At 37.1% G+C, this 72,089-nt stretch overlaps 2 protein-coding genes across 2 annotated transcripts; both read right to left on the minus strand.

Annotated features, from left to right (window-relative positions):
* Positions 1-13,411: 13,411 nt before the first annotated feature.
* LOC112187686 (ethylene-responsive transcription factor ERF054) lies at positions 13,412-15,917 on the minus strand. Its single transcript, XM_024326573.2, has one exon. It carries the CDS (start codon positions 15,524-15,526, stop codon positions 14,126-14,128), a length of 1,401 nt encoding a protein of 466 aa, XP_024182341.1. The 5' UTR covers positions 15,527-15,917; the 3' UTR covers positions 13,412-14,125.
* Positions 15,918-43,822: 27,905 nt separating this feature from the next.
* On the minus strand, positions 43,823-45,855 carry LOC112188885 (E3 ubiquitin-protein ligase RMA1H1). Its single transcript, XM_024328116.1, has 2 exons — positions 45,606-45,855; positions 43,823-44,732 (listed from the first exon to the last, which is right to left on the minus strand). Exons 1-2 carry the CDS (start codon positions 45,838-45,840, stop codon positions 43,900-43,902), a joined length of 1,068 nt encoding a protein of 355 aa, XP_024183884.1. The 5' UTR covers positions 45,841-45,855; the 3' UTR covers positions 43,823-43,899.
* Positions 45,856-72,089: the final 26,234 nt, after the last annotated feature.

The raw sequence follows: 72,089 nt of genomic DNA on the forward strand, positions 1-72,089 counted from the left end.
CAGAGTTAGGTTCATAAGTTTGCATGCTAGAATAACGGTGAGAGTTCTTGTGTGTTTGCTTTATTTGCCAAGAGCAATTGTTATTTGTTAAGACGCTGAGTTAAACAAGTAGTAATTGGTTCTAACGGGTGGTAAAAATCATGCTTTAATGATTAAATGATTCTAGAAATTACGTGTTAAATTCTATGTGTAATGGTTAATTTGCACGTGTGAGTTGATTCGAGGGTTAGATAATACTACTAGTTAAGAGAATTACGCTGAGTGTTTTCGAAAATTAGTAGTATTAGGCTTGGTAAGGACTTTTCCGATCCGAGCCTATATTAGAACGAATCAGATAAATGGATTGATCCGCTGAGGCTTTTTATTTGAGCTCTTATCTAGGCATTTAAGATGGGCACATTTTTGTAGCATGCTGAAATGAATTTTCTGTTTTTACACTTAGTAATTTCCGAGTGGTATTGGTCTAGGTTAGGGAAGTCGATCATTGTATATAGGTTTATTTGTTTTGTTTTTATTTTAAGTAGATTAGGAACCAAATTTCAAAACCCCCCATTTTATTCTTTTATTTGTTAATTGACCTTTTTGTGTAGGTGTACCCTACAATCCCCGGACTGAACGATCCCTGCTTATCCTATACTGACAACTACATTTTGCAGGGTTAAATTGTGAGGCTATTTCAGCCGCATCAATTTTTGGCGCCGTTGCCGGGGATTGTTAAAATCCCTTGCACTTAAAGTGTCATCGATTTTGTTGTATATAGAATGCATGCTAATTTTTGTACTACACTTGTGGAATGGTGACAAATTGCGATTTCGGTTAGGCCAAGCTTTAATTGTGATTTAGTTTAAGTTTTATGAGTAGTGTTACAAAATTAAGCATGTCTTTTATCATTGTTGTACAATTTGTAGAAGTTGTTTCTTTAACCATATTGTAAATTGAATGTGTTTCACTTAGATTAATTTAGCTAAATACTTAATTTTTGTAAGTGTGTAAAATCGTATGAGTAGACAAGGGCCCTTTTGTTAATATTGGCCTAAACCCTTCATTAGTACCTTACTAAGGTCTCTTGAGGTTGAGGGCGGCCTTTATTAGCACTTGGAGAACGGTCTAACACATAAGTTAATTTCCCAGCTGAGTAAGGGGCGCATACGGATGCTGTCTTAGGTTGAGACCATGGGTGATGGGTTCAATTGGATCTCAGAGATACTATAGAATGAGCCTAAACCACTATGTGGGAGTAGCCGATAGGGGCCTAAACCTCAATGAGGAAGTAGCCTCCGTAGTATCACTAAAATGAGTCCTCCCTCTCACTTACCTCTTAATCTGGCCATTCTGCCTTCTGAAACAAAGGAAAGAGACTTATGTCTGGGCGACTATCCCTATATCGTATCTCACCAATAGTAGTGGTTTCTATTGGGCTCGACTTACAACTTGGAATCAATTGAGATATTAACTATGTTTATAATAAAAAATAAAATTAAAAAAAATGATGTGTGACCTGCTTAAGGTATATTGGATTAAACATGACTTTGTCAAGGGTAGCTGTTCTATAGTCCCATTGCATAAACGAGGTCCTCCGTTCCAGTACCTAAGTATGTAAATGTAAAAGTAACTTAGAAAGCAGGAAAGACATAATGTTTGTATTTCGAACCTTGTATATGTTACTAACACTTGATTTGGTCTTAAAGGTCCATGAATGTCCACTGTCTCTGATAAGACTAAGGAGCTCTTTGAAAAATTGGAACGTGCTAGGCAAAGGGCAGAACTCACTTTTTCAGACCGCCCTCCTCTAGAAAGGAGGGATTTTCAGGACTCTAGCTATTCAGGTTATAACTCCTCAACTAGATCAACTGAGGAGATCAACAAACCTGACCATTCTGAAGAAAGAGAAGAACAAGTCTTTGAAGAGGAAGAAGAGGAGGTCACTGAAGAGGACGTTGCAGACAGAGAAGAGGAAGAAGAGGAAGAGCACGCTCGTGTTGAGCAAGTACAGGCACCAATGGCTGAGACTATTAGGCAACTGTCTAATCCTACAGGTGGGGGTGCTGCGCCCTTATGCATTGCCTATCCAGAACCAGGAGAGGGGCTTAATGATGATTTTGAGTTAAAGAGTGGGTTTCTGCATCACCTACCCAAGTTTCATGGGATGAGTAGTGAAGACACGAACAAGCATCTCAAGGAGTTCGAGTTTGTCTGTGGGAGTATGTGCCCTAAAGGAGCTGATATCAATATCTTGAAGATGAAGGCATTTCCCTTTACTTTGGAGGACAAGGCCAAGACTTGGCTATTTGAGCTGCCTACTGGGACTATCAACACTTGGGATAGGATGAAGGGCGAGTTCCTTACGAAGTACTTTCCTGCCTCAAAGGTCACTGTTTTGAGGAAGCAGATTAGTGGAATAACTCAAGGACATGAGGAGAATTTCTGCATTGGGATAGATTTAAGAGCCTTGTAGCATCATGCCCTAACCATGGGATGAGTGAGGGGTCCCTCCTTACCTATTTTTATGAAGGACTCACCGCTAATGAGCGTGGTCTATTAGATGCTGCTGCTGGAGGATCCTTTATGGATAAGACACCTGCTGATGCCAAGGTGCTACTTACTAATCGTGCGCTAAACTATCAACAATATGAGGGGGTACTTGCCTCTCAACGGAGGGTACATGAGGTGTCCACTAACTCTGCTCTTGAAGATAAGGTCAACAAGATGTCTACTTTGCTGTCTCAAGTCTTAAACGTTAATGGAGGAGGAGCAATGGCTCAAGTGTGTGGGATGTGCTCGACTCAAGGGCACCCCACAGATAAATGTCCCCAGCTTGCCTCTCTAGAAGGATGGGAATCTGTTAATGCCCTAGGATATCAAGGAGGTCAAGGAGGCCCGAGGTACAACCCTTACTCCAATACTTACAATCCTGGGCTCAGAGACCACCCCAACTTTCGTTGGGCCAACAATGATAACACCTTGAGACCACTTCAAGGCCCAGGTCAGAATTCTCAGCGCGCACCAGGTTTGTTTTTGAGGCCTCAGGTACCTCAAAATTTTGGTATTCCCAATTCTGTCCCTCCACCTCCTGTCTCTAATACTTTGAGTGCCCCTAATTATGATGAACTATTGAAGTCCCTTGCTGTGGGGCAACAACAACTTAACACGGCTACTCAAGCTTTGATTGAAGGACAGGCGACCCATTCAAAGGATATTGCGGAGCTCAAGAATCAAATGGGCCAAGTGGTGGATTTCATGGGTCAGATTGCTGAAACAGGGAAGCTACCAAGTAACACGGTGCCTAACCCAAGGAATGAGCACGTGTGAACAAGGAGAAGAGTCCAGGCTGAAGGACTATAAATATTAAGCACTGCATGGGAGGCAACCCATTTCAATCGAGGCTGTGGAGGAGCCATCAATGAGAGTTTGACATTTCTATCCCTTCACTTGCTTAGGTTGAATTGTACTTGTGTCTTTATTTGTTTGTTTATTTTACTTTTCCCTTATTTTCGTAGCCCCCCACATTTAGGGTCTATATACCATATTTTTTTGCCTACATTGAGACAATGTAGATTCTAAGTGTGGGGTGGGTTTACACCTTTATTTTAGTTCACAAAAAAAAAAAAAAAAAAAAATTGGTTTTATAGTCTTTTTGTTTTTTTTTAGTCTTAGGATGCCCCTAACGTCTGGGATGAACACGTCTCTGAATTCATGGCTGAAGGTTTTCACAATTGAAATAGGACTTAATTGAATTCTGTGGTTAATCGACATTGTGATGCTTGTATGAAGATTTGAGATAGGATTGTAACTTGGTTCATTAAGCATGCTAGGATTAAGTCTAATTCATTTGACCCTAAGTGAGCTGTTGAGCTAAAATACTTTCTTTTCGAGTGCTTAATTGATAATTCAGAATTTCATGGCTGTATTTGCAAAACCTCATCATTCTTTGAAAATCCAATGATCATGTGCCATAGATTTTAATGGACTAGAGAGTACTAGAACTCGGCTGTTGTGACTGTCAAAACTTGTATGCCATAATTTGCACTGATCCTGGACAGGATAGAAGGCACTAGGGTAACCACCATAGCCAAACAAGCATGTGTCCCCAATTGTGCCCGTCGTGGGACTCCTTAGATTGAACCCCTTTGAGCCTACGTTGAAAACCTTTGTTTCATCACTCTCACTACCCTACCATGAGCTTAGTACAGGATATCTCTACCCTTGTCTTAGGGACTTAGTAGAGCATGACATAGTATGTAGGGGTGACGATGAAAGACAAGTGTGGGGTGGGGAAAATCCAAGAAAGAAAAAAAAATGAAAATGAAAAAGAAAGAAAGAAAAGCGGCAAAATAGAAGAAAATTGAAAAGAAAACTCTTGGGAAATTGTTGAAGTGTGGTTTTGGACTTTCAAATTTGTAGAAGGCTCAAAGTTGAAAATTATGCCTTTGTCCATTCCCATGTTGGTTAGAGTGATGGTTTGGCCCAAAACAATGATATTTGGTCTACAAAAATGATGACATAAGGTGGTCCTTATATGCTCTGCTAGGTCCTTAGGATTTTTGTATCCTTAATCTTCATTTCGAACACCCTAGCTTAGCCCCATTACAACCTGTTTTAAGTGCTTACTTGATCCTTGAGATGGGCAGTCTTTGGTTAGTGGAGTCAGGTACGCAATCGAGCTTATGGTTTAGGTCCATTTGTGCACTTAGTCATTTCTTGAGGTCTTTAATAATTCTTCACAAAATGCATTTATTGATGAAATATGCAAGCTATTTGTTGCCTTACAATTTATTCTCTTGCATATACTTGAGAGTAAAGCTTTTAAGCATAGCCATTTCTGAGAGAAAAATCGAGAGTATGCCCTGTGAGTTTGGATTGGACTTGTTCGAAACATGCTATCATTCACTGTATAACTTAAGTTCTCCATATCTTGCTTAGTCATATGAATGTCACAGGTTTATTAACCATGGAATTATCTATGCAATTTTGATTAAGTGTTTAACGTGAAAGCCATGAGTTTGGAGTCCCTGAGACAACAGTTACGGGAAGTAGAGTCATTTACATGTTTTTTGTCGAGTCGTTGTTTTGTTTTGTATTTTTGTTTTGCTAAGGGACTAGCAAAAGCTAAGTGTGGGGTAGTTGATAGGACCAAAAAGTGTGACGATATTATTGAATATGTGCCCCATTTTAGCATTGTTTCTTCCTTAAGTTTCGTGTTTTGAGTCAGTGAGTCGTTTTCAGAGTCTTGTTGAGTGTTTGGAGTGAAATAGGAGAAAAAAGTAAAATTCATGAAAAATCCTAGCTGGATCAGGATTCCTAACTGTCAACTGTTTTTGCGGTCTTTAACATTTTAATTCCCTTTATTTTCTCTAGAAAATTCTGATATTCTGCTGCTTGTTGTAGGAAACATTGCCTGGTGGAACTCTTGGAAACAGCAATGATGGAGTCATAAAATCTTTTAAGATATTTGACCGAGCAATGAAGAAGGGAAATAAAGGAGAAAAGAAGTTTTCAGTTGAGGAATAAAAGAGAAAGACGTTTCAGCTGGAAAATAAATAAAGGAGAAAAGAAGTTTTCAGCTGAAGAATAAAGGAGAAAGACGTTTCAGCTCGGAAATTAAAGGAAAAAGAAGTTTTCAGCTGAAGAATAAAGGAGAAAGACGTTTCAGCTCGGAAATTAAAGGAGAAAGAAGTTTTCAGCTAGAGAATAAAGGAAAAAGACGTTTTTCAGTTGAGGAACAAAAGAGAAAGATGTTTCAGCTGAAAAATAAATAAGAGAAAGACGTTTCAGCTCGGAAATTAAAGGAATTGCCCCATTACGAGAGGAGTTAAGGCCATAAAGGAGACGTTTCAGTTGGGAAAACCAACCAATGCTCCCCTATAAATAGGCAATGTCCAGAATAGAATTAGCATCACTTCACAGCCAAGATCACTTCCCAGCCAAGATAATTCATTGCCTATCACTTCCTGGCCAAAAACTTTTCCGAGACTCTGCCCAATTCACTCCTTAAACTTCTATCACCTACAAGACCATGACACCATCCATCCATCAATCTACAAAGCTCTAAGGCGCTGAGTCAAGGACGCTCCACCACCATAGCAGAGACAAGTTCATCACCTTGTTGCTAAGCCCCTGAGGAAAGTTTCAAAGTGTAACTATGACTCTACTTATATTTTTTGTTTCGGTTTTATGTGTTTCAATTTGCGAGTTGTGTAATTGGAGACATGAGATTTTCAGAATATTTTTATTAATATTTTTGAGATTTTCGGTTTATTATTGAGTTAATTTCTAGAATTCTTTTATGATGCATGTTATAATCTTGTGCCCTTTTACGTGTTTAGGTAATTTTCAGAGTTAGGTTCATAAGTTTGCATGCTAGAATAACGGTGAGAGTTCTTGTGTGTTTGCTTTATTTGCCAAGAGCAATTGTTATTTGTTAAGACGCTGAGTTAAACAAGTAGTAATTGGTTCTAACGGGTGGTAAAAATCATGCTTTAATGATTAAATGATTCTAGAAATTACGTGTTAAATTCTATGTGTAATGGTTAATTTGCACGTGTGAGTTGATTCGAGGGTTAGATAATACTACTAGTTAAGAGAATTACGCTGAGTGTTTTCGAAAATTAGTAGTATTAGGCTTGGTAAGGACTTTTCCGATCCGAGCCTATATTAGAACGAATCAGATAAATGGATTGATCCGCTGAGGCTTTTTATTTGAGCTCTTATCTAGGCATTTAAGATGGGCACATTTTTGTAGCATGTTGAAATGAATTTTCTGTTTTTACACTTAGTAATTTCCGAGTGGTATTGGTCTAGGTTAGGGAAGTCGATCATTGTATATAGGTTTATTTGTTTTGTTTTATTTTAAGTAGATTAGGAACCAAATTTCAAAACCCCCCATTTTATTCTTTTATTTGTTAATTGACCTTTTTGTGTAGGTGTACCCTACAATCCCCGGACTGAACGATCTCTGCTTATCCTATACTGACAACTACATTTTGCAGGGTTAAATTGTGAGGCTATTTCAGCCGCATCAAATTTGTTTCTATTAACAATAACGTTTAGGGAAAAGTTTAAGCCCAATTCTATGTTTAAATAAAGTTTTCGAATTCTATGATTGTGATTCTAAGTTGCTTATGTGAGTTTGTTCAATTGAATTTTCTTTACAGAAAACTTTTATATGTTTATGTTCTTTGGTGGCCAACTTAGGATATATGCATGTAATTGGTGCTAGATTTAGGTAAACAATTCACCTAATAGTTTTGTGAACCTATTTCATAAGTAGTAAAGGCTTTGGACAAAGGTCGAGTTCAATTGAAGAGGATTGCAAATAGATGAACTTATTCATACTAGGTTGTGCACTTAAGTTGATAGCCTTTCTCTATGTGTATTGCGTTAAACATGTAGCTTTCTAGACTTTGATTGCATGTTTGATAGTATTGATCTAGGTGCTTTCACTTAGATTAATTAGCAAGGAGAGTAAAAAATGGCAAATCATTTGCTTCAAATGTTTTACATGATCAACTTCTTTCTCATGACTTGGAAGAACAATTGTAGGGTTGAATCGAATTTGATTATGGAATTGGTTTTGATCTTTGTTTCTTATGTTCCATTCTTGTACTTGTGTTTGTATAGTTTTATTTGTTTTAATTCTTTTAATTTTCAGAAACCAAATCTTAAAAACCCCCCTTATTTCGTAAATTTGTATATACTTTATTTTATTTTTGTAAATAATATACTTTGTTTTATTTTAATTCTTTATTTGTTTTTGCAATGACAGGTGTACCCTCAATTCCTGGAATAGAACGATCTCTATTTACTATATACTAACGATGACATTTTATAGGGTTAAATTATGCGCTTGCTTTTAGCGTATCAGGTTCCGTTCGGCCACATCGACGACGACTACGCCAAGATTTGGAGCCACGGCTTCAATTTTGAAATCAAGCAGCCACACATCAATGTCCAGTTTTACGATGGTAGAGGAGAGCAATTCGGGTCACCGACGGCAGAGGGCTAAGCATGCAAGCCCTTCATCAAGAGCTACCATGTAGTCGTCGGGGAAGGCGACGTCTGTATTCGGCTATGGTTGAGGAAATCGGGGAAAGAAGCGAAGCTGATCGAGTATCTGACTATGGTTCACGCCTTCTATATTTTTCCTGAGTTACCGGAATCCAACCAGCTCATTTCGCAAGTCAAGGATTTCGTTGCTTCAGTTGATTGAGCTGTCTACGTGTTGTGCTCTGATAGGTCCTTGTGGTTGTATTCAAGATAGGTTGCGTAGTACTAGTCCTACTGCTACGTTCACTTTCAAAAGGGACTGACGTCCTTGTTATTGTTTTGTTGTATATGAGATTCACCCAATTTTTAAATCATAATTAAATTGGTATACGATTTTAACGTTTTGGTTGGAAGTGGTTATATACACAATGTCAAATTACAAGGTCATTTGACAATATGGGTTGTTGCTAGAAGTTATTGTTTTGTTTATTATGATTTGGTTGGGCAATAATAAGATCATTATCGGGCAATAAAACGATTATTGGAAGATAATAATAAGATTATTGGGCGATAATAAGATTATTACGGGGCAATAATAAGATTATTGGGGGGCAATAATATGGTTAGTGGGTATTATTAGGGGGCAATAAATTCAGACGCCGGAATCCGGTCACCTGTCGCCTGATTCCTGTCACTGGAGTCCTCCACCGGCCACTGGTCACTGGAGTCCGGCAATGTCTCCGATGACTTCTCTCCCTAAGTGACAAAGAAGGAGAGGGTGTTAGGTCCATTATGGACCTAATCTTGCACTTTTGCTTAACCTTTTTGTTTATTTATGTTTATTTATTATGTTTTCCTTATCATGCTAGGAAACAATGGAGAAGCATGGAAATGCACTAAAAAGTCAACCTTTAGCATGTTTTCCTACTCCGGCTAGGAGAAAGCAAGCTAGACAAGGAAGGAGAGGCAGAAGCTTGACCAAACGAACTCCAAATGAGTTGAAACTTTTCAGATCCATTATATACATCCTATGGATCATTTCTTATGAAGAGTTCAAGAGCTAGTTCTGATTGGAAGATCGTCAAAAGATCGATCCAAGTTTCTGACTAAAAGACTAAAACTACAAAACCGGAGCTGTAATGATTCCGGCAGCATTTACGGCCACACCACGGTGAATTAAGCTCTGAAATTTTATCAAGATGATCTACACTCATGGAAGAACATTTCTTATGAAGAAACTGAAGGCCAATTCGGAAGTCTCCATGGAGATTCAATTGAAGGAAGAAAGAAGAAGAAAGTGCGCAAAAGGACAAAAAAATGGGTCAATAGAGGTCAATGCCGAATTTCCAACCATTTCAAGCTAAGGAGATGTGTGGAGGGCATGGAATAGCTGGTAACTAGGGTTAGAGAGTTTAGGTGGGAAGACTTTAGGTGTAGGTTATTTTGAAATCTAAAATTTGAAGGATGACAAGTGGTCCTCCTCATACATCTTACACTTTTGTCTCCCAATGACCCTTCTATCCTTACTTTATCTCCTCCACCAAAATATCTATGGGCTTCCTAAGTCATTTTCATGTAGAGTTAAGGATTAGATCTACATTTTGTGCTTACACATTTATTTTTTACATCTAGCCCTTCATTTCCTTTGATCTCCCCACCCTCCATTCATCACTCTTGACCTATAAAAACACCCTCCCCTCATGGTGGACGTTTTTCATGTTCTCCTCTCACTTTCTCACACATCTCTTCACACATTTCTCTTAGTTTCATAGCTTTAGTTCATAGTTTCTTAATTTTGTGTAGAGATAGGTGTATAGCTTCTTGGGTTCTTGGTTTTTCCTTACCAAAACCGAAGAATCTATACACTTTTGATCAATCACAACTCTAGTTTCATATATTCGAGTCTTGCTTATCATACTTCTAAGAGACTTTGTGGAGTTGCATGGTGTTTTTGGTTCTTTTCTCTTATTAGAAACCAAAAATACCATGCTAGGAAATTTTTCTCACCTTATTTTGCATCTTGGAGGGTAGAAAGTGTTCTTAGAGGTACGGTTTGGTTCTTTTTGGAACCAAACCCGTGGGTATTCCTTCCTTTATCTACTATTTTCTCTCCTAACGTGATGCTTTACAAGTTTATGGCTTTAATTTATGGAACTATGAGTTGTGAGTAGAATAAATTTGGGGCTAGGGTTTAGCTCTAACCGAATTTGTGTACAAACTATGTAGTTAAATTTAATATGGATCATGCCATGAATTTTTACTTTGCTAGTTTAATTGTTCATCATTTATTCTTCTTAGATTTGTCACCTAAGGTTGGTAAATGTTGATAATTTCATGGAAGTATATGTGCTAGGCTTGACAAACTTAGTAAACTTAAGCATGTTGCAAATGTAGAAATGGTAATCTTGTGATAATCAGATAAGGTTGCTTGGGTCCTTACAATTGAGCTTATCATGTGGATGTGGCTTAGGTGTCCGATAATCAAGGGATATTAGCTTGCATCTACATAGGTCTACTTGTGTCCGATAATCAAGGAATGGGTAGAAACTAAAAGGATTGTAAGAGAGTTATGTCCGATAATCAAGGGGTAGCTTCAATACATTTTCTAGTATAATTGTTTCTTGGTTACTCGATAATCAAGAGAACCGAGGGGGATTCCATCTTGGCATGAGCATGTTAGATTTGGTTACTTAGAATTTGCACAGAGGAGGTTAGGTGTGATGCCTTACAACCCCTTTTAGCTCATTTGATCAAATCTCTTACACTTTGTTAGTTTATTTTGCTTTATTTGCACTTTAATTTTAATATAGTTAAAATTAATTCAAAAGCCTATTCACTACTATCCATTGTTACTATCACTTTTGGTAGTTAGGCTTCCAAAGGGCCAAAACTATTGAACTTGTAAAAAGGTAGACTTTACATGTGTTTTCTAGATTTATTTTCGCGGTGATCTAGGTAGGGTAGAGTTACTCAATCCCTTGGGTACGATACTCTTTACTTTTTCTCTTTACTAAAACTTGACCTCCTATACTTGGGAGTAGGGAACATCTCACAAATTTGCACATATTTTCACACTCAATGATGTCTCCAACAGAGGGAAAAAATGTCCCAAAAATAAATAAAAAGGAATAAAAAAATAATTAATTGGGTATTAGGGAAATGATCTCTTAGAGTGTATGGGTAAGTGGGCAATTTTTATCTACAAATATGCATTTTTTAGAGGGTAATTTTATCAAAACCACACTTTTGTTACTTTTCTCAATCATTCAAATTTATACTTCTCAATTTTTTGTGATTGGTTGAACAAAAATATCTCTAATATTATAGTAAAAAAAAAAAATTGTTCGAAAAATTAACAAAGTGACTAAAGTGAATAACAAAGTTAAAATTTAGTGACCAAAGTGTCAAACAAGTAAAAATTTAGTGAACATTTGTGATATTCTCCCTATATACAAATAAATTTAAAGTTTGTCTTAAGTGAGTAGTGACAGAGTCTTTATTTTAAGACAGATAAAGTAGGCCTAGGCATTTTAGCCCAAAAGCCCGAAAACCCGGACTGAATCGATCCCGACCTTCAAGTCCTGGGTGGGCTTTAAGGAAAAAAAATATAGAAAAAATTAAAACCCGGACCATTTGCATTTAAACGGGTCGGTCCCGGGCCCTAACATTCGTAAGCCCCAAAGCCCGAAGAAAGGCCCGAAGAAATATAACCATATATTCTTAAGTATATTGTCTTCAGTGTGTTGACTAAGACCCTTACTTCAGTCAACATTCAAAAACTCGCAGCCTTCTTCTGCAACCCCGACCCTTTCCTAAACTGGCAATCTAGCATAGTGCCATATGCAGCCTTCGTTTCAGAAACCCAGCATCCTAGCGGCTCGAACCCAGCAATCGATTCCTAGATTTTCCCTTAGCCCTCAAGCACAAAGTCCTAGCATTCATGATTTTGAAACCTTCAGTTTTCCCGATTTCCAGAAAACCATCAATCTGTAGAATCTGCAGACTTCGGGTTCTTCGATTCCTGGCCTTCTTTGATTACTAACTCGATTCCTTAGCCTTCAATCGAATCATAGCTTACCCGATTCATAGCTTTCCTAATTTCCTGATTTCCAGAAACCCAGCAATCCCTAGCCCTCAATCCATTCATAGCTTACCCAATTTCAAATTCGAATGAGTACCTAGCTTTCCCAATTTTTCGATTTCCATAAACTCAGAATTCCCTAGCCTTCAATCCCTTCTGGCCTTCTTCGATTACTAACTCAGTAACTCGGGTCTTTGGCAATGGAACGCGAAGCAGCTGCAGTTTGTGGGGACGAGTTGGTGGTGGCTTCCAGCTTGTCTGAGGGCAGTGATGATAGTGAGCCGGCAGTGGTGCAACTGGCATTATTGTTGTTTTTTTCCTTCTTCTCTACTTTAATCAGTTTCAAGGAATTGTTGTTTTTTTTTCCCTTCTGTAGCTTTCATTGGTTTTGCAATTTTGATATATGTAGGAAACTTAGGTATTACTAGAAACTTAGATATTGCTGGAAAGTGAAAACTTAGGTATATGTGATATGTGCTTGCTTGTGTGCCTAATGCATTTGTTAGAGTAATGATATAACTGTGTGCCTAATGTATTTGAGTGCATTTTGCTGTGCATTGTGATCTATGCTTGCAATGGAACTTTTAATGTGATCTTGTTTTGAACTAGAACTTCTTTGCATCAACTTGCTATTTTCTTTGTCGTGATCAGCTTGTTAGTTTTTCTGCCAATAACTTCTTCTGTTGTAAGCTTTTAATGTGATCTGTTGTAGACTAATAATGTGATCTGCATAATGTGAAATTGTTGTAGGATGAAGCTTGTTTGTTGGGCACCATTTGCTTTGCAGCAGCTGGATGCTTGGAAGCAAATTAATGTGGTTTGAAACTTTATTAGTTTACTTGGTCCGTAAAATTATTTCATTATTTGCCTATTTGATTTGGAATTTTATTTGTTATGTAACTTTGATATGTTTGAAACTCCAATTCTTCAGTTGGTTGTTGTATTTAAACTTTGAACTTGGAAACTTCACTTCTTAGTTCTTCATTCATATGGTTCAAAATTAAACTTTGAAATTTCATTTGTTTGTAACTTTGAAGAAGCTATGAAGTTTGGATGTTATTCTCTTTATTTTGTAGCTTAGTTTGTGATGTGTATGATGTTATATTCTTCTTCCAAACCCAGAACATGATGAAACCGTGGACAAAATGAAGGTAATCAAAATTAGACTTTTAGGCCCGAAAACCCGGCAGGACCGGCCCGAGATTGAACGGTCCGGGCCTTCATGGTCCCTATAACTCAAAAACGTTATTTAAAGCCCGGCCCGAATAAAACAGGCTTGATCCCGGGCCTAACAAATTGAAATGCAGTCCTGACTCGTGTCCAGGCCTAAGATAAAGTCCAATTAGAAACTAGAAATTGAAGGATCACTACGATGATGATTGAAATACAGTGACACTTTAGTACAAGTGATAGACATAGCAGGCATAAGTACAGTAAGCAACATAACCATAACGATATAAATGCGAAATGCAGAAAATCCAACTATAAATGGATTCCAATCCATCCCCTGAGCTAAAAAATGAAGCTGGCGATGGACGAAGAACCAGACCGACTGGAAGGAGATCACAAAACCGTCTCCAAGCTCGGCATGGGTTCAACACTAGATACATAATACTGAAATGAGTCTGCCCAAGTCTAACTAGATATTCTAACTCTGAAGACTAATATACTAATAACACACATGAACCTACTGATTGCCATTGCTGAGAGGCCTGCAAAAAAAAAAAAGCAGCCTTTGTGCAGTATCGGGCTTCTTCTACTCTACGAAGGAAGAATAGTGTACATGCAGGTGGAAATTGAAGGTCAGAACATCCCTTGTAACTTGTACTAAAAATTGACAAGGTTGCAAAGGGAAGGATCATATATAGGTGGTTTGTGAATTTGAAATGAAAAGGACTAGATCGAGTAGGAGGAGAAATAAGAGGTGGGCTAATTGTGGTGATTAGAAGATATGAAAAAGACATTCGTGTGAGGGTGTGACAAGTGAAGGGAAGAACCCAAGTTGGTCGTTTGGTGTTGTGAAGTGGAAAGGGAGAAGAGAAGGGAATCAGTTGTTTGAATTCAATCTTGATCTTTCCAAAAGAAGGGCTGCATGGGATATGAAGATGAAGCAGAACAAGAGTTGTCTTCCTGCTGCGGAAGTTCATGCCGATTCGGATTATTGGCCGTAAAATGGTGATAATCATGAGATTGCAGCACAAGATTGTTGGAAGTCATGTCCAACTCTAAATCATCCCAGACAGGACTACCAGGACCCCAACCTTGTGGAATTGCATTCATCCAAGCCTCTGCCATTTCTCCCCAAGCCATTTCCTGTGTTGGGGCATCTGAAATGATCCCTCCTCCTTCGCCATGATTTTCAACCTCAGATTGCTGGCTGGCATTGGCCAAATCACTTTCACCAGTGTCATCGTCTTCCTGGGGATGTGAATATGGCGCTGGTGGAGGTGCAATTGTTTCCCTATCTGAAATTGGAACCTGTAATTGTAAATCAAGGTCTTTCAGTAGCGGCTTACCCCGGTGCCTGGATGGCTTTGAAACTTGTTGAGTCGGCACAGAAGCAGTTTCGGTTGAACTTGGAGCTGTGGAAACAGCTGCAGCATTATTATTATCTTTGTCTTTGTTGAGGAAAAGCTCAGGGAAATTAAGCTTAGCATTCTCTCCTCTCAACTTGAAAGCCTCACGGTCATAAGCCATGGCAGCATCTTCAGCGGTGTCGAAGGTGCCCAGCCAGAGGCGAGTCCTGTTTCGAGGAAGACGAATTTCAGCTACCCATTTGCCCCAATGCCTTTGCCTTACTCCCCTGTAAAGCTTACTAGTACTTACAGGCATCGCCGCTGGCCTAATACCACCACTACTATTAGCTCCTCCAAACCTGTTCATCATCATCATCCTTCCTCTTGGACTCAAATTCAAAGCATCACTCCAATACTGAAGCATTTGCTGTTGCTGCTGCTGCCGCCAAGATATCATTTGTTGCTGCTGCGATGCGAAAGATATCATCTGCTGCTGATTTTGTTGTTGCTGCTGCTGCTGCTCTACAACATTTGTAGTTGGCGGGAATTGTATAGGCTGCAGACCTGTGGTCTGGAATTGGTGGGGAAATTGTATAGGTTGCTGCTGCTGAGGCAGGGACCCATCAAAAGCAAAAGGAAAGACTATTCTGGAAGAAAAAGGACTACAAGAAGTGATTGATGATGTATCTGATGAACTACGAGGAGGAGAAGATGGGATATGAAATTCAGGGGGAAAAGCAGAGGAGGATTGGTGCTGATGACTACGTTCAGGGCTCTTGATCTTCTTAAGAGGTCTATGTGACATTGAAGCTTCATCAAAAACCGGCTTCCATTGACAACTCTCCAAGAAAAAATCACGTTCCTTGCCCTTGTCAAGGTCACAATCTCGGCTTGTTTCCATCCGAGTTTCATTGTTTGATTCACCACTCCCTTTAGCTGTGGCCATGCTTAATTTTCGTCCGCTCACTTTCTCCAAAACCAAAGCAGATTCAACAGAAGTCGAGATGATGAACCAAACAGTGGAAATTCGAAAGAGAGAGCAAAATCAATACTTCCCCAGAGACAAGTTTTCGTCAATCAATAGGAAAAAAAAAAAAAAAACTCAATATAGAATCAGGGTTTCACTCTCAATATCTAATCCCATCCAACCCAAAACAGTATCGAATTCCAAAACCTATTTCAAATCTTTGAACGTATAGACTCTAGAGGCAGAGAATGGAAGAGTTTCTTTCGGGTTTGAATTCGAAAAATTTTGGGGGCGGAGCAGCAGTGGGGTTCCTTTTTTTTTTGGGAGAGGGGAGGGGTTGAGACTTGAGAGACGGAGGGCGAGAAGACGTGGTGTTTATAAGAGAGGAGATAAAGATCTTGGTTCAGACTTTTGTCAAAAGAATATGTACCAGTGTTGCGATTGGTTGGCTTTCGTCGGGCCCCACACGGCTCATTCTCCCTTTTCCTTGCTTCAACTCTTTCCATCTTCAACGCCCACTAGCCTACATCTGTCCCTCTTTTTTTGGTTCTTCTTCTCACAAGTCTACAACAAACAATAAAGATCTCTCTAGAACAATAATTGCACTAGAATAGTACATGAAATAAACAAGAGTCTCAGCTACGTCCTATTATTACCAACCTCCTATTAAATTATAATTTACTAAATTGTAACCATAATTAGGAGATGGACAGCAATATCTTGTTGGCCGTCCGGATTCTAATAAATTAATTTTTGAGCTTAAAAAAATACCCTAATCAATCCTAAAGAAGGGTGTTAAAAAAAACACATGAAGTAGACAAAAGTAAGGCTACCAGCCTTCTGAATAAGATTATTAGAGTAGAAAAACGACCGTTTTGTTTTAATAGAGTTCAGAAAAGAAAAGAAAAGGAAATTATTAGAGTTTTGGTCTCTCACCGTCCAAGCTTCCTAAAGACAAAACAGTATGATTAATGGTAGGTGATTATGATCCAGATGGTATACGAAATGGGCAAAACGAAAAGATGCAAAGGTTATTTCAGAGTAGTAGGTTTAAAATGAACGAGGTCTGGAAAAAAGTACTTCTTTAAGGGTTTATGCTATGCAAGTAATCCACGTAAGGGTCTCCCACTTTCGGTGGAAGCATTAGAAAATTGGTCTTTGTTCCACAAGTCAACAAACAAAAAAACACATATAACAATTCGACGACTACAATTTTGGTCGGTGAGAATCGGCACGTGTCGGTGGTCCACTTCTCATCTAATCATTTTCTTCTTCTTTTTTATCAACATGTGAACTAGGGAAAGTTGTTCGTTGTTTTGAAATATCTAAATCATAGATATTTTGGAAGCAAGGAAACTGGAGAACTGGAGAAGTACTCTGACGATAGAAGCATTTACCAATAAACGCCGAAGGGCGAGGGCGGCAATAAGCATGCATTGAAGATATTATTATGAAAGGGTGGGCGCGGGTCGGTCCAGTTCGGTTTTATACTTAAATTGAGTTTGATTTTTTTTTTTTATCTCATATTTTCAGTCCAAGTTAGCCATTTAAATCAGTGTTGCAAGAATTAAAATTGATCTAATTTTTAAGGCCCAATTTCGTTGTTGGCAACAAAAATTTAAAAACTTCAAAACAAATAAATAAACCAATGTTTACATATCCAATTCTCAGCTTAAAAGTTTCAACCTTGACAAAGAAACAGAGTTAAATTCGTCATCAGTCCCTCAACTCTTGTTCTCCGGTCAGTTTGAAACCCAGGCGCCTCACAAAACTATCAATGTAATACATTAACTCAAAATTTCTTATAAACATAGGGCTGCCATTTAGTTTGGTAATTATCGAACTGACGATATACCAACCGTTATTTAAATTTAGTAAACCAACTTTTTGGTAATCGAAATTGATAAAACCGAAATCAAATATTACTGAAAAACTTGGTTCGATTTTGATAAATACCAAATCTACCGATTATCTAAATATTAGTTATATATACTCTAGTTTTCAATACATATACATGTCAGCCCCCAGAAAGGGCCAAGCCCCAACCAATAGCCCAAAAACCAGAACCTAGGGAAACCTTAACACACCTGACGACTGCAGACCTTACAAAGCAGCCATCACTGACCTCACCTCCATCTGCAAATTCGGCATGACAACAGACTCCCACATCCATAACAGCCCAGTTGGGTAAAACCCTAGCATAAGACAATGCATAGCTACCGCCGAATTTCTTGCTGCATGTATTAACAACCTTGCCTGGGCTGGCAACCACCTTAGTAAGCCGAGACCAGCTGTCACGCCCCGAATTTTGAATAACAAATTCAAATCCGAAACATGAAAAAAAAACAAATTCAAATAACGTCTTGAATTTTTTTTCTTAACCAACGTCTCACAAAACATAAAACAAACCTCGTAGCAAACTATCTCTCGAGTCAAATATTACGATACCACCGTATATATAAGTTACACTCAAAAGAGTCTATAAAACACACCAAAATAGACCAAGTGCTGATGTCAACCCTGCTGCCCTACTCAGCTCGCTCTCCACCCTGATTATCCTGACCTACAGGATTATCTGCTACACCGTTTGAATAGTGTACCAGGATTGCAATAACACAAAACCCGGTAAACTTTTTGCAAAGCTCGTGAGTAAATAAGAAATGAACGATTGATTTATTAAATCACAATTCTTTTAACTCAAGTAAACAACCAACAATCTCAACACACACAACAACCCCAACAATTTAATCACCAACCCAACTCACGTGGCACAAAGTACTCACAATGCAATAACCTAGTTACCACCATGACCGCAACAGACTAGAGCTCTATCTGAATCGTTACTTGTCACTTTGGCCTAGGTGCAAGCATCCGATATACTTCGGTTAATACTATAACCGTCGAACTTTGGGCATTTCTACCCTCAGAACAAAAATACTTCGTTTATCACAATGATAACCGTCGAACTTTGGACATTTCTGTCCTCAGAACAAAACACTCTGGTTATTATAACCATCAAACTTTAGACCATTTGGTCCTCGGAACCCTATATTCTCTACTTTATATTCAACTCACAAGGTCAACATACTTATCACAAACATTCATCAATCATCATTATCACAATTAATCATGGCAATTGCATAAACAATATCATATCATAACAAGCTATCACAATTCCACACACACCTCAATGTCACACCATTCCATATATAATCACGTAAATATATATATATACGTAATCATCCACTCAGGAATGACCACTAATACCAACTATAGTTCACACGGAGTAAGAACCAATAAATTCATTTTTTATATACTTAAAAACTCATTCCTTAAAACCATTTTTCATGCATCGCAATTAATTGTGCAATAAGGAAGTTCGGTTCTTAAATGAACCATATGAGATTTACTCACCTCAAATCCCGCTGCGTCTTCTCAACAGCTTAAAATACGGTTCACAATCGTCCGCCAACTCAAACCGTCAATCACCTAACCAAATACGATAATTAACTTCACATACAATTCAAAAACGTACTTATATGAAGATCCAACGGTCGGATCTTCACCCATGATCACACAAAGTCTTCGGGACAGTCCTACGATCATTATATCAAAACTAAAAGTTGATTGGACGATCCAATCTTCACAGATCACAAATCGAACGATCGAAATCGATTGAAATTGTAAAATTCATAACTTAATTATACGATCTCCAAAAATTACATGCTATATATAGAAATGATCGTATTGACATGTAGAACATAAAAATGGGCAGAAACTGCCCTTGGGATCCCCGGAGGTGGCCAGAAAAGGCCGCCGGAGTTAGGGACAGATCCGCCGCCGACCACCGCCAAAGGTGTCGGGGCCGGGCTTTTCCTCTTCATTTAATCATTTTGAGAAACTTTCATAACTAGATCAAAGTCAGAAAATGAACTCAAGTGATCGAAAATACCTCAAACAGTCCGGTTTGGCCGGAAAATTTGCAGAAAACGGCGAAACCTCTGACGAGAGTGAAATCGATCTCCCTAGGTCCGGGCCTTCTTGGTGCTTGTTTAGAAAGTTTAGGCGAGTCTAATGAGCCAAGAATATCGAGTTTTGGTGGCCGGTAGCTAGAGATATTCACTTCGCCCTCAAAACGGCTGGAAATGGAAACAAGCTTCCTACCGCTGCTACAAGCCGTGCCACGGCTCAAGGCTACCACTGGCACCTGCGCAAGGTCAAGACGAAGCCGTGGGATTTGGTTTGGTGGCTGGAGGAGGGAGAACAGAGCCGGAGACTCCTTGCTCTGTTTTCGGCTCGAGCTCGGGAGGGAGAGAGAGAGAGAGATAAAACTGTGCGGCTGCCAAAAATGGAAACCCTAGCTATTTTTGCCAAAAAAAAAATAGCTAGGTATATACCCAAAATGGAAACTTTTCCAAATGCGATAACTTCTTCTTACAAACTCCAATTCTTGCATTCCGCATATGCATAAACTCGTATAGACGAGCTCTGCAACTTTCGTGAAGGAAGTTTTCCCAAATTCTGTACGTAAAAAAAGTCGATTTTAGTGACCCCCCCCTAAATAATGTTTGTTTCGAAAATAAACTCATTCAAAACCAAATTTCTCATACAACGACATACGAATTATGCCCACAATTCATATATCATATAATTGAACAAATATCGAATTACGAAATATTTAACTAAGAATTTCGGGTCTTCACACCAGCCCACAACATCAATCCCGGAAGGCCCAATCAGGTCTTCACTTCCACCATCGTTGCTCCAGAGAAGAACACAATCATGAACCCAAAACAAACATACAGATCTGATCCCACCTAATCCCAATCTCGATCCCAACTATAACATACTAGCTGTCAAGGACAGAAGCCACTCCCGAACTCGTAGTTGACAATCGGAGCCGATCCCTATCCGGTGCTTAAGAGACGATCCCAATTCCAAGCCCGAAACCAAGGATAAGGACTTCACTGTGGTAGTCCTTTAACTCGAAAACTGAATCAAAAACACCTCTATCTACCACCACCCTAGTAACCAAATAAGACAGCGCCTGAACTGGCACCGAAAGCAAAGCATCCCATCCAGAGATCAGAGCAACACCAAAAAAAGAGGAACAAATAGTACCAACAATTCAAGGAAACACTTCGACGGAAAACACCAACGCCACGGTCCTCAAGCCAACCAGAAAAGATAAAGAAGAAGATCACCGCCTCTCCTAGCTGCATTAGCATCACCAAGAGCCATGATGAATAATTTGTCGAAGATGGATGTCGTCGAGTAACCCCTAGCAGAGCTAGGTTAGATAGGTCTAACTGACAATAAGATGATTTACGTACTATGTGAAAAGGTCCTTACTAATATGTCATAATGATACGCTCAAAGCAAGCATATAATTTAACCCTATAAATATCATTAGTAGTATAAGCAAGTAGGGATCGTTCTATTCCTAAGATTGAGGGTACACCTGTCATTGTAAGACAATTAAACAATTAAAATAAAAACAAAGTATAATATTTACACATATAAACACTATTTATGAATTTAGGGGGTTTTAGATTTTTGGTTTTTCGAAAATTAAAAACAAGAATCAAAACTAAGTATAAACAAAAACACAAATACAAGAATGAAACATAAGAAACAAAGATCAAAACCAAGTTTATAAGTGAATTCGAATCATCCTTATATTTGTTCTTCCAAGTCATGAGAAAGGAGTTGATCATGTGAAACATTTGAAGCAAACGATTTCCCATATTTTACTTTCAATGCTAATTAATCTAAGTGAAAGTACAAAGACTAATCCTATCAAACATGCATTCAAGCTCTAGAAAGCTAGACAATCATAACATGTTTAACGCATGAAACACAAAGAAAGGCTATCAACTCAAGTGTGCAACTTAGTATGAAAAAGTCCACCTAATTGCAATCCTTTTCAATTGAATTCGATTTTTGTCCAAAACCTTTACTACTTTCGATTCAAGTTCACAAAACAATAAGTTCATGATAGGAGCATTTTAATGCGACGTTTTAACTGCATTTCCCTACATTTCTTGCGTTATTTCCTTAATAAAACTCTGTTTAGGAAAGTTTCCATTCTTCGATTGGGAAAGTTCCTATTTGTAGAAAGTTTCTATTTTGTAGTTTCTATTTTTCATTTTTAGAAAGTTTCCATTTTCAATTTAGGAAAGTTACCATTTTTCATTTTAGGAAAGTTTCTATTTTTCATTAACAGTTTCTATTTTCAGGTCCTTGTCACAAATGAGCTGAAATGAGCTCACAAATGGAGAGAGAAGGTAGCCAACGTTGGAGGGAGACAAGATGAAGTACAAAGGGAAGCACAAATGAGCAGAAATGAAGAAATGAAGCTTTCCTGGTCCAACCAGGAAACCCTGTCCAGAAAAGGAAAGCTTGCCAAAACAAGACTCTTGAGCCAACCATGAATGGAGATCGAATTAATGAAGTGACATGGCATGAGAAAAGCTTCTTGAAGACTCTAGATGATGACATGGCATAAAGGTGGCGCATGCAGGCCCAAGAACTCTCAAGAATGAAGTGGATTTTCGGCAATTGGATTAAAAGCCCACAAAGCCCAAGGGAGCTAGGGTTTTGTGACGTTATGAGATATTTTTGGGATGCCTTATGGTTCTTGCCGTGATATGTAATGAGAGAAACAAGGAGTGGCGTCAAAATCAATCAAGATAAAGGTGATTGACACCATGCAAGGAAGGATATGTCTTGGAGATTTTCTTGGGAGATTTTTATGGAAAGAAATATTCTTGGAGGAGTAATTTTATGTGTTTGCCGTGCAAAGGGAGAGAGATAAAGAGGTAATCAACGTGAAAATCAAGAAACCCTAGCAAAGATGACGCCAAGAGAGATTCAAGGGAGAAATAAAAGGAAAGAGAAAAAGGTGGAGACCAAGAAAAGCTCAAAAGAAGTCTAGATACATTCCTATATTCCCTAAAGGAATTTTGGCCGAATTTAAAGTATAAAATTAGAATATATCCATGGTATTTCGGCCAAGATTATTAGGGAATTAAATGGAATTTTGTGATTGGTTGAACCACCTCATAGGGCTTATTTGGCAAGATATTATTGGAGGAAATTATGTGGAATTTTCAGATTAATTCCAAGAGGTTTACACGGCTTGGAGAGCAAGGAGGCCGTCCCCTATATATTCTTCCCCTTTCTCAACGTCAAGGGTCCCTCTCCTTTACGTTTTACACTTTAGAAAAAAATCAGAAAATCTTCTTAGCATAGCCGTGAGTTTCTCCATCCTCTAGTCATCTCCACGAGTTCAAGCAAGGCCAAGGGAGAAGAAGCATAGCCGTGAGCATCCATCATCCATCTCCAACCTTGAAGCTTGCTTTCGAGATTCAAGAGACCACCACATCAATCGTTCATCACCATCTCCATCTCACGGTGAAATCCGATTCTCCTTTGTAACCTTTGCTTTGAATTTCGTTGGTTATGAACTAGTTGACATATGTGTTTGAACAAATATTAATTTCTGGAATTTTTATGATTAATTGAGAATTTTCAGATTCATATTATTGTTCTTCGAGAGTTGCTTATGTGGGTTTGTTTAATTAAATTTGCGTTATAGATAACTTTTGTATTTTAATCTTATGTGGTTGCAAATGATAGGAGCATTTTAATGCGACGTTTTACTTGTTTTTCCCTACATTTTCTGCGTTATTTCCTTAATAAAACCCTGTTTAGGAAAGTTTCCATTCTTTGATTGGGAAAGTTCCTATTTTTAGTAAGTTTCCATTTTCGGTAGTTTCTATTTTTCATTTTTAGAAAGTTTTCCATTTTCAGTTTAGGAAAGTTGCCATTTTTCATTTTAGGAAAGTTTCTATTTTTCTTACTAGTTTCTATTTTCAGGACCTCCGAGCTAGAAAGTGGAAATGAACTCATAAATGGAGAGAGGAGCTTGCGAACACCAAGGAGAGCAAAGATGAAGGACAATGCATGAGCCACAGAATTGAGCAGAAATGAAGAAAAGAAGTTTTCCTGGTCCAACCAGGAAACCCTGCGGAAAGGAGGAAAGCCCACCAATGAAGTTTCCAACGTTACTATGAAAAAGAAATGGAAAAATAAAGTGTTGTGACGTTGGAAGATGACATGGCATAGAAGTGACGCATGGAGGCCCAAAAACTCTCAAGACTTGTTGGATTTTTGGCTAATTGGATAAAAGCCCACAAAAGCCCATGGAACTAGGGTTTGTGACGCAAACCCTAGCCCTAAAGATGTTTTGCCGTGAAATCCTAAAGATAAACAAGAAGGTGGCGTCAAAAATCAGAATTATATGTGGAGATTTTCTAGGGAGATTTTCTAGGGCTATTTTTATGGAAAGAAAATACTTGGAAATAAACCCTAGAAGGATTGCCGTGAAGAATGAAGAGGAAAACAAGGGAGGACGTGAAAACCCTAGGGTTTTGGACGGCAAGAGATTTTCCCTAGAGAGTTTTAAGGAAAGAGAAAAAGGTGGAAACCAAGAAAAGCTCAAAAGAAGTCTAGATACATTCCTACATTCCCTAAAGAGTTTTGGCCGAAATTAAATGTCAAAAATCAGAAAATATCTCTATATTTCGGCAAGATTATTTAGGGAATTAATATTATAATTTTGTGATTGGTTGCACCAGCTCATAGGGCTTATGTGGCTAGAAATCATTGGAGAAAATTATGTGGAGGAAGCAAGCAAATGCCGTGAGTTTCTCTATGGTTTTGGACGGCTTGGAGACCTAGGGGCCGTCCCCTATATATTCTCCCCTCTTCTCAACGTCAAGGGGGGCCATTCTTTTGTACGTTTACACTTTGAAAAAAATCAGAAAACTCTCTCTAGCATAGCCGTGCTCTTCTCCATCCTCTAGGGCAACCACGAAGTGCAAGCAAGGCCAAGGAAGAAGAAGACAATCCGTGAACACCATCCATCCTCCACCTTGAAGATTGCTTTCGAAATTCAAGAGACCACATCATCACTTCATTCATCTCACCTTCATCACGGTGTAATCCGATTCTCCTTGTAACTTTGCTTTGTATTTTCGTTGGTTTTGCCCTAGTTGACACACATGTTTGAACAAGTGTTGTTTTCTGAAATTTTATGATTAATTGTTAATTTTCAGATTCATATATTGCGATTTATGGTTGCTTTTGTGTGAGTGTTTGATTAAATTTGCATGATAGAAATCTTTTGTATAATAATCTTGAATGGTTCGAAACATTTAGGGGTTTTGTGTGAATGGTGCTACGAAATTGAGAACATGAATCAACTTTTTGGTTTTGTGTTCTTAATTCGACAAGTAGTAAAGGTTTTGTACAAAAACCGAATTTAATCAAAGAAGATTGCAATTAGGTGGACTTTTTCATACTAAGTTGCACATTTGAGTTGATAGCCTTTCTAGGTGCTTATTGCGTTAAACATGTATGATTGACTAGCTTTCTAGGGCTTGAATGCATGCTTGATAGGATTAGTCTATGTGCTTTCACTTAGATTAATTTGCATTGAAAGTAAAATATGGGAAATTGTTTGCTTTGAACGTTTCACATGATCAACTCCTCTTGCATGACTATGATGAACAATGATGAACTTGGAACGATTTTAATTATATAATTCGGCTTTGATCTTTGTTCTTGCATCCCATTTGTGTTTTTATGTTTTTGCATTTTAATTATTTAGTTAACTTAGTATTTATTTTCGGAAAAAGAAAACCAAAAACAAAATCCCCCCTTATTTTCGTAAATAATGTTTATAATTGTGAATACCTTTGTGAATATTATACTTTGTTTTAATTTTAATTGTTTAATTGTTTGATAATGACAGGTGTACCCTCAATCCCCGGATTAGAACGATCCCTATTTACTTTATACTACTAATGACATTTCAGGGTTAAATTGTGCGCTCCCAAAAGACGCATCAATTTTTGGCGCCGTTGCCGGGGATTGAAAATTCATTTGTCACTGTGTGAATATTGTGTTTTGTTTATATTGTGACCGAAAAAAAAAAAAAAAAAGTTTACTTGTTAATTATTTTGTAATTGTCGAAAATTAGTTAATTAATTACTTAGGTTGTTATTTTTATTGTTGAACACAAGTTTAATTGTAGGTTGTAAATTAAAGAAGGAATAGGTGAAGTCGTGTTTATTAATATTGGCCTAAACCCCTTATTGGTACCTAGTCCAGGTCCCTTAAGGTTGAGGGCGGCCTTTATTAACATTCATTGAACTGTCTTCACACTTAGGACCTTTTTCATCCAAGTAAGTATAGCCTATGTGGGATGGTGTCTAGGAAGGGGACAACGCTCATGACAGGTTCTTGAATCCAGAAGTGCATGCAAATGGGCCTAAACCACTATGTGGGAGTAGCTCATGCCAAAATGGATTCTACCTCTTGTGGTCGCCCTCCCCTACCTGGCCATTTCAGTAAGGTTGCCCAAAGGATGTAGGGGGGACTTTGTGTCTAGACGACTATACTTGGGCCGCACGTCCTCTTGATTTACCGCTTGGAATTGAATTTGAAATCAATGATATATATAACAAATGAAAATATTGTGATTCACTAAGGTATATTGGATTAAACATAGTCTTGAGAAAGGTAGCTGTTTCAGTCCTATTGCACAACGAGACTCCCTGTTCCCGTACCTAAGTGTTGAAAATAATTGTAAAGAAAAGGAAATAATAGAGATATTTGTAATTAATTTCGTAAAAAGAAGAAAAAGAAAAAGAAAAAAAAAAAAAAAAAGAAGAAAAAGGAAAAAATTTGTGACGTTTGTTTATAGTCTTGTTTGAAAGATTTTGTATAAAATGTGTCTAATCTTGTTAAACAAAAGAAATGTAAAGATTTAAGTATAAATATTGTTAAATTCTTGATTGTTATAAGTGTGTAAAATCGTATGAGTAGATAAGGGCCCTTTTGTTAATATTAGCCTTAACCCTTCATTAGTGCCTTTCTAAGGTCTTATGAGGCTGAGGGCGGCTTTTATTAGCATTTGGAGAACTGTCTAACACATGAGTTCTTTTCAAGCTGAGTAAGGGGCATATAGGTGGTGTCTTAGGTTGAGACCCTGGGTGATGGGTTCAAATTGGATCTCAGAGATACTATAGACCGTGCGTAAACCACAATGTGGGAGTAGCCAATATGGGCCTAAACCTCAATGAGGGAGTAGCCTCCGTAGTGTCACCAAAATGAGTCCTTCCTCTCACTTACCTCTTAATCTGGCCATTTAGCCTTCTGAAACAAAGGAAAGCGACTTATGTCTAGGCGACTATCCCTAGATCGTATCTCACCAATAGTAGTGGTTTCTATTGGGCTCGACTTACAACTTGTAATCAACTGAGATATTAACTTTATTTGTAAAGATAATAATACACTTGAACATAACCTCCACATGTAAATTGTGTTGTTTTGTACATTTTATACTTGTATAAACTTCTTACGTGGTTTATTTGATTGTGGATAGTTTGTAATTTATACTTCTCTTTATACTTGTATAAATCATAAATAGTAAAGTCATGAATAGTGACTCGTGAATAGTGAAGTCGATGTATAAATCACTAATTTGTAATTACCTCACTTTACAATTTACTAACTTCTTTAAATTTTAATGATGTTCAGGATTCCTATGAATGACCGAGCCTTTTAGACCCTCTACACTAAAGGAAATTGAAGAAAGGCTCGCTCGTTTGAAGGGTCCTTCACTCCTTGAGTTCACAAGCCCTTCTCCTTCAACATACAAGGAGTACACATTTAACGAGCAAGGGAAGAGGACCTACTGTTCTGAGGAGTCTACATCACCTACACCATCTCGATCTCCTCCTTCACGTTCACCTTCACCTATGGTTTCGTCCAACTCTACACCACCACCTTCACCACCACCTGAAGAAGTCAAGGAAGATAGAATGGCATCTATTAGGGAACTCTCCACCGCAACTGTTGAAGGAGGACCTCCTTCAGGCATCATTTACCCTGCCCGTGCAGCCGGAAGACAAGCAGAATTCGAGCTAAAGAGTGGATTGTTGCACAAACTCCCTATTTTTCATGGCCTCAATATGGAGGACGCCAACAAGCATATCAGAGAATTTCAGTCCGTGTGTACAAACATGCAACCACAAGGAGCTGATGAAAACATTCTGAAGATGAAGGCATTTCCATTCTCCTTAGCTGACAGAGCCAAAGATTGGCTATATGAGATTCCTGCTGGACGTATTACTTCATGGGAAACAATGAGGAAGGCCTTCTTGGAAAAATACTTCCCAGCTTCTAAGGTCATCACCCTCAGGAAGAAGCTCAGTGGAATAGAGCAAGCCCATGATGAGTCCTATGCCGCTTACTATGAGAGGTTCAATTCCTTACTTGCACAATGTCCTCAACATCAGATGAAGGATGAGACCCTACTTATATGTTTCTACGAAGGACTCTTACCCTTGGAAAGGCAAATGCTGGATGCTGCAGCTGGAGGAGCTTTTGTGGATAAGTCACCAGCAGTTGGGAAGGAACTTATAGCAAATCGTGCCCTAAACACCCAACAATATGAGGGTGTGAGACAAACCACTCGGAGGGTGAATGAGGTGAGCACTAGTCCTGCCATTGTGGATCAATTGAGCAAACTCACCCTTCTTGTGAACAAGGTGGCAACTACTCAAGGCCATGGAGGACCCTCTGCTTGTGGGGTATGCTTTACTCAAGGACATCCTACGGATCAATGTCCTCAACTATGTGAGAATGGTGGTTGGGAGTCTGTGAATGCCATAGGAGGCTATCAAGGGAACCAAGGGGGTCCCCAACGTCCATGGTATGATCCATATTCGAATACTTATAACCCTGGATGGAGGGACCACCCCAACTTCAAGTGGACCAACAATGAAAATGTTCAGAACCCTCTTGGTGGCAGTTTCCAACGTCCTCAAGGACCTCCTTATCAAAGACCTTACATGCCTCCTCAACACAACGTAGGGAATTCCAATTCTCACTATGATAAGATGATAGAGGCATTGACTAATTCCACTCAGGCATTGACTAGTGCCACACAGACTTTGCTTCAAGGACAACAGAACCACACCAAGGACATTGCTGAGCTCAAGAAGCAAATGGGACAAGTGGTGGACTTCATGACCAAGTTTCATGAAACTGGTAAGCTTCCAAGCAACACAATTCCAAACCCAAATGGAGGCTTTGAAGGTCAAACCAACTGAGGACAAGAAAAAACCACGTCTAGGCTGAGAAGACTTTAAAACCAAGCGCTACTTGGGAGGCAACCCATGCAAATCAGATTTGCTTTCTTTATCCTTATCTTTTTCGTTTTTGCGTATTTGTTTTAGTAGCTATTTTCATAAATTTCATCCCTATATGCTTAAGTGTTTCATTGCATGCTTATTCTTGATTACATTGAGGACAATGCAATATTTAAGTGTGGGGGAAGGGATTTATACTTTTATCTTGAGTCATATATTGAAAAATACAAAAAAATTGAAAAATGTCAAAAATTAAAAAAAAATTCGTTGCTTTTGTTTTTGTTTTGAGTCTTAGGATGCCCTTTCAACTGTCGAGGATGATTCTATATCTCTGAAATCATGATTAAAAGAGGATCACAAGATTGAGATGATATTTTTTAAATGGTATTCTTTGGTTAATTGAAATATATGAAAAATATATGCATGTGTAGTGGATATGGATTTCGTACCTTGGTACAGAATATGAGCATGTTAGGATGAGTTTTGATTCATATAAACCCATGTGAGATATTTGAGCCATGTCACTTTTTCTTGGAGTGAAAAATGAAAAATATATTCTTAATTTCTTGGCGATGTTTTGATGATCTCATTATTCTTTCATTTGATTGACTGCTTGCCATAGATTAAGTTTGATGGACTAGAGAATGCTAGAATTCGCTCTTGTGCTTGTTGAGACGTATATCAATACATGGCCCTGATTCTGGAAGGGATAGAGGCACCCTAGGAATTACCACCATTGCCATATAAACTTGTGTCCCTATTTGTGCCCGTCGTGGGACCCCCCTAGATAAGCCCCTTTGAGCCTACATTAAGCCTTTTCATTCATCACCTTTAAAACCCTTAACCATGAAGCTTAGTATAGTTACAACCCTACCCTTTGTTCTAAGAACTTAGTGGAGCTATCTTTTGAGACATACTACATGGGTTTGGTGCTAAGGACGAAGATTGAGAAGATGTGAAAGTTCAAGTGTGGGGGTAGACTTGTCCATAGAAAAAAAATATATGTGAAAGCCGTGAAAAATGAAAAGAAAAGAAAAATGTGTACGGCTAAAAAGAAAGAAAAATGTATGTTTATGGATTTTAGTCCCCCATACTTAGTGATTTTAGAGTTTACTTTGAACTGAAGGCCCACTACAGAAAAATTTGGCCTTTGTCCATTTCACTATAGTTCAAGGGAAGTTTGCAATGAAGATTGGGCCCAACATGAAGACATTAGGCCCCTTTTATGTTACCTCTAGGGAAAGTGACGTTTTTGCAATGCATTGGTGGATTTCTTGAGGTCTCTACATCTACATGAGCTCTACTAGGTTTTTAGAACACTTTGTTAAATTCCTTACCCTTCGTTTCTTTAAACCTTGAGTCATGGCCCCATTACAACCCTTGATGAGACCTTCTTGATCCTTAAGATGGGACAGCCCTTGATGTGGAGATGAGTTACAAGAGTTGAACCTATGGCTTGGGTCCATCTGTGCAAGTAGTTGGTATCCTTCATGAGATCTTTAAAGAAAATTATACATGTGCTTTCGTTTCAAAAGAAAAAAGAAACAAAACAAAAAAAGAAGGCTTGCAGCACCGCCATGGAGGAGAATCGGCTAGAGGACACTAGAGGGATGACCAGAGGAAAGAGACGATCCTATCTGGAAAGTTTCGTCGCTAGAGACAACCACAGTTCTCCTGAAAAGCCGGGTCGGGTCGCCAGGTTTGGGTCGGGTCAGTCGCAGGCGAGGAGAGAGAACAGAGCGTTTCTGATTTTTCTGGAAATGGTAAATGTGAAATGTAAATAGTAAGTTTCCGAAAATGGAAACTCCTATTTATAGAACTTTCCCAAAACTTCAAATGCTCATAACTTTCACATACGAACTCCGATTGAAGCGTTCCGCATGTCCACGAACTCGTATCGACGCGCTCTACAACTTTCATGATGGAAGTTTTCCGAGAATCCCAATGTATAAAAAGTCAAACTTCACACGACCCCCTAAACTGTGAAATTCGAATAATTATACGTACGAAAATCATTCCATCTCACATACAACTTTAAAATAAAGCACAATACCAAAATTACATAACAAAAATCCAGGTCATCACAGTCTACCCTCCTTAAAGGAATTTTGTCTCGAAATTCACGCTTGCTCATCAACAAACAACTGTGGGTACTTCGCTCTCATATCCGACTCCAACTCCCAAGAAGCATCACCCTCATCATGGTCACTCCATAATACCTTGACCAAGTCAACTTCCTTCTTTCGAAGTTGCTTTGTTGACCTATCCAAAATACGAACAGGTTCAACAACAAAGGTCGTATCCGCATGCACCTTAATCGTGCCATAATCGATCACATGTGACTCATCCTGGACATACTTCCTCAACATAGACACATGGAACACATTATGCACACCAGACATACTAGGAGGTAAGGCAAGCCTATAAGCCAAGTCTCCTACCCTTTCCAGAATTTCGAAAGGTCCGACAAACCTCGATGATAACTTCCCCTTCTTGCCAAATCTCACCACACCCTTCATGGGTGAGACCTTCAGGAACACATGATCACCCTCTTTAAACTCAACCTGTCTCCTTTTCAAATCTGCATAACTCTTCTGTCTACTCTGTGCTGTTCGGATCCTATCCCTGATAACTGAAATCTTATCAGTGGTCTCCTGCACAATCTCAGGGCCCAATAACACCTTATCTCCCTCCTCTGCCCAGCAGATCGGAGATCTACATGGCCTACCATACAGGGCCTCATATGGTGCCATGCCAATACTGGAGTGATAACTGTTGTTGTAGGAGAATTCAATCAATGGCAGATGATCCTCCCAACTTCCCTTGAAGTCCAACACACAGGCTCTCAACATATCCTCGCTCAGTCTGCCCATCAGTCTGAGGGTGAAATGCCGTACATATATCTAAGTCAGTTCTCATGGCCTTTTGGAAACCGCTCCAAAATTTTGAAGTAAACCGAGCATCACGGTCAGAAACAATCGATAAAGGCACTCCGTGAAGTCTCACGATCGCCCCGATGTAAAGCTCGCACAACGTGTCAACCGAATATGTCATTGACACCGGAACAAAGTGCGCTGACTTCGTCAAACGGTCCACGATCACCCACACTGTATAGTGACTTCGTTTGGACCGAGGCAGTCCAGTAACAAAATCCATTGAGATTTGCTCCCATTTCCACATCTGATGCTCATCCTTCACACGTTGGCAAGTAAGACACTTGGAAACATACTCTGCCACATCCCTTTTCATTCTATTCCACCAGAATTGCCTTCGCAAATCCCGATACATCTTAGTGCTTCCAGGGTGCACAGTATATCGCGATCGATGTCCCTCACGAAGAATCTCTCCTTTGAGGTCAACATGATCCGAAGCATACAACCTATGGTACATCCGCAAACAAACATTCGTTCCCACCGACCACTCCGATGGAACGCCAATGGACGAATCCGCAACTAACTCTGCCAACTTCGCACATGAGAACTCATCCTCTGTTTCACCCTGAATGATCCTGGAAATCAGGGTAGGCTATACAGTGATACTTCCAAGGAAACTCCCATTCCCAACTTCTGCTTGTACAAGGTCAAACTCAGATGCAGTCTCCAACATCAACCACTCTTGAACCATAACAGAAGCAACAATACCTCTGGGCTTTCTACTCAAAGCATCCGCCACTACATTGGCCTTCCCCGGATGATACTCCACCTTCTCTGTCTCATGTTCAACTCCTTCTGAGAGAACAGATACTTCAAACTCTTATGATCCGAAAAGAGTTCGAACTTTTCTCCATACAAGTAATGCCTCCAAATCTTCAAGGCAAAAACAACTGCAGCTAACTCCAAATCATGAGTGGGATAATTACGCTCATGCACCTTCAATTGTCTAGAGCCATAAGCGACAACACTGCCATGCTGCATCAACACACACCCCAAACCCTGATGAGACGCATCACTGTAGATGACTAAACCTCCATCACTTGTGGGAATAGTTAACACTGGGGCTGTGGTCAATCTTCTCTTCAACTCATTGAATGCACGCTCACATTCCTCAGTCCACACAAACTGGACATCTTTCCTGGTCAACTTGGTCAAAGTTGATGCAATACTAGCAAATCCCTCAATGAACCTCCGATAATAACCTGCCAAACCCAGAAAACTACGTACCTCCATAACCGTAGTGGGTTGGCCCCAGTTCATCACTGCTTCCACCTTAGAAGGATCCACAGAGACTCCATCCTTCGAAATTATCTTCAAACATAAATCTCGAAGACAATTTTAATTACATAATTTGCAATTCCCAACACCATATAATAAAGAAATATAAGATTTAATCCCCGGCAACGGCACCAAAAATTGACATACACAAATTAGTGTACAATTTAAAACCTTATCAGTGTAGTAAGAATAAGTAGGGATCGTTCTCAACCGGGGATTAGGGCCTAATTAATTCCTGAAAAATGAAACGTTAGCAAAACAAATTAAAGAATATACATACATATTATTCACGAAAAATACAAGAAAGGGGATTTATGATTTATTTTCTAATTTAACAACTAAGTAAATATATACATATGTGACACATCAAAACCAAGAATCAAGTAAAATTAAATGAATGGAACGAATTTGGATAGAATTAACTACTACTAACACGTTGGTAAGGTTTCAAACATCAAATCACTAATCAAAATATATCCAAGCATAGAATCAATCAAGAACAAAGATGAATGCATACAAAGTTCTTTTTACTTCCCTTAATTAAATTAACTAGATGAACGCACCATAGTTAACCCTATTAATCATGCAATCACTAGTGGTAGCTAATCACTAACAAAGACATTCATAACGCATTAAGAATCATGGAAGTTTGATGAATTCAAGTCAAGAACACAAGTTTGAATGCTAATCAAGCATGCAAGACTCATTGTTAATTTACCTAAGTAATTTATAGGTTTTCCACCGAGATTATTAAAGCCTAGAACGCTAGCACCTGAATATGGATTCAATTACATGTTCATCAACCTAAGTATGCATCCAAAGATCAATTAACATATAACAATTGGGATTGAAGCTTGAAATTAACAATCATGCAAGAACACAATGAAATCGCAACTTTTAATTTGAAAAACCGAAAACCTAAAACATGCTTCATAGTATTCGAAAACTACATATCTAAAATCAATCTTTCATCAACCATAGAAATCGCAAGTCATAAAACCAAATAAGAAAACAAAATTGCAATTCATAGAAAAACCTAAATTGTTTACAATCCAAAAACCGAAAACAAATTATGGTGTTCATGGTTACACTTTTTGATCTTCAAGAATGTAAGAAGCTTCAAAAGGTGGTGGAATGGATGAGAGCTACGGCAAGGATGCTTGAATGGATGAATGGATGCTTCACGGCCTTGAACTTTGGATTTCTTTGAAGTTGCCGAAACGTTGGAAGAGAAAGGGGAGTGTTTGTGTATTTGATTATAAATTTTATGGTGTGTGGAATGTCTTCACAAACTTCCTTTATATAGTGAACGGCAAGGGTTAGGGTTCCCTTGAATTTCTCTTGAATTGCATCACTTCGGCCAATAAGAAAATAGAATGAAAATTGGAGAGTAAGTAACCTTCTTTTGCCAAATTCTTCCATGTGCTTGGACCTAATTTCGGCCTCCTTGTATGTAGAGTCATAAATCAATACTTATTTCTCTATTTTTTCTCATAAAATCCCAAGAAAATCTAAAATAATCCCACAAAGATAATTGCCAAAATCCTTGATATTTTCCTTTTAATTCTCAAGGCATAAATCATTTAGATTGGGCCAATGACTCCTCCAAGACGTCAAGAAGGATCTAGAGACTCATGTGCAAGTCACATGCTTCAAACTTCGGGCCAAACTCTCCCAAAATGGGCCAATTCTAAATTATTCTTCAACATTGCCGAAATTTCTTCATTATTCTAGAACAATCTTGAACTATCTTGAGTCATCTTCAAGACACAGCATCTCCTAGCCTCACCAGGTCTCCTAGCAGCATCAAGACTCCTAGTGTCATCAGGTTTCCTAGTCCAATTGAGACTCTGTCATTTCTTTATTTCCGAACATCAATTTTCCGAGCTCACTCCTAGTTGCATTAGGATTCCTACTTCAACTGGGATTCCTTCTCCTAGTAGAAGTGGGAAAACTTCATTTCTCCATTTCTTCTCATTTCTGCGCAAATAACTCCTTGCTTTCCATTTATAGACTCAAAACTACCTAAAAACACAAAACAAGTTAGAAATGATATTGTTAAGGAAATAACTAAGAAAAATGTAGTGAGAAATGTACTAAAAATGTAATAGAAATTAGTCTCATCAAAGTTACAATCCGCAAATCAAGCGGTAAAATGATCACCTGTCAAGGGTTCCAAATAGTGGATAATTGTTGGGGATTCGTATCCAACATAAATACTTAATCGTCTCTGAGAACTCATGTTGGTGCGCTGTGGGGGCGTAATAGGCACATATGCTGTGCAACCAAATATGCGTAAGTGTGAAATGTCAAGCTCATATCTAGTTACCAACTGGTACGCATAAAATGGTTGGCTAGCAGTGGGTTTGAAACGAATAAGTAAAGCTGCGTGCATTATTGCATAACCCCAGCCAGATATAGGCAGGTTGGTGCGCATAACCAGTGCCCTAGCCACCATCTGTAGCCTTTTGATGGTGGCTTATGCGAGACCATTTTGTGTATGCACATAGGGTATAGGGTGCTCTACATCGATCCCAATAGACATTCAATAATCATCAAATGCTTTCGATGTAGACTCTTTAGCATTATCAAGCCATATAGACGTGATAGGGTGATTAGGGTCGTGAACCCTTAAGCGTATAATCTGTGCTAGGAGTTTTGTAAATGCAGCATTTCTTGTGGACAATAAAGCAACATGTGACCAGCGTGTCGAAGCGTCCACCAGAACCATAAAGTACTTGAATGGTCCGCATTCTGGATGGATAGGTCCACAGATATCTCCTTGTATCCTTTGTAAGAATAGAATGTTTTGTTTTGTATCTTTAGCATAGGAAGGTCTCGATCCTGTTTTTGCTAAAGAGCAGACTTTACAAAACGAGTGATGTGCCTTTGAAATAGTCAATGAGGCATAATGGGAGGGAGGTAGTGCTTCTAGTACTTCAGAAGGCAATGACTGAATTTGCGTAGTACTAGGACAGACACCTTGCAGTGTGATGGATTGACACTCACCCAAGGAAGAAGAGGGCGGGCACAAACTGATCCATTAACCATCAATGTAGAGAATCCCTCTCATGAGATTGTCTCTGATTATAGTTTGATACGCTCAAAGCAAGCATATAATTTAACCCTTTAAACATCATTAGTAGTATAAGCAAATAGGGATCGTTCTATTCCGGGGATTGAGGGTACACCTGTCAATGTAGGACAATTTAAACAATTAAAATAAAAACAAAGTATAATATTCACACATATAAACACTATTCACGAATTTAGGGGGGTTTTAGGTTTTTAGTTTTTCGAAAATTAAAAGAAAGAATAAAAACTAAGTATAAACAAAAACACAAATACAAGAATGGAATGTAAGAAACAAAGATTAAAACCAAGTTCATGATTGAATTCGAATGAACCCTACATTGTTCTTCCAAGTCATGTGAAAGGAGTTGATCATGTGAAACATTCAAAAGCAAACGATTTCCCATATTTTACTTTTCAATGCTAATTAATCTAAATGAAAGCACATAGATTAATCCTATCAAACATGTAATCAAGCCCTAGAAAGCTAGTCAATCATGACATGTTCAATGCATGAAACACATAGAAAGGCTATCAACTCAAGTGTACAACTTAGTATGAATAAGTTCACCTAATTGCAATCCTCTTCAATTGAATTCGATTTTTGTCCAAAACCTTTACTACTTTTGATTTAAGTTCATAACACAAAAAGTTGAATCATGTTCTTAAATCTAGCACCACTCATATCAAAACCCTAAGTGTTTCGAACCACATAAGATTAAAATACAAAAGATATCTATAAAGCAAATTCAATCGAACAATCACACATAAGCAACTTTGGAATCACAACATAGAATTCGAAATCCTTTATGATTAATCATAAAATTTCAGATTGTAAACCTTGTTCAAACATCAATTTTAACTAGAACAACTTCCAACGAAATCAAACAAGGAGAATCAAAAGTGATTACAAGAAAGAAGGTTGAATTACACCGTGAATGGAGAGGTGGATGAATAACTTGAATGATGAACGAATGAAACTTGAAAGCAAGCTTCAAAGTACACGGCTTCAAGGTGGAATGGTGGAGATGCTCACGGCCTAGTCTTGCTTCTTCCTTCCTTGCTTGAAAACGCCAAAGGTTGAACTAGAGAATGGAGAGAGCTTTCGCGCGTAGAGAGAATTTTCTGAATTGTAAAGTGGTGTGATCATGCTTGAGACGTCTAGGGTAGAGAGCTTATATAGGGGACGGCCAATCTAGACGCCATTTGGTGCTTTTCTTGATGTCCACACTTTTTCTTTCCATAAACTCCACCCTAGAAAATCTCTTGCGTAATCTTTTATTCTCTTCTTTGATTTTTCACGCCACTTTCTCTCTCTCCCTTTGGTTTTCACGGCAACACATCCCTAGGGTTAGGGTTTTGCGTCACAAACCTTAATGTCATGGGCTTTGATGGGCCTTGATCCATTTTTCCGAAAATCCATAGAGTTCTTGGGCTTCGTTGCTTCATCTTCAAGCCTTCTCATCTTCCAACGCAAAATACATTATTTTTCCATTTCTTTTTCATGGTTGCGTTGGAAACTTGCTAGGGAAGCCTTCCTCCATTTCGCAGGATTTCCTGGTTGGACTAGGAAAGCTTATTTCTTCATTTCTGCTCAATTGTGTGGCCCGTTTTCTCTCATATTCGTTCGTCTTGATGTTCGCAAGCTCCTCTTTCCATTCGTGCGTTCAATTCCACTTTTTAGCTCAGAGGTCCTGAAAATAGAAACTATACTGAAAATAGAAACTTTCTAAAAATGAAAAATAGAAACTTTCCTAAACTGAAAATGGAAACTTGCCAGAAATGAGAAATGAAAACTACAAAAATGGAAACTTTCTACAATAAGGAACTTTCCCAATCAAAGAATGGAAACTTTCCCAAACAGGGATTTTTCCAAGGAAATGGCGCAGAAAATGTAGGGAAATGCAGTTAAAACGTCGCATTAAAATGCTCCTATCATAGTTATGTCCATGAATCAATACTGGAGGACCCTCCGATGTTTGAAATGATTCCAGAGAACAAAGAAATCTCAATGGGATTATAAGAGTGTGTATGAGTTGATAGAAAGATCTTCCATACACATTGATGATGTATTTGCATACACTGTTGCTCAATATATCATAGAGCACGATGATATCGAACCACGCTCTATTGTAGAATGTCAACAAAGAGCAGATTGGCCTAAATGGAAAGAAGCAATCCAGGCAGAATTAGATTCTCTGACAAAGAGACAGGTATTTGGTCTGGATGTGCTAACCCCACCAAGTGTAAAGCCTGTAGGACATAAATGGGTCTTTATCAGAAAGCATAATGAGAAGATTGAAGTCCTAAAGTACAAGGCTCGCCTTGTAGCGCAAGGTTTCTCACAACGCCCTGGAATTGACTACGAGGAGACATACTCTCCCGTAATGGACGTTATAACGTTCCGCTACTTAGTTAGCTTGGTAGTTTCCCAAGGACTGGAAAGGCAGCTTATGGATGTGGTTACTGCATATCTCTATGGGAATCTGGATTCAGAGAGAGAGATATATATATATATATATGTATGTATATGAAAGTGCCTCATGACCTTACATTACCCAAGTCAAGTGACTCTAAACTAAACCACGGAGTGCGTTTGCAATTAAGTTGAAACGCTCACTTTACGGATTGAAACAATCCTGGGGGATGTGGTATACCCATCTAAGTGACTACTTGATTGGGAAGGGATATAAGAATGGTGAATTGTGCCCCTCCGTATTCATAAAGAAAACAAGTTCCAGATTTGCAATTGTAGCTGTATATGTCGATGATATGAACATAATAGGTACTCTTGATGAAATAAGAATAATCGCGAGCTACTTGAAATCCAAATTTGAGATGAAAGATCTTGGGAAAACTCGATTATGTCTAGGCCTTGAACTAGAACACCGAGTTTGTGGAATTCTAATCCACCGGTCTGCCTATGTCCAAAGATGCTCAGGCAATTTAACATGGACAAAGCACATCCTGCTAACACTCCCATGATCAGTCAAAGTTTGGATGCAAGGAAAGATCCATTTCGTCCAAAGGAAGATGACGAAGAGGTGTTGGGAGCTAAAATTCCCTATCTAAGTGCAATAGGTGCATTATTGTAGTTAGCCCAAAGTACTCGACCAGACATTGCATTCTCAGTGAACTTGTTAGCTAGATTTAACTCAGCGCCAATGCAGCGTCATTGGAATGGTATCAAGAACATTTTCCGATACCTAAAATGAACCATTGACTTTGGACTGTTCTTTCCCTACAGAGAGACAAGAGGGACCGCAGATGGAACTGCAATCCCTAAACGAAATGTTGATGGCGAAAGCGCCACTCACTACAACTAAATGCCAAATGACTTTTTGGTTGGTTTTGCTGATGCTGGGTACCTCTCTGACCCACATAAAGGTCGTTCCCAAACTGGTTATGTATTTACCATTGGTAACACGGTGATATCTTGGAGATCAATCGAGCAAACCCTTGTGGCTACCTCCTCGAGCCACTCAGAGATCATTGCTCTACATGAGGCAGTCCTTGAGTGTGTATGGTTAAGAGCTATTATTACACATATTCGAGGGACTAGTGGTTTGAGTTCTACGACTGAAGAGCCTACTTGCATTTATGAAAATAATGCAGCTTGCATCGAACAGATCAAGGGTGATAATACAAAAACACATATCGCCAAAGTTTTTCTACAATCAGCAACAATAGGCCCTCCTCAAGATTCAAGGGAATCAAGTAAGGTCTGAGGAGAATATGGTAGATTTATTCACCAAATCATTGCCTAAGGCCATATTTGAGAAACCTGTGAAAAGTATAAGAATGCGAAGACTTTCCAAGCTCCCCTGATTAATGTAAGTATCAGGGGGAGGTGTAGAAGTCAGGGGGAGTCTAACACACACATGTCATAGTCAAATATAAAGGTGTGTTGTGCTCTTTTCCTTCGACCAAGGTGTATTTTTTGTCCCACAGGATTTTTATTGTTACTTGGCAAGGTTTTTAGTGAGGTAACAATTCATGCACCATTTCATCTTTGACTTGGCACAAGGGGGAGTGTTAAAAGAAAAACACATTATGTACCTTCGTCAAAGTGATTGATGGATAGGGAATCAAGGAATTAGCAATTGTCATCAATCAGCAAGGAATACGGACCAATCAGCAGTGAATGTCATCATTGTAATTGATATTTAAGTTGTAATTCTCTCCCTATATGTATGTGTGTGTGTGTGTGTGTGTGTGTGTGTGTGTGTGTGTGTACATATCTTATATAATTAAGCCAATTCTTGAGGGAATGGTTAAATTTTTGAAGTACCATGTATGTCCTCACATAATATAGATATTAGTAAATAAATTATTTCTATACAAGGATAAGATAGTCAATAGACTATATCATATTTAAAAAGAATGCAATACTTCCCATGAAAAAATGAGAAGGTTTCCCAAAATCAAGAACTTTTTAAATTTAAAAAATAAATAAATAAAAGCTGATTGACATGTACGAGCACATGTTAAGGGGCTAGTATATATATATTGTAGGTTGACAAACCACTATTGTAACCTTATTCTAAGGAAAACATTATGCAATTTTTGTGGTAGATGTATTAAGAGCTCAAAAATTCAGCATTTCAGTATACCTCATATATAGGTAGTTTTTTTCACTATATGTAGCTCGACTATATATACCTACAATAGAAGAAAACTAATCCGTAAATTTATATCTCTTACTTAGGTACATAGCTCAATTACAGTAATCAAATAACATTAATCCGTAAACATATATCTCTTACTTAGGTACATATCAATTACTTATGGTATACCTACAATAGAAGAAAGTTAATCCATATATCTCTTACTTTGTATATATCTCGATTATTTATACCTACAATAGAAGAAATCTAATCCCTAAATTTATATCTCTTACTTAGGTACATATCTCAATTATAGTAATCAAATAAAGTTAATCCGTAATCGTATATCTTTTACTTAGGTATGTATCTCTTACTTATGGTATGCCTACACTAGAAGAAACCCTTAAATTTATATCTCTTACTTGGTTATTTGTATCTTTTAGCTAAAATATTTTGGTGAAATTTTTTTTGTACTTTCCAGTTAGGTTGATTTCCCATTTTTATTTAAAAGAAATTAATTTGTTTCTATATTTAACTCAAGGGGTAAAATGGGCATGAAAATATAATGACAAAAGAAAATGGGCGAAAACATAATGACAAAGGTCAATGGCCCTAAATTGATAATAAAATTACCTATGGACTGCATCCATTATGACGGAATGAAATTGGACTTATATTCAAATATCTCTTTATATAATTATAAGTTTTATATATGTTACAAAAATAAAAATAAAAATCACCTAGTCCCCGCCTAGGCAGCAGACCACTGCTCGACTAGCGCCTAGCGTTTTTTTAAATATTGTTCCTAATATACGAGTGCAGTAGTATTTCAATCCTAATATACAAATGAAATAGGAAACAAAACAGAATTGATATCACTGACTTGATTCTTGGGAGAGAGGCTTGCGAATGCAATGTCTTGAGACAAAATTTCATCCCCACACGTGTTATGGTTGGTTGTAGACGTCTACCTTGCTGGATGCAACTCTACAGATCTGTTATGGTTGATCGTAGATGTTTGTCATGCAAGATACTCTGTTTCAAGGTGTTGCACAGATGCCTTGAAACCTTGCGAACTTGTGTTTCCCTCTAGTTTTGTTTAAAAGAAAGAGACGTCAAGAAAAACTTATGTATTTATCACTAAATTTTGTCATCCTTTTATAGAGTTTGGACAATGAGACGCAACTGTTCATTTGTTTTGAATTTTAGAATAGTTGCAACTGTTTAGATCAGATTTGTCTAAAACTAAATCATATCATCTATCTTTATTCGACATTACAAAAAGAAGATTAGGATTTTAAGTTCCTAGAGCCCAGAAACCCCAAAGGGCTCAGTCTTTGATAGGTTTTGAAATTGACCCAATTGACCTAACAATGGACCTTGCCTTTCACTAGTTCATTAAACATGTTAGTTGTGTACACATATACAGTGGATACAAACTGTCGGATTACAATCCCACAATTTCAAACAAAGTTCTAACAAGATTTCCTTATGTGACGCGTGTACTTTAGCGAACCGAATGGCGGCATATATTGCAGCATTTGACATGCCTGGGATGGAAACTATCCTGAACAGAATGGAGGAAGATTCATACTTCATTGTTTACTGGAAAATCTATTCAATGGCAGCAAGTGGTTATCTAATCGATCCAACTTTAACAAAGGCTCTTTCAATGCTAAAGAAAATGGAGAGAATGAAGCCTAAGGGAGGAAATCGTTAAGAGTTTCTTATCACTCTTTATGCAAGTACTGGCCATAAAGAGGAGGTTTACAGAGTTTGGAATACGTATAAGCCGTCTAATGAACCAGTGGATGGACCATATGGTTGCATGATCTCATGATTCTCATCTCTTGGGAAGCTGGATGATATTAAGGAAGCTGAGGATATTTGGGGAGTGGGAGTCACAGTGCAAAATGTATGACTTTCGGGTGCTGAACAGGCTTCTTATTGTCTATTGCAAAATGGGTCTTTTGGACAAGGCAGAATCACTTGTAAACAAGGCTGTGGAAGGAAGAATTCCTTATGCCAGCACATGGCATGTGCTAGTAATAGGTTTTATGGAGAATAAGCAGATACCCAGGGCAGTTGAGATGTTGAAGAATGCACTTTCAGTTGGAAGATTCGGGTGGATGCCGAATCCAGCCACTTTCACTGCCTTTCTGGATTATTTGGAATGGAAAGGAGATGTTGAAAGCAATGGAAGAGATGATAATTCTGTCAAACAAATTGGATCCGGTGTCCAAGGGTTTGTATCAGAGACTGTTGAGGACTAGTGTTGCAGCTGGAACACCATTTCCAGTAATTCTTGATCAGATGAAAATGGATGATTTACTGCTGTTAAAGAAGCTTACATGCATCCTTGAAACAAGCCCAGTTAGCTTATTGGAATTCTGCTCATTGTAAGAGAAGTAAGAGAGTTTCAAAAGATTCAAGAGGGACTTCAAAATTCCTGAGTCGTCCTTGACCAACTTTTTCTGTTTTTTTTTTTTTTTTTTTAAATGGTCCTTGAACAACTTCAGTTAGCTTTCCTAATTCGTAGTAGCTCTTAACATTAAGTCCACAAAAACATCAACCAGTTGAAGGTCATCGAGTTATAATATCTACCAGTTTTTGACTGATTGGATCTATTCATCTTTTGATACTTGCACCCATCATAGTTCTTAGCAGCTCTATGCTTTACTAGTGTCGGTTAATTTTTCCATTTAACTGTATTTGTATATGTTGAACTCTAGTTTGGTGAGCCGAGCTCTAGTTTCATTATTATTTTATTCCTTTTATTGGGAGCTTAGTTTTGTGTGGTGTGAGGCCTTCGCTGAAACCTTCCTCGCCTCCATATCAACAAACCACGCTGAAACCCATCTCAATTTATTATTTTGGCAAAACTACGAGTTCTAAAATATGAAAAGAAACAATTGGAGAAGAATATTAAACAAGAAGCACAGAAGTCTTAGTCTTTTGGCCGGGAGTTGAAGTGCAAGTGCTTCGAAGAGACCATTTATATTTTTCTATTTCTTGGAAGCAGAGGAAGCACATAACGTCAATGAAACTAGAGGTATCAATTCCAAAAATTGATCCTAACTTTATCAAAAAGGAGTCCGTATCAGATCTAACCGGGAACACACACACATGCAACCTAGACATAAATTAGGCAGCCGATCATCTGGTTGAATCCGCATATATTTCATATTCATACTCATTTAATTTACATGTATACGATGAGCAACGAAAAACTCTGCTCAAAACAAAATTAGGCACAACATAAAGCAACAAAACAGAAAAAAACACATTCTGTTGAGCGACTTATCAGCCTGCAATACATGCCTTCTCACCCTAGGACTAGCGCTGCCAGCAAGGTTATACGAATTAGGGTATGTGTAGACATTTGTTATCGAGTTACCAAACACCCTAGCATACACCATTTCACCAAACAAGCCGACCGTCGGATTTAAGACTTGTGTTGCTGTATCACCAGGACCATGCATCGGTAAAGCAGCAGCTGCATAACTACCTCCTTGAGTGCTGCTCAGTTGGGATTGATAAGGATTAATCCGGTGATGGAGTTGCTGAGTTCCGTAAGGGCTGGTACTTGGGGTTCGTGGTGTGTCAACCCCGCAAGGAGCGAGAGGTCTTTTTGGAATGACTATACCAATATTGGGAGCCTTGCCTTTAGATGGCTTCGTGGGCTTTGTTGTTTGACCACGACCATAGAGTGGGACTAGAGAGGATTCGGAGACTTCAGTTTTGCAAACAGGGCACTGTGGCTGTTTTTGGTTCTCTTGGCTTTCAGAAGACGGAGTCTGGAACTGAATCCACTTGTATATGCATGGCCAGCAGTATAGATGGCCACACAGGGTCACCACCGGATCGTGCACAGAGTCTAAGCATATGCTGCAGTCAAAGTTACCACAGGACTTGTTTTCAGACTCTGAGACCTCGGAAACAGGATTCCATTTTCCAAATGAACATTTATCGTCTCCAATGGAGTTGGACTGGACCACCGCATCTTCAAAGTATTGCTCTGTTGCCATCTTAATGGATTGGGGTAGATGTATTCTTGAGTTGCTTAAATCTGAAACATGGAAAAGAGAAAAGGGTTAATTAACTTGACATGATTGGGGGATCTCAACCACAAGCAACCAAAGTAAACAAACAGAGAACCAACGCGAAAAACGGAAGTTGAGGTTTTAATTGTACAAGATAAGTCAAGGTGCTGTAGAAAAATTAAACAGATAATAGATCAGATGGATTAGATTTATCTATTATAATCTATCCTTCTAGAAAGACTAGCACAAGATTTTCCATTCTCTAATGGGGATACTGGCCCCCAACTAAGTTTTTGGAACAATTAAATATCAAGCTTGGACTACCAAGATTTAGAAATTGCAATCTTGTTACAATCAGAAAATTCCAACTCAAGTCTATTTCAGATGAAAGTATGTGAGAAAGCTTGACACATGTAGATTAGGTGAGAATTAGGCACAGCTAATTATAAAAAAGTTTATATGTTCAACTGCTTAAAATGGATGGGGAAAACCTAACAAAAGTATTTTTTTTTTCTTCTAGAACAGCACCAAATACCAAATAGAGACACACCAAGTTGATATCAAATTGTAAATCATACACTTTTGTATACCTTATAGGATTTACTTTTGCAAAGAACACACTGACTTATGTTTCAATCATCATATAAAAGCAGAAACCAGAAACTGCAAAAATTTTGAGCAAGATTGTGCGATTTGGTTCGTTCTAAGAGCACGAAAAACCCGACCCTCTTCGATTTCTTGGAGTCCAAGAGTCCCGGAATCACATACTCAAGAATCAAAATAAAGTAGCAAATAAGAAAGAAGAAAACCCAGCCAAAGAGCAACAGCCAAATATATAAAAGAAGTAACAGTCACAAATGGGGTGTGAGTGAGAGAAAAAGTTGATGTTGAATGCATACCAGCAAGAGTAGAGAAGTGGGTTTTGTTTGTGAAGGCGTAATAAGAGCTTTGAAGCTTCAACGGCGGAACACAGAGAACGAGAGGCTTGAGAAGAACGAAGAACGGAGAATGGAAAGGATGATAGGAAAGAGGCAATGGGGTTGCAATATATATAGAGAGACAAAACATATCACGTCTCGGGAGAATAGATTTGTTATTAAATTTCATAGAAATGATAAATCCATGAGGAGCCATCACTTTGTTTAGTTGTTATCACTTCGCTCTCCACGCACGCTTCCGGCTTATCTCTCCCTTGGAGTCTTGGTATGCGATAAGTTCCAACACCACCCTCTCTCCGTTGTTTACGTGGCACCCATCATCCATTTTTTTTCTTTCTTTTTTTCTTTCTTCATTGCCTTCTGCGTACATTTCTGTTGCCCTTTTCCCCCTTTATTTTGACAGAAATATAAAGTAAATTTTCATGAGGGGACAAAAAAGATTCCCTTAAAGTGTTTACAGTTTTATGATAAAAAAAAATTTTAATTTTAATTTTAAAATAATTAATTTTGAGAGTCTCTACAAATTCTTGTAATCAACGTATCTACAATTTCTTATAATCAATTGCAAGAAATATTAAAAATATTTATCTCTCGCAAGTCCTCAATTTCTTGGAGAATTCAACTGCTAGTTTGGGACATAAGATTGTGTGCTCAGTTTGATTATAATCTTTAGACTTACTTTTAGAGAAGTTAATTCTTTAGCTAATCACTTGACTTTGATAGCTTATAATCATCAGAATCTTAAAATTTGGTTCTTTTGTTTACTGGTTTCGTTGTCCCTAGCATTCTATTTGAATCAACTGAGAATGAGTGTAGTTTGTGGTTTTGTTTTGTAAAATAAAATGCATCAAAATAAAATGCACCATGTTTCAAATAAATCAAATTGAACCACTTTGCAATGCTTGTCAGCACTTGACAACGAGTATGGAACACCATCTCTACCTCTCAAACACTCTATCTTCTTCTAGTCTTGTCATGGTATCAACTCTCAGGTCACTGTTGTCAATGATGTATTGATGTATTGATGTATAGGGGATGATTTCGTCTGGAACACAAAAGTATACCCATCTTTTTGACCGGGGGCAATCACGGGTTATGGGGAATCAAAAATCGAAGCACTCCTCTATCAGAAATTTGCATAATAATTATATCATTTATATGCAACTTGATAGCTTGACTCCGTCAGCAATCTATCTTCTAGAAGCAAGTGCATTATGCGATAGATTATATGTATGGTGCTATTAAATGATTTAAACCCCAACAGTGCTATTAAATGATTTAAACCCCAACAGCACAGAAAGGAGAAAATAAGAATATTGTTATGATTATTCAAGTGCTTCCGATTACAGTTGTCCTCTTCCACCATCCATACCACTTGTATACTGTATACTTTGTTTTTTCTTTGATGGCTTTTATATTTCAATTCTGTAAACATTTAAGACAGGAAACGGGAAGCCAATCGCTTCAAACCCTAAAACAAAAACAAATGCATATACCAGTTCTACAAGCACTGCATACATACATACATAGTTGTATACGTACACCACAAACCCCAAATAATTAAAGGCCATTAGTGACAAATGAATCATTTGCCGTCCAATGATAATATTTTCTTATGATAAGTGATCATCATTCTTGCATCTAGTTGAATTTGCAATTACTCTTAATAGTTGACCATTTAGTTTCTTTTAGTGGTTGACATAATTTTCCATGTATCTTCATGCCACCATTTGGTAGAGAGTCAATGCCGTTTACATGTAATTTTATTAATGAATTCTTGGGCTCCCATTATGAAGTGTCTTTTTTTATTCCAAAAAAATAAAAATAAAACTTTGAGGTAATTCAATTCCTGTGTTTTTCACTTTTTCTGGTGTTGGTATCTCCTATTTTGGAATAATTAAAATAGAAAAATTCCTATTTAATTATTAAAATAGAAAAATTCTGTCTAACAGTTAATAAAAAAAGTGACATTTTTTAATTGGTAGCGACCCAATATTTATACGTGGATAATCCGATAATCCTATGAATCAATTGAAGTGGTAGAAGCTAGGCACGAGCCACGAGAGAAGAGAAACAAGTAGCATTCTAGCAAGTAGCAAAGGGGCTTTGAACCAGTGTTCTGGAAGCAACTCCGAAGTCGTCCAGCTGAACAGATGTACGTATGACCTCCTGACATGTGGCCTGCTGATAGCAAAAACATAAAGCCAATAAAATATGTACGTGTTCATACGTGGAATGAGATGATTGATGGAATGAATCCAATCAAAGTCAACAAAATATAATCTTCTAGAAGGAGAGTATATATAAATATGTGTTTTATAAAAATAAAAAATAAAAAAATAAAAAAGAGCTTCCCCCACAAATACTGGTAATAGTAATTGATGGCCTGATGTGTCTGAGTGGGACGGTTGATTGGAAGTGCACAAGGAGACAATGGCGGTGGTATCAAGTTCAATGTTGTGGTCTTTGAGCATTGAGTGTGTGTCGATCAGTCTTCATTACGAGGCTGACTTGACGTCCACAATATTTCTAGATCCATCCTCCACTCATCTTCGCTCCACCTTCGTCTTCCACTAATTCCTCTTTTGGTGATGAGAAATTCTGTTTGGTCTCCAAGCTTCTCTTCCTTTTGTTCTATTAACAAAACGATAGTATATTAAGACAAAAAAAAAAAACTACATATATAACTTTATTTGTTTCTAAAGATAAAATTATAATTTAAAATACGGAATCTTAATCTTAAAACTAAGCAGGCTTGGGATGAGTTTAGGCTTTTAGATTTTATGTGGCCAAAGGTAAGTTAATTTGTCAATGAATAGATTGGTTAGAGTAATGGTAGGTAAATCACTTTTTTGAGTATCACTTGCATCCCAACTGATGTGGCAAAAAATCTAACCTATCACAGAATTTCATTAAATGACTTAGTTGTGTCACATCAACTACCACATAAAGTAGGATGCATGTGGTACTCAAAAAAGGTGGTTCACCTAGCATTATTTGAATGGTTATGAGTTTAGTGAGATATGTGATAGGATCATAAGAATAATGAACACCCTATTTGATACTCCTAAATAGGGTTTGCTGGGTTTGCTTCTTCTAAAATGGCGAAGGTACTCCTCAAATGATCGGCATGAATGAAAATTTGATGAAAAACAGTATATTTAACAAACAAAATGCAAATACAGTTAATAAAAGAATTTGGGTGCAAATTTATAAGGTGAAAATTGACAAATTTGGTCAAATTAAGAATTTAAAATTGTATTTACACCGTAGATCAAACGCGTCTTATACATTATATATACCGTGTCAATTTTGATGAAGTAATCTGATTGAGTAGTCTAGTATTATTATTGCCGCAAAGCCATATATAATGGCAAACTAATAATGCAGATGGATTAGTTTATGATTTAAGCTGTCAAAGGATAAACGACCATTGGAGGCCGTAATGCCGGAGTACTGCATCTGTAACATGGCAACATACAAATTTAATAATCGAGTCTTCTGTTTGTATAGACAGAGTCGGCCTATAATTTAAGTTATCCATGTAATTGCATACAGTATCCTGCAGCTTATGCATTGGGGTCATATTCCTTGTACCTATTACAATTCTGAAACTCACCACCGCTTCCCATTCCTATGTGGATCTCGGATCAAATTGACCTCTTATCCCTTCTCTTGCACTCAAACTCATAAGGAATTATATTATCTTAGTAATATAACATATGCTGGGGTACTTAATATCAATAATGCTCCTAAGCTATGAAATTATTCAAAGCGAGGTGTTAATTATGCACTTCATAAAATACTAGTAGCGACCGGTAGTTGTTTGTTCATTACTTAATAAAAGCTTCTAGAAACTAGAAACCCTTTGCCATCCTCTATTATATTATTTTGAGAGCAACCTAGCTGATACGATGGAATAAATAGTACCTAGCTGATACGATGGAATAAATAGTAGGAAAACCACTTCTCCCTTCTTCTTTTAGTTCTTTTGCATGGACTCTAGGAAAGCTAGAATTCTTATCAATAGATCCGACTAAGTATAAACAAGGTCGGAATCAGGATTTGTATCTTAGGGGATCGAGATATAAATTAAAGGATTAAATTATGTTTAGTCCATGTACTATGACCCTTTTTTCGTTTCAGTCCCTGACATTCTTAATTAATCTGAAAAGTCCTTAACGTCAAAATTTCTGTCTGATTGGTCCCTCTCGCGTCAAATTAGGAGTTGACCTTAGGTGAAATGTCAAATATGCCCCTCTGTTATTTTTTTCCTTTTTAATTTCTTTTTTTCTTTTTAATTTCTTTTTTGCTTTTTCTTCTTTTTTTCTTGTTCCTTTTTAATTTCTTTTTTTCCTTTTTTTTTTCTTTTCGTTTTGCCTACTTTCTCCTTCCTCAACCCACCAATCCCATTCCGATCAAACTCTACAACCTATCTGTTTCTCTCCCCAAATTGAAACCAAACCCAGTAAAGACCTAGCTTGGCAGTGTAGAGATAGACATCGAACAAAATCAAGAGGTTAGGAGCTGATCGATCACTTCTTCACCTTCTTTAATTTGACGCCATCTCCCTCTGTTGGGATCTGCCCTCGCCTCCATCGTCGTCGACGCCATCTTCCAAACACAAGCAGATCCCAATCAGCTCGGAAATTCACCGCTAAACCACTCCCCTCTTGTTTTCACAGCCTACTTCTCTCTCTCCCACTCAAATCTCACTTTCTCTCTCCACATCAAGCCTCAATTTGGAAACTTTTCATTGAAAAATACCATTTTTTCAGCCCCTGAGGTTTTTGGGTCTTGCTCAAAATGGTGATTTGGATTTTGAGTCTGGTTGAAATGATAGTTTTTGATGGCCAAGTTGACCAAAACCAGAAGTGAAGAAGAAGAATAGTGATGGAAAAGAAAAATGGTTGTCGGCGTGGAGAACAATAATTGGGGTATCGAGTCGATCTGGATTAGTTCGCCGACGTGGCGCTACCGATGTAGTAGGATACGATGGTCATTAAAAAGGAAAAAGAAAAGAAAAAGGAAAAAAGAAATTAAAAAGGAAAAAAGAAAAATAAAAAAAGGAAAAGGAAAAAAGAAATTAAAAAGGAAAAAGAAAAAAGAAAAAAAAAAAAGGGCTGCCGGCGTGGAGAACAAGAATTGGGGTTTCAGGTCGATCTGGATTGGTGGCGCTACCAATGCAGCAGGATACGATGGTCATTAAAAAGGAAAAAGAAAAAAGAAAAAAGGAAAAAAATAAATTAAAAAGGAAAAATGAAAAATAAAAAAGGAAAAGAAAAAAGCAAAAAAGGAAAAAAAGAAATTAAAAAGGAAAAATAACAAATAAAAAAGGAAAAGAAAAAAGAAAAAAAGGAAAACAAGAAATTAAAAAGGAAAAAAGAAAAAGAAATAACGAAGGGTTACATTGGACATTTCACCTGAGGTCAACTCTTAATTTAACGCGAGAGAGACCTATTGAAGGGAAATTGTGAGGTCAGGGAGTTTTTAGATTAAATTTGAATGTCAGAGACTGAAACGATGAGAGGGACAAAGTACAGGGACTAAACATAATTTAATCCTAAATTAAATTTGCTAAATTAAATTTGCACATATAACAGAAATTTTGGTAGTCAATCCTTTTATTTTGGAAAAAAATTAAAAGAATTCTTTAATCAAAACTATAGTATCATGTTAAGTATTTCGTCATTAAGAAAAATTTATTGAACACGTCCCATAATCACAATTGGTGCTATTCACACACCCTTTTTCTCTATTCACACACCATCTTTATTTTTCTATTACTTTAATTCAATTTTCTTTTAAAAATTACCCTAACTACCCTTCCTTATAATTATGTTTCTTTTTCTTTTTTCTATTTGGCAAGTTAATTATTCTCAAATCTTAAACCCTTATTTTCCCGCAAACACAGAGGACATTAAAACTCTTTTCGATTCCCTCTTTTCTTTTTCATCAAAAGCTTCTCTAACATAGTCATTCTATCTCTCTATTATGATATTTTGAAGTTTAAACAAGAAACTTTTGACCCATCTTTTGAGAAAAATTTTACATTTGATTTGCAATGGAGTCATGGAAAAAAAAATGAGTTCAGTGATCATTCGAGCCCCTTTGAATCCATTATTCCTGGTAAGATTCTAACTGAAATTATTTGGTGTTTTCGAATCCATTGAGCAACTATAGAACTTTACAACAGGCTAATAATGATGACCTTATGATTATAAATATGATTTGTTCTACTATATTATGCTAGTAGAACATAATTTTTTCCTGACACGAAGATTGCAACTCATTGCATTGAATATTATGTAGAGCATCTCCAAATTTTGTGTACATTATCAGCTGCAATGTGGAAGCTTGTGGCTGAAGTGGATAAAACGCTGATTCCATATATATTTTTTTTTTCAATTTGAGGATGATGCACCTAGATTAAGAGTCATAAACAAACAAGCATTGAGTTTAGTACTTTGCAAAGTATGAGAACAAACTTTACAATTTGGATTTAGTTGGGTGAAGGTGATTACCAGGGAAGCATATTCTTTATCTAATAATAAAGGTCTTTCTACTTAATAAATGTATTATTCTTCCTTCATTTATAGGTAAAAAAAATTGAATTATTGTATAATGATGTTTGATTCATGATTGAATTGCCAAATAGAAAAAAGAAAAAGATTTACAAGGGAGGGTAGTTAGGGTAATTTATAAAAATGATTGAATTAAAGTAATAGAAAATTAGAATGGGTGTGTGAATAGAGAAAAAGGGTCTGTGAATAGCAACACCCTTATATATTCAACAACAAAAAAAACAAAATTCATTTTAACACCAAAAAATGTAGAAATTAATAACAAACCAAATATAGAGAAAAATATAGAGATAGAAGAGAGAAACAGAGTATGGAGGAGGTAGAAGTGTGTATTTCATTCTCATTAGACCCCTTTATATAGGAGTAATGTTTACATCATAAGGACATAACTAATGAATATTTATAGCGGACAACCACATTTATATAATATTTATAACACTCCCCCTTGGATGTCCACCACTAAATGATATGGTGTTGGACGCGCTTAATGTTGCCTCGTCAAAAACCTTGTCAGGTAACAAAAAACCCAGTGGGACAAAAACAACCCTGGTCGAAGGAGAAAAAGAGTACAACGCGCATATGTCCTAGGTAGCATAATTTTGAATGCTCCCCCTGATTGTTGCAAGCTTCAATCATGTATGTTATAAAATACATGCACCATATATATTAGATATGGTGTGTCGATAACATAGGTGAGACCATGTGTGCCTTGCATAAAGGGGACTCATCATGAATTGCAATTCCTGCAAAAGTTAGGGCATTACCAATAAAACTATGATGTTTTTAATGAATCTTACCTAACATGATAAGAGTAGAACCAATTTCATATGCTCAAATTATAAATAAAGATATTAGTTAAAGAATAACAATATAAATGAACAACAATTGACACATTTACCTTTATTCAATATTCCGAGCATTGAAATTTATGTATGACATACTTAGCCATAAATATCAATTTGTGTAATTGATAATTTCATATGGGCTCAATATGAGCTCTAGATAAATTCATAACTTCGTGAAAGTTAGAATATGTTGCAACATTATGAGTATGATTCGAATTCGATTTCTTAGTCTTGTCATAGTACTCATTGAGGCAATAAGTCACTTTGACCATAATTGAATGAGTATGTATGAGCTTTAGACTTTTGATTCCATGAGTGAGCTTTAAGCTCATTCATTCATGGACTTGCCTTTGGCAATATGAATCGGTCAAGGATTTGATTAAGCAATATGCATGCTTATAATGACACATTTGGGGATTTGCTTTTAGCAATTTTCCTTTAAGATCTTCATATTAGCCAAGAACAACATGCCATAAGTCTCTCGTCAATATAATAGCTATATGTAACACTGTACTTATAGAAAAGCTGTCGCTTGGAGAAGAATGCTCATGTCTCTATAAAGAGAATTGTGTCATAGTGATTTCAATTCACTTTAGTACACCCTCTTGTATTTTAGGGGTTATAAAGTCAAAATATATCATCACGTTTACAATATTCAAATGCATTGGAATTGCCTCTTTCCAATTTGGCCAATATTATAATTTGTTGACGTACACATCGAAACGTGGTATAGTATACAGCCCCTGATGATTTTCAGTATCGCTACTATAGATGAGATATCATCAAATTTCGATCTCACACATTCATATATGCATGCATTAGCTATAATAAGCTTTGTTGATATCAAGTACCCTTGCCTCTTTTAGGGCATTTGTTGTCTCTCAAGGACAAATTAATTAAAGAATGTGGATCTTTGTATAACCTCATGAAAAGTGTTGTAGGGCTTGTATAATATTCCCTTATAGGGAGCTTGAAACATTGGACTTGGTGGCTATATTTCACATAAATTCACGCCATTACAATAGCGTTTCCTCCCCCTAATGGCGGGAAGACTATCTAGTTTGACCATTCGCAAAATATGCGTGCAAAAAATTGGATTTATGATATCCACTGGGGATAGCGAGCGCAAACCAAATTTTAGGTAAAAAAGATAACGAATTAAGATTTTTCTCAAAATTAAAATGAGACATGGTGGATAGATATTACACACCAATGCATGTCGTTTTTCATAAACGATATTGATTGTCCTATTAAAGTGACAACTCGCAAATATGCGATAAATTATAATTTCCATGTTAGGATGGTTTGCAACTGTTGTTGTATTATACAACAATGTAGAGTATGTATATAGATGAGTCTACATGACATAGTAATGACACATTAGTCACGCCAAAATAAATTAATTTGGCTCAATGAAAATTTTAGTTCATGATACAGTATACTGTAGTATACTTATAGTTGATTAATACAACTTAATTTAGGTGAAAATTTCATCACCAAATATATGCAATGATATTCCACATAGGTAATATAATACGAGCTCAGTTGGAGCTGGCCATCAATCAAGATCTGCAGCTCTTGAGATGATTGTTACCTTAGCTTTTTTAAGCATCAATTGTGAAAAACTATCAACAATTGCAATGGATCATGTCCATAGTTGCATTATATGCATTGATAGGAGCATTTTAATGTGACGTTTTAACTGCATTTCCCTACATTTTTCTGCGCCATTTCCTTGAAAAATCCCTGTTTTGGGAAGTTTCCATTCTTTGATTGGGAAAGTTCCTTATTGTAGAAAGTTTCCATTTTTGTAGTTTTCATTTCTCATTTTTAGCAAGTTTCCACTTTTCAGTTTAGGAAAGTTTCTATTTTTCATTTTTAGTAAGTTTCTATTTTCATTTTTTTAGAAAGTTTCTATTTTAAGTATAGTTTCTATTTTCAGGACCTCCGAGCTAGAAAGTGGAAATGAACGCACGAATGGAAAGAGGAGCTTGCGAACATCAAGACGAGCAAATGTGAGAGGAAACGGCCCACACATTTGAGCAGAAATGAAGAAATAAGCTTTCCTAGTCCAACCAGGAAATCCTACGAAATGGAGGAAAGCTTCCCTAGCAAGTTTCTAACGCAACCATGAAAAAGAAATGGAAAAATAATGTGTTTTGCGTTGGAAAATGAGAAGGCTTGAAGATGAAGCAACGAAGCCCAAGAACTCTTCGGATTTTCGGCAAATTGGATCAAGGCCCATCAAAGCCCAAACCATTAGGGTTTGTGACGCAAACCCTAACCCTTAAAGATGTTTTGCCGTGAATTTGCAAGAGAGAAACAAGGAAGAGGCGTCCAAAAATCAGAAATAAAAAGGAGATTTTCTAGGGAGATTTTCTAGGTTTATTTTTATGGAAATAAATCAAGAGATAAACCCTAGAAGAATCCTAGCCGTCCAAGCCAAGAGGAAAACAAGGGAATGCCGTGCAAACCCTAAGGAATTCGGCCAAAGATAATGAAGAAAGAAGCTAGGGTTTTGCCGTGAGGAAAAATCAGAAAAACAAAGAGATTTCGTGGAGATTTCTTAGGGAGCTTTTAAAGGAAAGAGAATATTTGTTGAACACAAAAAGCTCTCAAAGGATTCTAGGTTCGTCCCCCTTTGTTCTCTAAATATATTGTTGCCGAAATTGTTGAAAGAAATCAGAAATTATCTATGTATTTCGGCAAGAATTATTTAGGGAATAAATATTGGAATTTTGTGATTGGTTGCACCACTTCATAGGGCTTATGTGGCAAGAATTCATTGGAGGAAATTATGTGGAGGAAGCAAGCAATAGCCGTGAGCTTTTCTAGGGTTTTGGACGGCATGAAGACCTAGGGGCCGTCCCCTATATATTCCTCTCTTCTCTCAACGTCAAGGAGTTGCTAGTTGCATTCTTTACGTTCATACACTTTAGAAAAAAATCAGAAAACTCTATAGCCTAGCCGTGCTCCTCTCCATCCTCTAGGGCAACCACGAAGTGCAAGCAAGGCCAAGGAAGAAGAAGACAAGCCGTGAACACCATCCATCCTCCACCTTGAAGATTGCTTTCGAAATTCAAGAGACCACATCATCACTTCATCCATCTCATCTTCATCACGGTGTAATCCGATTATCCTTGTAACTTTGTTTGTATTTTCGTTGGTTTGCCTTAGTTGACACATATGTATGAACAAGTTTTGTTTTCTGAAATTTTATGATTAATTGTTAATTTTCAGATTCATATATTGTGATTTATGGTTGCTTTTGTGTAAGTGTTTGATTGAATTTGCATGATAGAAATCGTTTGTATGATAATCTTGAATGGTTCGAAACATTTAGGGTTTTTATGTGAATGTTGCTACGAATTTGAGAACATGAATCAACTTTTTGGTTTTGTGTTCTTGAATCAATAAGTAGTAAAGGTTTTGTACAAAAACCGAATTTAATCAAAGGAGATTGCAATTAGGTGAACTTTTTCATACTAAGTTGCACATTTGAATTGATAACCTTTCTAGATGCTTAATGCGTTAAACATGTGTGATTGACTAGCTTTCTAGGGCTTGAATGCATGTTTGATAGGATTAATTTAGGTGCTTTCACTTAGGTTAATTAGTATTGAAAGTAAAATATGGGAAATTGTTTGCTTAGAACGTTTCACATGATCAATTCCTCTTGCATGACTATGATGAACAATGATGAACTTGAATTAACTTTGATTATATGTTTCGATTTGATCCTTGTTCTTGCATTCCATTTGTATTTTTATGTTTTTGCATTTTAATTGTTTTCTTTACTTAGTTTAATTTCCGAAAACCAAAAACCAAAAATCCCCCCTTTTTCGTAAATATGTATATACTTTGTTATATTTTGTAAATATTATACTTTGTTTTAATTTTAATTGTTTAATTGTTTGACAATGACAGGTGTACCCTCAATCCCCGGAATAGAACGATCCCTATTTACTTTATACTACTAATGACATTTCAGGGTTAAATTGGTCGCCCCAAAAGCGACACCAATTTTTGTGCATGCAAGACAACTATGTTTGTCATTATATTTATCATGAACATTCATGGTTCAAATGGAATTTATTAATGAACACGTTGTTCAAATTATTGTTTGACACTAAAAACGAATGTCAAAATTATATATTCAAATTTGAGTCTGGGACAGTTGTCCATATGGGTATAAGCATATATTCCAATAATAATAGATTTAGAGACCATAGCCCTTATACTCAAAACATTTGATTTGAGTCTTCACAATTAGAAGCATGTTCTAAAAGTGGAGTGAACAGATATTCACATGTACTCATAAAGAGAAGTGACAAAGGTCCTGACATATTTGGAGATTAAGAAACAAAAGGTTTCGATCTATTTGATTGTATAACAATCAGTGGAGGAACTTTAAGTCCACATGTAATTGGATCAAGAAACATGTAGTTTCGATCTCATTATAAAGTGACAATTTTATATTAAATTATCAGATAAGATAATAAGAGGAAATTAAATTGAAATTGTCAAACTCATGAAAATAGATACCTCGATTCTGTTGAAAATATAATTGATATTGTTGATATCAATTGGTGAGTAATAGAATATTCCAAAATAGAGACAGATTCATTTAGAGTCATTAATTGAAACATGCATTAATATAACATTATAACAAAATAATCAATAAAACTGTTGTAGTCTAATTGGTTAGGATATTTGGTTCGCATCCAAAAAGACCTAGGTTCAAGTCCCAACGATGGAAAATAATTTTGTTATTTTTCACAAACGACATAATCATATGAGGTAGATATAATCATAAGTAATAAATGTTCATTATGATCACATAAAATGAATAACTATGGTGAGTAATATATAGAATGAGTTACTTATAACAATAATTACCGGAGAATGGTAATAAAATTGATAATAAAATGAGTTATTAATAACAATAACTACAAGATAATGGCAATTAAAAATATTATCATGATAATTATAACTCTTGCAAGAAATTCTCATGACAAATTCGGTTATGAAAGAATTGTAATAAATGTAATTTAAGCATAATAAATATGATTAAACATATAAAGATAATGAAACATAATTATGTTTAATTGGTGCCAAAACATAGGCTTAAAATGACTAAACAAAATATATAGAGACAAAAAAAACGCCTAAACATAGACTTAAAATTTATCGGTGTCAAGAAAACCGCCGCTGATCATGTAATCAATATGTTTTCCATTGTCCACAAAAAAAATCAGAGACTTTGAGCTTGTTATCTTCACTGACAGATTCTCCACATAATTTTAGTTGGGAGGTAATCATATGTTTAGTGGAATTGAAAATCAGTGACAGATTTAAAGTTCTGAAGGTGCAAAACGCGTCCATTCATATCGTGCTCTAGATAGAACAATGGTTTTCTGGTGAGCAAATCGATCAGCCAATGCTTGCCAAATCTCAAGTGGATCTTTCACCGTAAGATAATCATCTTTTAAGATCTTATCAAGATGATAACGCAAGAAAATCATAGGCTTGGCGGGATCTTGCACAAATGACTTATTGTCAACTTTGATGGCATTTTTAGCATCAAATAGTTATTGCCAGAAATTTTAAGAGGATCATACTCCAATTTTGTTAGATGCGTCATCTTTCTACAAACAGAAAATATGAGATATATTATGATCCATAATTATTAGAACAATATGTTCTATGAAAAATTCATATATGAAACAATGGTTTCAAAGAGTTCATAAATATGAACAATGGATCCCATAGGGAACACACAAGAAAAACATTCGTGTGATGTCTATAGAACCATAGGTTCTAAGACTACTCGGTCAGAGAACTCGAGTCTTGAGCAATGGAGTATGTAGTTCTCATTGTCGTATATGAAATATAAATTTTCAACAATTATATTATATAAAAGATACATACAAATATATGTAAATGATCGCATAAAGAAAATTGATATTCATCTAGGAGAGAAAGAAGAAAAACTCATAGATCATTAGCCTTGGTCATAAGCAACTATGTTGCACCATAAGGCTTGCGGATCATCATGGAGTTCAAAGAAGAAGAAGAAAAAAAAAAGAGCAAATTCGTGCTGATAACGTGTTATAAACTAGAGAAAAATATAGAGATAGAAGAGAGAAACAGAGTATGGAGGAGGTAGAAGTTTGTTTTTCATTCTCATTAGACCCCTTTATATAGGAGTAATGTTTACATCATAAGGACATAAGTAATGAATATTTACAGTGGACAACCACATTTATATAATATTTATAACAATATGATTATTGTGTGCTTTTTTCTCTTTAAACCTTCATTTCAAAGTTCAAACCCTATGCATCAGTGGGGAAGTTTATTATACTTGGAACATTTCAAGTATTTTGGTCTGACTAACCAACCAAACTTAACATGTTTCCTCTTTTTGTTATGTTTTAACGTATGTAGGATTACATTGTGAGATTGTGGGTTGAGAATTTGAGACGGTCCAATCATATGAATTAACAAACGAGCTGTGTTTTAATAAGCTCAAGTTATACATGAAAAATACAAGCTACTAACGAGCTTAACGAGCCGAATATATCTTAGTTCAAGCTCAGTTCATTTTTTTGTCAGGCTTTATAATGAGCTTAACTCAACTCATTTATCTAACTAACATGAGCCGAACGAGCTAAAAACAAGTCAAACACGAGCTGTATCGAGCCTATTTACAGTACTAAACAGCTGGCTTATATGCAACATTTCTGTTTATACATCTTATTATTTTACATTTGGTGCAAATTTTGTTATAGGCTTCCACTTGAATATGAATAAAAAGAAAGAGGCATAAGTGTCATTAACCACTATTTTGTCAACTTTCTGCATATTACCAAAATTATGAGTCAGCATATGACTGTAACTGTAACATTAAGTCACGCCCTGAATTTCAAGCACAGTTAATAAATAAATAAACAAACATAAATGCTCCGGGCATGATGGTTCAGACATCAATTCAAATTACCTGAAAATTTTTTCTTAAAAGAACAAGTAAACAAAGATGCCATGAACCCATATTGTCAATACGTACTCATTCTTTAGAGTCATATATTACATTACACTAAGTTTACAGATTAAACTGAATCTACAATTCAATAAGTAAACAAACTTACCACACTCACTACACAGCGGAAGACTAACAAGTTCCTAAACCTATAACTGGAACAGCAAGATAACTCCCAGCTCCAATCATGTTCACCGTAACCTGTAGGATAAACCCCTTCACCATCAAATAGTGATCTGGGTTGCAAACAACAAAGTCGGTAAGCTCATGAAAGCTTGTGTGAGTAAACTCAAAAACAACGAAATAGAAACACATGCTTAAGTCATCTCAACCTAACAAAATCGATGTGCAATTATTTTGACAAAGAACATCAAGTTCATCTCCTACAATATCATGCTCACATAAGTTAACTAATAACTAAAAACCCACATGCATGCTCTGACTCTCAACTTAGCATTTAGTTTCACAAAACTTCAATTACATAAATCAAGCTTAAGTAACATTTTAAAAATATTTTAAAACGTAACAGTCTATAATCGTCCTTCATTTGTCTCAACAAAAGTAATTGTCACCTTAGTAACCTTTCAAAACATTTTTGTCTCAACGATAAACTCCAAAATCACATTCATTTCCTCTCAATAGAAAGCATTTGTCATCATTATGACATCTCAAAATCATTTTGTCACACCCCTGATTTTTAACACAATAAAAATCGATATATAATCCTATAATTATACGTGCGTGAACGTTTAGTCATCAATATCAAATATTTGGAAACTTTTTCCCCTTAAACTACACACATATTGATACTCTAAACCTACTGTGTCAATATTGACCCGCTTCATAGAGTAATATATTACAAAAGCTTACGAATTAAATTGCCAACAACAAGATAAAACGTAAATGCTCCTTAGAGCTTACTACAACGGAAGTCCAAATAACGGTAAAGTCACAAAAATGGATTCCTACCATAAAGCTGCAAAGGCGCTACCTCAGCTTCAGTCCCAATTATCCTACCCTGTAGGATTAACCCCTATACCGTTTGAATGGTGCACCGGGTTGCTACACAACAAACCAAGTAAGCTTTTGCAAGCCCGTATGAGTAACTCAAAACAGTCCACACAACTCACATAGAAAACAAGGAAAACAACTCACACTTTGATTCCTTAAAAACACGCAACATAGAAAACAACTCACTCCTTGGTTTCTATCAAAGCGTAACATAGAAAGCAACTCATACCTTGATTTCTATCAGATATAACATAGAAAACAATTCACACCTTGAATTCTATCAATCGTACCATAGAAAGCAACTCACACTTGATTTCTATCAACCGTACCATAGAAAGCAACTCACACCTTGATTTCTATCAAATAATTAATAAGGAAAACAACTTGCACCTTGTCCCCTTAAAAACAGTTAATAAAGAAGCAACTCACACCTTGTTCCCTAAAAACACGTAATCTCATGAGTTAGATATAACCAATTCTCATTACCCCATGAATCACCTATATGGCAGACAGACTAGAGCTCTAACTGAAACTTAACCACTTGTCCGGCCCAAGACGTGATTACCTGATATTCTGCCTAAGGTCATAGACCTTTGTTCCTCAGGCCGCACAGTCCCTTGGAGCAAAACATTTAAAGAAGTGGCACAGGACTCCAAATGTTACATAAATCACAACGCTTTTCAAAACAATCGAAATCAACATTTCCATAATTATTGTTTTCCGAAAAGCCATAACACAAAACAATAAAAAGCATCATTCCATGCATATTGTTTTCATAAATCCATAAACCACCAAAACATATATATTTCACGTAAATATATATATATATATATTTATATATATATATATACGTAGTCATCCTCTCAGGAATGCCTACTAATACCAACTATAGTTTGCAGTTAATAAATAACTCTCCAAACAATAAGGGTATTCCGTTCAATAATGAACCTTGTGAGATTACTCACCTCGAAACTCCCGCTGCGTCTTCAATAAAGAACAAAGCAGCCAAACTGCAAAACAATAATCCAAGGATACTTCGTCAAGTACCTAATCACAATCTGTTTCCACTTAGTAACAATTCACAAACGATTTAATTCCGAAACCCCTGTTTTGAACTAAAATCCCCAAAGTGATGCCAATCGAGGCAAAACCACATCCGAGACCACCCAATGTCTCCATAATACTTCTACGATCGATATATCAAAATCACAAGTTGATCGGACGCTCAAATCCTCACGGATCGAATCATCAAACAGTCCGAAACAGTAAAAATCACAATATATTCATACGATCTCCAAAAATAACGTATTATATATCAAAACGCTAGTATCGATGAGTAGATGATATATAAAACCAGAAACCATCCATTACATGGCCGGAAGGCAGCCAAAACGCTTCCACAGTCGGTGGTGCAACCACCACAATCACCACCGGCCAAAACTCAAACTAGATTAATCCAACCATCCAAAATGTCAAGAACACCAAATAGACCAACTTTAATACCTGGGGTTCAAGCCAACACAGCCTAGATCGCCGCCTATCGCCACTACAAGCCGCCGTGAACTGTTCACTTTGAGTTGATCCGATTCCAACGTGAATCGATCAAAACAAACACCATGGATCGCTCACTACGAACTCACCACTGGAACCATGAAGTCACAATGTCGTCGAAGCTACGTTTTCTGACCGGGTCAGAAATCACCAAACTGCGCTGCCTTGCTGCGCCGCACAAGGTGGATATAGCCGCTAGAGGATGGCACAGAGACGACCGGATGGAGGAGACGAATTGATCTGGAAAGTTTCGTTATAGGAGACCGCCGGAGCTCGGTGGAAAAGCCGGGTCGGATCTCCCTGATCCGGGTCGGGTCAGTCGAAAAACAGGAGAAAGAACAGAGGATTTCTAAGTTTCCGGAAATGGAAACTTACCAAAATGAACATAGTAACTTTCCCGAAAGGGAAACCCCTATATGTAGTAATTTTCCAAAGTTTCAAACGCTCATAACTTTTTCATACGAACTCCGATTTCCGCATTCCACATATCCACGAACTCATATCGACGTGCTCTACAACTTTCGTGAAGCAACATTTCGGAGAATCTCAACATATAAAAAGTCAACCTTGAACCCCCCCCCCCTTAAATCCACACTTTTCGAATAAAAATTCGTCTGAAACACTTCTGCTCCGCCCACGAGCCACGAAACCATCCAATAACAAAAATTTAGATTCCAAAAAATCCTCGAAAAATAAATGCGAATTTCCGAGGCATCACACATTTCACAACTCAATGCAAATCTCAATCACAATTGTACTCACAATTTAAACTAAGTAAAATCAGTAATCCCTGCATAGAAAATTAGTTTAGGAAATCACCTCAAGCAGACAAACCAAAATCATAATAATCCTTGCATATAAATTAGTTCAAGAGATTACATTAAAATCAATAAATAGAAATCATAGTTGATAGGACCCACCCCGAAATCTTATCCTAAAATAAAAGGTGGCCCTACCGGGCCCACTTTCCGAGAAAATCATACCGAAAATTTGGCAGAACTTCTCCTAAAAGTGGACAACCCAAAACCTGTTAAAACAAATTTATACTTCTAAACAAACCTCCAAAAACTCCTAGAGCCACCCTGCTCCCAAAACTGAACAACTCCACAATTTAGAGTCTTAAAATAATCCAAATATCTCATGTTTACAACTAACCCGTAGTTTACAATATTAACACAGAAATCTCATGGTTATTAGAGCAGTCTAGGAACAAAGAAATATGATACATAAAGTAGGTTAGCTAGTAACCTACAGATGATAAATGGCAGTGATGGTGCTAAGCCTCAACTCCTAAGCCGAAGAGCTACACTGCGAACTGGGCATTTGAAACCAAAGGGCCCAGGGGGAAGTAGATAAAAACGTTAGTATGAATGGACAAAAATAAGTAATTGTAAATAAAAAGAGATTTTATACTTTCCCACATTTATTTCTTTAAAAGTCCAATGCATGCAACATTTATAAATTAAACATATTTCTCGCAACACGAAAATTCGTGAGAACATTCCAACCCCACTGGTTAAGAAAAATCGAACTAGCCCCGCTAGTCAAAATAAATATAAAGTATGGGGAAGAAGTTATCACCATATGTATAAGGGAGCCTCCGAAGCTCTTGAACCTCCCAGGTTCTGCTCAACTCAGCTGCAAACACATAGTAAGTGGGGAGGAGTACAAATAGGCTAGCTAGCAATAAAATAAAACTACCCAGGTATGGTGAGTTAAAAATCTATGAAAATTGAAAATCAGTAAGGCTTCCCCAAAATCTCATGAGAAAAAAAAATTTCTAATGACGTGGCCCCGCACGCCAAAATATTTTCGAATTAATAAATCAATAGGTGAGAAATAATAAATAAATCTAATTCCAGAATCACCTCGGAAAGACTTGTCAAAATTCAATAAAATCATAAGTCTAAAATCAAGCATAAAAATTTCCAATCTGAAAGCCAAATCAATAAACTAATTCAATATTTAAAATAGATTAATATGCTCAATAATTTAAAATGATAATTTAATAAATTCTTAATTAAGAAAATAATTGCATGTATTATTTAAAATCAAACGTCCACTCATAATATACGGCTAAGCTTGCCGTCGATCCGAAACCTCCTTGTGAGAATCCTCCTCACGTCCTGTACAATGCAACACTCATAAATAACTAAGCACAGAACGAAATTCAAATTTACGTCAAATAAAAACCGAATCCTAACATCGCCTTTGTGCCCCGAAGCCTCCAATCTTCACCACTAATAACAATTCAATACTTTAAACATTTTAGGGCAAAACCGAGAGAAATCCGACGGTCAGATTCTCATAAATCACTAATCGAAAATCTGAATTCCGAAAAATTCACAATCGAAACAAAACTCCTCCAATTTCTACCAAACTCGCAATTACATATTCTAAAACTCACAAGTAATTTATCTAGCTAAAAACATAAGCTAAAATCCTGCCTTACGCGCCTCCACACGCCACCCACTATGGCTGCGTGTTGGGCCCACGTGCCCCCAGTAACCTCCAAACTAGAACCTCAAATCTACGTACAACATCATCTCAACATTTTAAACGCTTTTCTCAACTACCACAAAGCCATAAAACACCTAGAATTGCCGAAAAAACAAAGCAAACGGTAAACCTCGATTTGTATAGTACCCAGAATTTCAAACCTTCGATTCTTCCTCCAGGTTTTGAATCGCTTCAAGAGGTTTGGGGAGCTTCAAGTGCGTCTCAAGGCGCTTCTATGAACACTGCTTTCATCCCGAAGGTGGTCGGATTTAAGAGAAACGGGCGTTGACCTCTTTCTGCACTAGTAAACTTCTCGGCCTTGGTTCACCATTTTCCGGCCAAAACTCCTTGAGCTACCACTGCAGGCTTGTCCAGGAGGAGGAGTCGTGTCTAACAAACCTGGTGGCATGCCGTCAGGTGGCCGGAGGGCGGAGATACGCCGAAGAGATAGATAGTGGAGAGGAGAAAGAGAGAGAGAGAGGGCGCGGGAGGGAGGAGAGAGAAAGAGAGAGAGAATCCAATTACAATTCCTATATAGTTGATTTTCTATGTCATGAGAAACAAGTTGATTATGTGAAACGTTAAAAAGCAAACAATTTCCCATTTTTTACTTTCCTTGAATATTTAATCTAAGTGAAAGCACCTAAATTAAACCTATTGAACATGCAATCATAGTCTAGAAAGCTAGCTAATCAAGAACACATTCAATGCTTAAAGAACAAAGAAAAGATGTCAACCAAAGTGCACAACCTAGTATGAAAAAGTTCATCTATTTGCAATCCTCCTTAGTTAATTTCAACTTTTGTCCAAAGCCTTTACTACTTACTATTTAAGTTTACAAAACTATTAGGTGAATTGTTTACCTAAATCTAGTACCAATTACATGCATATATCCTAAGTTGGCCACCAAAGAACACATACATGCAAAAGTTTTCTATAATCCAAAATCAATCAAGCAATCTCACATAAGCAACATATAAATCAACATAAAGAAATCACAACTTTATTTCAAAACATATAAACGGGCTTTAAACTTTACCCTTAACGTCATGTTAACTAGAATTCATAACTCTACGAATCAAACAAAGGAAAAGAAAAGAAAGTTTGAAATACACCATGAAAGATGGATGACAAGCCTTGAGACGAAGAACTTGAAAATCCTTGAAAGCAAGCAACCTTCTAGGGACGACACAAGGGTGGATGGTGGCTAGGATCTTGATGTATTGCATGACTTCTTCTCTTCCTTGGTCGAGACGCAGAGCTTCTGAACACTAGAGAATGGAGATAATTTTTCTAATGTTTATTTTCTGAGGAAGAGAAGTGTGTGTAAAACGTCCAAGGAGAGAGGGTATATTTAGGGGGACGGCAAGACTTCATGAATCTTCTTTTAATATCCCCAAGAATTATCTAGTCATGCCACACAGTTTCAGCCAATCAAATAATGCCACGTAAGCCCTGCTGCTTCATCCAACCAATCAGAGGCTTCCAAAATTAAGTAAATTAAGTCCAAAATTCTTCAAAAGGATATTATTGCCGAATTTCCCAAGATTTTATCTGATTTTCTCTTAATTTTAGGCCAAAATACTCTTGAGTGAAAATATGAATGAATCTGGACTTGTTTTGGACCTTTTCTCCCTTAAATCTCTCCATGGCATCATTATCCTTGATCCTCTCTTGATTTTCAACGTTAACTTCATGATTTCCATCCATTTTTCACGGCAAAATATATATTCTCCCCAAAAATATTTCTTTTACATCCAAAAACCCTAAATCAAATTGGGTTTTTTCTCATTTTGCCGAATGTCTCATTTAATCTAGAATGATCTTGGGTCTTCATGCGTCATCTTTAAGCCATGTGGTCTCCTAGTGCCTTCAGGACTCCTCACATTTCCCCATTTTTCATCATTTTTTCCGACAATGCTTACTGGTTGACTTAGGAGTCTTGCTTTGACAAAGTTTCCTATTTTGAACAGGATTTCCTGGCTAGACCAGGAAAGCTTCATTTCTTCGTTTCAACTCATTTCTGCAACCCTTGTGCCTTGCCTTATCCATCTCCAACGTTTTCTAGCTTTTCTATCTCCTTTGATCTCATTTAAGCTTCATTTGCTCCATGAGATCTAAAAATAGAAACTTTTATTAGACTTATTAAAAATAGAAACTTTCCTAAAGAAGAACGATTTATTTAAGCAAATACCTAAGTAAATATGAGGAAATAACAATTAAAACGTCGCATAAAAATGCTCCTATCATGAGTGATAGGTCAAAACCTACCATTTCAAATATATACTAAATTACCATGAACAGTAAGTTTAGTTTTTCACTTATAACTTTCGCATACGAACTCCGATTTTTACGTACCATATATGCACGCGCTTGGTTTAACGTCCTTTATGATTTTCATGGAGAAAATTTTCTCAAAAATAGATCCGAACAAAAAGTCAACTTTTACGGCCACTAAAAGTATCGAACAAAGTAAAAGGTGAAAGTAATTGTCGCTAACCATCCAAATTACTAGTAAACCGGTAAATTTAGGTTCGTGATGTAACAATAGTAATTCCTACATATAGTTTTGTTTAGGAGATTACATAAAAACCAATCAATTCAGAAAATAGTAATCTCTGCATATAATTTAGTTCAAAAGATTATGAAAGAAAACAATACACAATCATCCATTGATAACACCAATCACCACAACATCAACCACTCAACAATAAACTACATCATTTACACAAAATCATCATGCAAACCATCACACATATCACCATATTGGTTGACACATGAAATTGTTTCCTCATCTCCAACAAGCTCAAAACAATAATAAAATCATTTCTCAAATATTGTTTTCTAAACTCAAAACCATCACCAAAATCATACCTACTTCTTTCAAAACTGTATTTTCTTTCCAAATTCATTTAGTTTCCTCAACATCACATTGCATTACGATAGTAAAGCAGTAAACTACACACAATTCCACCAAGATATATATATATATATATATATATATATATATATAGACACACACAAACATGTAGTCATCCACTCAGGGATGCCACTAATACCAATTATAGTTATGCAAATTATCTTATTCGAAAATCATTTTATAACAAAATATGGTTTTAACTTACCCATGAACCATTGACGATCAAATTCATATATTTCAAAACAAATATTTATTTTGATAAATATGATTTCCCATGCTAACAATTAAATCCACTAAATTAAAACATAACTAATTTAATAACCGAGACAAGCACAAAATTATCCAACTCCACTCACAAAATCCAGTCAATCACATGTTTGATTCGACGAATGGAGGCTAAAGGAGCAAAGAACTGCTCCAAAGGAAGCCAAACGTGCCGCAACAAGCGGCTGTGGGTGAAGCCCACGTGCCGCCGACCAACTTCAAAACCAAGAAAATCATCTCCACCCAACTTCAAAATACTTTCACTTCACCCTCGAAACAACTAATCGCACAACAACCAACTTAACAAATTTCAGAAATCACTCCGAAATTAATAACTAATTTATGAGATATTACACATTATATAATCTATCAATCCCGTTACCCTGGTCACCTACTGACTATGGAGCATTTGCTCAATAACCATTAGATCTTACCCATATTAATCTAAGGGTTGAGAAATAATTGCTCCACTTAAATTAAAATATATTATTTTACAGATATTTAATCACTTTCAATTACTTTATCATCTTCCATAATTAAAATTATTTATTGATCTCAACAGTCAATCTCCTAAGTCTTCTCCTCTTCTCACAGTCCCAAAACAAATTTCAAAACCCAAATCGTTCCCGTCGGTGAACCATGTCAAGAACTTGATGTGTTACATCCCGAACATAAATTTATCGATTTATTAGTCATTTGGACCGTAAACTACAACTACTTTCACTTTTTACTTTGTTTCGATACTTTTTGTGGCCCTAAAAGTTGATTTTTTGTTTGAGTCAAAATTTGAGAAAATATTTTTCAGGAAAGTTGTAGAGGACATTAAATTGAGCACGTGCATATGTAGTACGTAAAAATCGGAGTTCATATGCGAAAGTTATGGCTTAAAATGTAGAAATTACTGTGGTAGATTTCCATTTCTGGAAACCTACCTTGACTTTCTCTCTCTTCCTCTCCCTCTTTCCCCCGCGTCGGCCACTCTCCTTCTCCCCTTCGTTTTGTGACTTGATACACATTTACGCAGGCATACGTATCATTGTCAAGATAGGGAAATATTATGCCCAAAGTTTATCGTACCACGGGGATTAGTGGCTAACCCACAATCCTTGGGTAATCGGAAATAAAGACACTTTGGAAACAACGAAAAGAAAAAGAAAATAAATAAAAATTTTAATCTAAGACACCAAGCCTTAACAATGCTCGGCTTTGATTTTCACCAAAGCCTAATCAAAACTAAGAGCCTAGCGATGAATATTTACAATGAGTTGGAGTTCAATATTTTGAGAGTTGATTTTAGATTAGCAAAATGTAATGAAATGTAAAGCAATTAATAAAAATGAAAATAAATTAATAAAAGTGTAACCAAATAAATGGGAATGTCGGGTGTTAGGGAGGTTCCTTCACCCAAATTCTATGTGTCGGAAGCTAATATAATGTGGATGCAAATCCCTACTTTGGCGGTAGTCGTATCCAAGGCGGTTCAAGGCTCAAGGACCGAAATTCCCTTTCTTGGTATTCCTACTCCGGTTCAAGGGTCGTAGGAACTCACTTGGCATGAATTAGAGCCGGTTCAAGGGTCACTAATTCACATCAAGAAGCGTAGAGATCGAGGAATTAGACTACTAAGCGACCCACCCGCGCAATCACGCAACGGGTGTAAATCACCATGCTTATAACCCCTCTAATATGAAATTGAAGGTTTCTAGCTTAGGAATTAGAGGGGCTCAAGCCCCTAACTCCATCCTAGACATGCACAAAATACACACCCTAGAGTTGACTAGGCTCCTAGACATGCATTTTAACCCAACAAAAATAGATATAAGAGCAACTCCAACAGATTCCCTATATTTTGATTTTTCTCTACTTTAGGGAAAAATAAGCCTCTTTTTCTCCAACAGATTCCCTATAACTATCTCTATTTTAGAGAAAGTGAGGAGAGAGAAAACCAAATTCTCTATATTTACAGCAAACTCCAAAATTTTAAAGAATAATATGGAGATTTTATAGATTACTGTAAACTAGGGAATGTGTTGGAGTTGGAGAAGAAAAATAGGCTAAAGGTTTGACTTTTGCTTCTCTATAATACAAAAATTATAGGGAAGCTGGTGGAGTTGCTTAAGCATCCATCATATGAAAATTGCATCATTACATTAAATTAAACATCTTTTACACAAAATTTTGGGTTAGGGACACAACCCTAAGCCCCAACAAGAAAATTACTCACAACTCATAATTATGAACATCAAATATACAAAATTCGAAGGAAAAAGAGAAGAGAAGTATAGGAGAAAATAAGAATAATCACAAATAGCTAAAAAGCTAGCATGACTAGTCTTGAATTACAACTCCCACAATTACCCCAAGTCTTGAATCTTGTAGCAGTAGAGATCTTTGATGAATCCTTGAAGATTTGGGTGAGTAATTATTTAATTCTCTAAAATAAAACTAACAAAAATCTGGAAAATAGAGAAGGAGGAGAGGAGAGAGAGCAGCCCAAAGGGGCTGCCTTTGTTTGGTGAGGCACTGTGGCTTTCTAGGTGTAGTGAAATGAGGGATATATATATATGTGGTCTCGGTGTTGTGGCTGCAAAAAGGAAGTGAATAGGGATAAGGGCCACGTGGCAAGAAGTGATAGGAAGAAAAGGAAAAAGGAGAGAAAATAAAAAGAAAAGGAAAGAGAAATGGTGAAGAGTGCATGTGGGGAGGGGAGGGGAAGAAAGGACAAAAAGCTGATGGTGACGTCAGCAAAGGCTGAATATTTTTCTTTCCCCCGCGCCCCCCCCCCCCCCCCCCTTTTTCTTTTTTTCTTTTTCTTGTCTCGTCTTCTCTTTTGTTCTTTCATCTCCTTTTTTCAATGCTTTCCGCAAATGCTATCAAAGGCAATTAGATTCCGTTCGCTCGATGATGTTGACCATAGTTGACTCACATTGACTAGTTCATCATTTTGTCGGAAACTCCAATTTGCTCCAATTTCGCACAATTTTCTCTCGTTTCCGCAATTCCGCTTATTTTCTACACAGTAAATAAAAATGGATTAATTACATATTAATTGACATGAGGATTTGCTTATTTATAGTGTTTTAGATATAATTACACGCATATAAATGCGTATAATCATTTTGCTTCCATCCAGCTAGCAAATGGCGAACCCCAGCGGCGGTCGACTCATCTCCTTCCCCCTTACACGCCTGTGGTCGTGGGTCGTCATGATTTGGCCGGAAAAGTGAGATATTGAGCTGAGAAGCTTACTGTAGTAGATCGAAGTTTCCGGTGATTACTTCCGATTCCGGCAATCTCCGGCCATCACGCCAGGTCGAATAGAAGTACCTCGAGTCAGTGATCACTTCCCCTCAAGCTACTAGCTACAACTCATAGCGAAGAGGAAGAATCGAAGAAAAACCCGATTCTAGGGTTTTGAAATTTCTAGAAAATTTTCACCGGCCAAATTGGAGCTCTTCAAGGTAAAATCGGAACTTGTTGTAGTTGAGAAAAATGTTGGATTTGTTGAGTAGGTGGTGCTGCCGCCAAATTTTGGTGGTCATCGGAGGTGGTTGCTAGTGGCACGTGAACCCCACGTGCCGCCACTGTAGGTCGCGCGTGGAGGCGAGTAGGGCTGCTTTTTAAATTCAATTTTTAGCCTATTAAATCCTATAAATATTGTGAGCTTATATATGAAGTTTGGTGAAGATTGGGGAAGTTTTCAATTGATTATAAATTCCTGGAAATTTA

The sequence above is a fragment of the Rosa chinensis genome, chromosome 2 (assembly GCF_002994745.2).
Source record: "Rosa chinensis cultivar Old Blush chromosome 2, RchiOBHm-V2, whole genome shotgun sequence".
NCBI classification, from domain to species: domain Eukaryota; kingdom Viridiplantae; phylum Streptophyta; class Magnoliopsida; order Rosales; family Rosaceae; genus Rosa; species Rosa chinensis.

What these genes read in the sequence shown, in the direction of transcription:
- LOC112187686 (XM_024326573.2), bottom strand. Translation starts at nt 15,526, where the DNA reads ATGGCCACAGCTAAAGGGAGTGGTGAATCAAACAATGAAACTCGGATG.
- LOC112188885 (XM_024328116.1), bottom strand. Translation starts at nt 45,840, where the DNA reads ATGGCTCCTCATGGATTTATCATTTCTATGAAATTTAATAACAAATCT. An exon ending in CCACTTCTCTACTCTTGCTG is followed by an intron (nt 44,733 to 45,605) that starts GTATGCATTCAA and finishes TCCATGTTTCAG; the next exon opens with ATTTAAGCAACTCAAGAATA.